The 72,089-nt window shown below is 38.6% G+C and overlaps 2 protein-coding genes and 2 non-coding genes across 7 annotated transcripts; 3 read left to right on the forward strand and 1 right to left on the reverse strand.

The window, feature by feature from the left end:
* Positions 1–14,918: 14,918 nt before the first annotated feature.
* LOC139387932 (alpha-2,8-sialyltransferase 8E-like) lies at positions 14,919–36,039 on the reverse strand. 3 transcript variants are annotated; one of them, XM_071134322.1, is made up of 9 exons: positions 35,485–36,039; positions 30,375–30,485; positions 29,298–29,405; positions 20,361–20,453; positions 19,014–19,100; positions 18,565–18,709; positions 18,278–18,390; positions 18,009–18,101; positions 14,919–17,550 (listed from the first exon to the last, which is right to left on the reverse strand). In XM_071134322.1, the coding sequence occupies exons 1-9, from the start codon at positions 35,628–35,630 to the stop codon at positions 17,088–17,090; spliced, it is 1,359 nt and encodes a 452-aa protein (XP_070990423.1). In that variant the 5' UTR covers positions 35,631–36,039; the 3' UTR covers positions 14,919–17,087. The 3 variants fall into 3 exon arrangements, with proteins under 3 accessions (XP_070990423.1, XP_070990424.1, XP_070990425.1); XM_071134323.1 differs by lacking the exon at positions 30,375–30,485 and having other exon boundaries at positions 35,485–36,032; XM_071134324.1 differs by lacking the exons at positions 29,298–29,405; positions 30,375–30,485 and having other exon boundaries at positions 35,485–36,032.
* Positions 28,161–38,138, forward strand: LOC139387933 (uncharacterized). 2 transcript variants are annotated; one of them, XM_071134325.1, is made up of 3 exons: positions 28,161–28,436; positions 28,896–28,971; positions 36,877–38,138. In XM_071134325.1, the coding sequence occupies exons 2-3, from the start codon at positions 28,962–28,964 to the stop codon at positions 37,227–37,229; spliced, it is 363 nt and encodes a 120-aa protein (XP_070990426.1). In that variant the 5' UTR covers positions 28,161–28,436; positions 28,896–28,961; the 3' UTR covers positions 37,230–38,138. The 2 variants fall into 2 exon arrangements, with proteins under 2 accessions (XP_070990426.1, XP_070990428.1); XM_071134327.1 differs by lacking the exon at positions 28,161–28,436 and having other exon boundaries at positions 28,695–28,971.
* Positions 38,139–44,337: 6,199 nt separating this feature from the next.
* Positions 44,338–44,416, forward strand: LOC139388820 (small nucleolar RNA SNORD72). Its single transcript, XR_011629346.1, has one exon. It is a non-coding gene; the product is annotated as a small nucleolar RNA SNORD72 (small nucleolar RNA).
* A 1,124-nt stretch (positions 44,417–45,540) lies between these two features.
* Positions 45,541–45,619, forward strand: LOC139388822 (small nucleolar RNA SNORD72). Its single transcript, XR_011629347.1, has one exon. It is a non-coding gene; the product is annotated as a small nucleolar RNA SNORD72 (small nucleolar RNA).
* Positions 45,620–72,089: the final 26,470 nt, after the last annotated feature.

The raw sequence follows: 72,089 nt of genomic DNA on the forward strand, positions 1-72,089 counted from the left end.
TAGAAAATTTAAAGGCAACGCTACCAAATACTAATTGAATGTATGTAAACCTCTGACCCACTGGGAATGTGATGAAATAAATAAAACCTGAAATGTTCTATTATTCTGACATTTCACATTCTTAAAATAAAGTGGTGATCCTAACTGACCTAAGACAGGAATTCTTACTAGGATTACATTTCAGGAATTGTGAAAAACTGAGTTTAAATGTATTTGGCTAAGTTGTATGTAAACTTCCGACTTCAAATGTGTATATGTATGAATGTTTACATATATGGGTATATCTATCTATCTATCTATCTATCTATCTATCTATCTATCTATCTATCTATCTATATATATATATACAGTGGGGAGAACAAGTATTTGATACACTGCCGATTTTGCAGGGTTTCCTACTTACAAAGCAATTAGAGGTCTGTAATTTTTATCATAGGTACACTTAAACTATGAGAGACGGAATCTTCCTGTAGTTCTTGACCAGGTTTGCACACACTGCAGCAGGGATTTTGGCCCACTCCTCCATACAGACCTTCTCCAGATCCTTCAGGTTTCGGGGCTGTCGCTGGGCAATACGGACTTTCAGCTTCCTCCAAAGATTTTCTATTGGGTTCAGGTCTGGAGACTGGCTAGGCCACTCCAGGACCTTGAGATGCTTCTTACGGAGCCACTCCTTAGTTGCCCTGGCTGTGTGTTTCGGGTCGTTGTCATGCTGGAAGACCCAGCCACGATCCGATCTTCAATGCTCTTACTGAGGGAAGGAGGTTGTTGGCCAAGATCTCGCAATACATGGCCCCATCCATCCTCCCCTCAATACGGTGCAGTCGTCCTGTCCCCTTTGCAGAAAAGCATCTCCAAATGATGTTTCCACCTCCATGCTTCACGGTTGGGATGGTGTTCTTGGGGTTGTACTCATCCTTCTTCTTCCTCCAAACACAGCGAGTGGCCTTCTCCCATTCCTCCTCTGGATCATCCAGATGGTCATTGGCAAACTTCAGATGGGCCTTGACATGCGCTGGCTTGAGCAGGGGGACCTTGCGTTACTAATGGTTTTCTTTGAAACTGTGGTCCCAGCTCTCATCCGGTCATTAATCCATGTCCTTAGTCTGTTTGTCTTCAGCAAACTGTTTGCGGGCTTTCTTGTGTATCATCTTTAGAAGAGAGTTTCTTCTGGGACGACAGCCATGCAGACCAATTTGATGCAGTGTACGGTATATGGTCTGAGCACTGACAGGCTGAACCCCCACCCCTTCAACCTCTGCAGCAATGCTGGCAGCACTCATACGTCTATTTCCCAAAGACAACCTCTGGATATGACGCTGAGCACGTGCACTGAACTTCTTTGGTGGACCATGGCGAGGCCTGTTCTGAGTGGAACCTGTCCAGTTAAACCGCTGTATGGTCTTGGCCACCGTGCTGCAGCTCAGTTTCAGGGTCTTGGCAATATTCTTATAGCCCAGGCCATCTTTATGTAGAGCAACAATTATTTTTTTCAGATCCTCAGAGAGTTCTTTGCCATGAGGTGCCATGTTGAACTTCCAGTGGCCAGTCAGCATGAGGGAGTGTGAGAGCGATGACACCAAATTTAACACACCTGCTCCCCATTCACACCTGAGACCTTGTAACACTAATGAGTCACATGACACCGGGGAGGGAAAATGGCTAATTGGTCCCAATTTGGACATTTTCACTTAGGGGTGTACTCACTTTTGTTGCCAGCGGTTTAGACATTAATGGTTGTGTGTTGAGTTATTTTGAAGACCCAGCAAATGTACACTGTTATACAAGCTGTACACTCACTACTTTACGTTGTAGCAAAGTGTCATTTCTTCAGTGTTGTCACATGGAAAAATATACTCAAATATTTTAAAAAATGTGAGGGGTGTACTCACTTTTGTGATATACTGTATATATATATATATTTACCCCCAAAATATATTGGCGATTGGAAATTATGCAGACAATTAACGTAAACTCACGTAAACTCGTACATTGCCCTTATTTTAGTGCCCCAAAAACTTAATACTTCCAGATCAACTGTAATGTTAACACCATTGTAAAGCACAATATCTCCCCTTTCCAACCGAATCAATTACATGACCTAAATGCTGCCCGTTTCTGCATAATTCAAGCAGGCAATGAGCCCCGTCGGGTCTTTTTAAAAATGGCGGGTGGGGAAGCGAAACTAATGCGTGATAGTGAGAAGGAGAATGTTGTGTTAGAAAATTGCTTTTTTCACTCGATCTGTCCAACTTATCACCTTATCGCCTCTAAAATGTAAATAAAACACTATAAAGAGTTTATATAATGTGTCATTACATACCTATTTGAAGGTTGGTGTCGAATTTGAATCGGGTTTTTAGGGCGGTGCTAAAGTGTTCTTAGAAGTAAACAGCGGCTTTGAGAATGATGATCGCATGCAATGATGAAGCAAAAAATGACTTGGTATCCCCCCTTACCCCCGTCACTGTCCATTTCTTGTTTTTAAGGGATGATAGAAGTGCTACACCTGGTGGAGATTGTAAGACAGAAATAGTTGCTTTATGCGTGCTGTACGTTACGAAATGACATGTCAGGATATAACGGAGGGTAAGTTTTTTCAACTTTTCTCCAATACTAATAGAGCCATTACCATGTCGATTAAGGCTTGAATAGAAACCTAGTTCACACCCCCAATTTTGACGTCAACACAGTCCCATTAGTTTTCTTTGTCGCCTTGTTTGAATGTTGCGGTTGCGCACATTTGTGCGGAATGGGGTGAGTTTACGTTACATTGATAGAAGCAATAATTTTTTGCAATATTAAAGCTGATCCACCCCTTAAAATAAAATAAAAAAAAATAGAATAAGTAAGTGTACTTACTCCCTGTCTACTGCCCTACAAAATTAGGTTGTTGAGTCATACTTTGGGAAAAAAGGAAATTAGTATAGCCTTTTAAATGTAAGCAGAAGACCGAACCTGACATAAAAGAAAAAATAACAAAACAAAACAATGACAAAATAAATACTATTATTTATATATTATATGAATAGAGGCTTACTATTTCAGTGAACAATGAGGAAAATGTATGTATAATGCAAATTAAAAAAACAGGAGGCTACATGTGTCGGACCTTACCTATCAAACACTGCACTGCAGAAAGGCTACATATCAATCTCGTTGCTGCAGTCAGTCTGGGGGAGCAGTTTCCTTCAAGTTCTTGTTGATGAAGTCAATTGCAGAGGTCGGGTCGTTGAACTTGTGAAGAGCTCAGCTTGGTAGTGTGATCCTGCGCTCGGCTGGGAAGAAGAGGCCAAACTTGACTCCTGGACAGTTTTGCAGAAGCTGCTTTGCGTTACCAAACGCCACTCGTTTGAATGATCTTTAAACTTTTTGTTCATGCAGCGATTTTTTTTAGAGGTGTAAAGAAATCCGCGGCAAAATGCGTGCCTCTCACAGACTTCAGTCACATCATGAAAAAACACAAGACCAGTCCTTCTACAACGTTGTCAGTAGCCTAGGCCTTATTATTGAGTAGCTATGCAATTTTGCAGAGATAAAATGTTGCCCAAAGTAGCAATTTAGAGATTAAATAAACTACCCTACGTTATCAGAAATTCTAGGCCTATTAATTTAGGTGATGGTTAATTGACATTTAGCCCTGGCACATTCATCTACAGTAAGCTAATTTCAAAACACATTGAACTGGATAATGATGATGGTCTAGATAAAACCGCTTGTATTTTGCACTTTTCAGATTTTCAGATGACCTGCAGCAATGCAGATGTTTTTAAAAATGTATATTCACTCCTCAAAAGATAGATCTAGGCTATTACCAACACCCAGTGTGTTGCAGTCACTCAGACATAATCTATGTATGTTCACTTTTTAGGACTGAGATGTGACCCAGATCCCATCTCTAGCACCATCACCATCACAACCCCCAAAGAACAGATGGTGCTTAACACTCAGTGGCATTTCCGAGGAAATCCCCAATAAGCTCAGTCTGAGACTGCAGTACAGTGAGTGTGCTGAAATGATTATAATGTAGTGTACATTGAATTAAACTAGGGGTTTCTGCCACCATGATGCCATTGTCATACCGTACCTCAGCTTCTTCGATGGCCTCACATTGTGTGATTTGATCTGTAACACGTCTGTCTTGTTTTTTTTCAAATGCCGTTCGGCTTCCGTAACGTGAGAAGAGATAGATACTATGAGCAAAAGGGAGAGACAGACTGCAAGATAAATAAGGATAAAGACAGATCTGGTAAATTAGAGCTTGTGATAGATCAGCTTACTGTGTGGCACAATGATGGTCTCATGCCAGATTGGTAGAGTGGCAGAATCCCAATATGCTGTTGTCCCCTCTTAAATATCAATGGTAACACTTTCTTTGGCATGAGTGAACCTGAATGTATTGTACATGACACCTAACAACAAGTCTTATGTCATATTTATGCCACTGCATATAAATGTCATAAGAACGATAAAATAAGGTGTTACCTGAAAGTATCTGATTCAGTGTGCTTTGCATAGAGGCCTAATATGTTGTCTCTGTCACAGGGTGGTAGAATCGGACACCTGACCAGAGCCAGTCTGGGGTTTTGGCACGAGTCTACCCCCTCCTCTGACAGTGACACAGATGGCTAGTGTCTCTGTGGCAGGTCTTCCACAGCCAGCTGTGGTGAATCAGATACGATAGACTCCAACAATGGAGAATATACCTGCCATTGTAATTTACACACATATCTCTCAATGCTCCCCTTTTGGCAATTATGGTCAATATTCAAATCTATGTGACAAGTGCAAGGCTGCCCTCCCTAATTAAAGGGGCAAAATGCATCAATAACATTTCCGCCACTAAATTACTGTCCAACAAGTTTGCCCTGTCTGTGTCTAAAATTAACCTTCAAAATAAATGGCAGACTGACATTGACAAAACAAATCAACCCCAATGCAAACTTTGGAATTCATGTCATTTGAGCAGTTATCTCCACAATTCCATTAGAATTCCAAAATGTTGCATTTCGCTCTTCCTTGATTGCTCCAATTCCGCAGACCTGTTCAAAACCATGACCACCACTTACATGTGTCATGATGCAAATGTTAATTGATCATTCCATATTAGGACATATAAAGGCTATATCTGAGTAAAGTGAAACTTTACTCATCCTCGGTAGTAATGATGGTAATGATAATTAAAGCTATATGTCACAACTATTTGTAATTTATTACATATTGACATATGGACATGTACTGCACACTACATGACCAAAAGTATGTGGACATCTGCTTGTCAAACATCTCATTCTAAAATCATGGGCATTAATATGGAGTTGGTCTCCTATTTGCTGCTATAACAGCCTCCCCTCTTTTGGGAAGGCTTTCCACGAGATGTAGGAACATTGCTGCAGGGACTTGCTTCCATTCAGCCACAAGAGCATGATGTTCAGTGATTAGATTTGGCTCGTAGTCGGCGTTCCAATTCATCCTAAGGGTGTTTGATGGGGTTGAGGTCATGGCTCTTGCAGGCCAATCCAAGTTCTTCCACACCGATCTGCTGAAACAGGAAAGGGCCTTCCCCAAACTGTTGCCACAAAGTTGGAAGCACAGAATCGATAAGAATGTCATTGTATGCTGTAACGTTAACATTTCCCTTCACTGAAACTAAGGGGCCTAGCCTGAACCATGAAAAACAGCCCCAGGCCATTATTCCTCCTCCACCAAACTGTACAGTTGGCACTATGCATTGGGGTAGGTAGCATTTTCCTGGCATCCTCGAAACCCAGATTCATCCGTCGGACTGAAGCGTGATTCATCCGTCGGATGGTGAAGCATGATTCATCACTCCATAGAATATGTTTCCGCTGCTCAAGAGTCCAATGGCGGAGAGCTTTACTCCACTCCAGCCGAGGCTTGGCATTGCGCATGGTGATCTTAGGCTTGTGTGCAACTGCTCGGCAATGGAAACCCATTTCATGAAGCTCCCGACGAACAGTTCTTGTGCTGACGTTGCTTGCAGAGGTAATTTGGAACTTGCTATTGAGTGTTGCAACCGAGGGAAGATGATTTTTACACGCTACGCGCTTCAGCGCTTGTGTGGCCTATCACTTTGCGGCTGAGCTGTTGTTGCCCCTAGACGCTTTCACATCACAATAAGAGCACTTACAGTTAACCGGTATAGCTCTAGCAGGGCAAAAATTTCACCAACCGACTTGTTGGCAAGGTGGCATCCTATGACGGTGCTACGTTAAAAGTCACTGAGCTCTTCAGTAAGGCCATTCTACTGCCAATGTTTGTCTGTGGAGATTGCTTGGTTGTGTGCTCAATTTGTGGCAGAAATAGCCGAATTCACAAATTTGAAGGGGTGTCCACATACTTTTGTATATATACAGTGCCTTGCGAAAGTATTCGGCCCCCTTGAACTTTGCGACCTTTTGCCACATTTTAGGCTTCAAACATAAAGATATAAAACTGTATTTTTTTGTGAAGAATCAACAACAAGTGGGACACAATCATGAAGTGGAACGACATTTATTAGATATTTCAAACTTTTTTAACAAATCAAAAACTGAAAAATTGGGCGTGCAAAATTATTCAGCCCCCTTAAGTTAATACTTTGTAGCGCCACCTTTTGCTGCGATTACAGCTGTAAGTCGCTTGGGGTATGTCTCTATCAGTTTTGCACATCGAGAGACTGAATTTTTTTCCCATTCCTCCTTGCAAAACAGCTCGAGCTCAGTGAGGTTGGATGGAGAGCATTTGTGAACAGCAGTTTTCAGTTCTTTCCACAGATTCTCGATTGGATTCAGGTCTGGACTTTGACTTGGCCATTCTAACACCTGGATATGTTTATTTTTGAACCATTCCATTGTAGATTTTGCTTTATGTTTTGGATCATTGTCTTGTTGGAAGACAAATCTCCGTCTCAGTCTCAGGTCTTTTGCAGACTCCATCAGGTTTTCTTCCAGAATGGTCCTGTATTTGGCTCCATCCATCTTCCCATCAATTTTAACCATCTTCCCTGTCCCTGCTGAAGAAAAGCAGGCCCAAACCATGATGCTGCCACCACCATGTTTGACAGTGGGGATGTTGTGTTCAGGGTGATGAGCTGTGTTGCTTTTACGCCAAACATAACGTTTTGCATTGTTGCCAAAAAGTTCAATTTTGGTTTCATCTGACCAGAGCACCTTCTTCCACATGTTTGGTGTGTCTCCCAGGTGGCTTGTGGCAAACTTTAAACTACACTTTTTATGGATATCTTTAAGAAATGGCTTTCTTCTTGCCACTCTTCCATAAAGGCCAGATTTGTGCAATATACGACTGATTGTTGTCCTATGGACAGAGTCTCCCACCTCAGCTGTAGATCTCTGCAGTTCATCCAGAGTGATCATGGGCCTCTTGGCTGCATCTCTGATCAGTCTTCTCCTTGTATGAGCTGAAAGTTTAGAGGGACGGCCAGGTCTTGGTAGATTTGCAGTGGTCTGATACTCCTTCCATTTCAATATTATCGCTTGCACAGTGCTCCTTGGGATGTTTAAAGCCTGGGAAATCTTTTTGTATCCAAATCCGGCTTTAAACTTCTTCACAACAGTATCTCGGACCTGCCTGGTGTGTTTCTTGTTCTTCATGATGCTCTCTGCGCTTTTAACGGACCTCTGAGACTATCACAGTGCAGGGCCATTTATACGGAGAATTGATTACACACGCAAAAGGTCGCAAAGTTCAAGGGGGCCGAATACTTTCGCAAGGCACTGTAAGTATATGGCTGGATGATGGCCGAGCGGCATAGGCGAGGTGCAATAGATGGTATAAAATACAGTATATACATGTGATATGAGTAATGTAATATATACGTAAACGTTATCAAAGTGGCATTATTGTATACAGTGACTGGTGATCCATTTATTAAAGTGGCCAGTGACTGTATGCAGCAGCTTAGAACTAGAGTACCTTACAGACTTACCTGAACTATGTAGAGATACTGTCATGCCCCAGCTGTGGTACTTAACCTCATAGCCAAATCAAATCAAATAAAATGTTATTTGTCACATACACATGGTTAGCAGATGTTAATGCGAGTGTAGCGAAATGCTTGTGCTTCTAGTTCCGACAATGCAGTAATAACCAACGAGTAATCTAACTAACAATTCCAAAACTACTACCTTATACACACAAGTGTAAAGGGATAAAGAATATGTACATAAAGATATGTGAATGAGTGATGGTACAGAACGGCATAGGCAAGATGCAGTAGATGGTATCGAGTACAGTATATACATATGAGATGAGTATGTAAACAAAGTAGCATAGTTTAAAGTGGCTAGTGATACATGTATTACATAAAGATGCAGTAGATGATATAGAGTACAGTATATACGTAGACATATGAGATTAATAATGTAGTGTATGTAAACATTATATTAAGTAGCATTGTTTAAAGTGGCTAGTGATATATTTTACATCAATTCCCATTATTAAAGTGGCTGGAGTTGAGTCAGTGTGTTGGCAGCAGCCACTCAATGTTAGTGGTGGCTGTTTAACAGTCTGATGGCCTTGAGATAGAAGCTGTTTTTCAGTCTCTCGGTCCCAGCTTTGAAGCACCTGTACTGACCTCGCCTTCTGGATGATAGCGGGGTGAACAGGCAGTGGCTCGGGTGGTTGTTGTCCTTGATGATCTTTATGGCCTTCCTGTGACATCGGGTGGTGTAGGTGTCCTGGAGGGCAGGTAGTTTGCCCCCGGTGATGCGTTGTGCGGACCTCACTACCCTCTGGAGAGCCTTACGGTTGTGGGCGGAGCTGTTGCCGTGCCAGGCGGTGATATAGCCCGACAGGATGCTCTCGATTGTGCATCTGTAGAAGTGTGTGAGTGCTTTTGGTGACAAGCCAAATTTCTTCAGCCTCCTGAGGTTGAAGAGGCGCTGCTGCGCCTTCTTCACGATGCTGTCTGTGTGGGTGGACCAATTCAGTTTGTCTGTGATGTGTACGCCGAGGAACTTAAAACTTACTACCCTCTCCACTACTGTTCCATCGATGTGGATAGGGGGGTGTTCCCTCTGCTGTTTCCTGAAGTCCACAATCATCTCCTTAGTTTTGTTGACGTTGAGTGTGAGGTTATTTTCCTGACACCACACTCCGAGGGCCCTCACCTCCTCCCTGTAGGCCGTCTCGTCGTTGTTTGTAATCAAGCCTACCACTGTTGTGTCGTCCGCAAACTTGATGATTGAGTTGGAGGCGTGCGTGGCCACGCAGTCGTGGGTGAACAGGGAGTACAGGAGAGGGCTCAGAACGCACCCTTGTGGGGCCCCAGTGTTGAGGATCAGCGGGGTGGATATGTTGTTACCTACCCTCACCACCTGGGGGCGGCCCATCAGGAAGTCCAGTACCCAGTTGCACAGGGCGGGGTCGAGACCCAGGGTCTCGAGCTTGATGATGAGTTTGGAGGGTACTATGGTGTTAAATGCTGAGCTGTAGTCGATGAACAGCATTCTTACATAGGTATTCCTCTTGTCCAGATGGGTTAGGGCAGTGTGCAGTGTGGTTGAGATTGCATCGTCTGTGGACCTATTTGGGCCATAGGATGAGTTCGTGTGGTAGATCATTAGCTCATCGTGGCAGCATAGTCCATCTGCTTGGCCTTGGTCTTTTCTTTCTTTCAGCTGATCCCTTCTTCTGCTTCTTCATGTTTTTTGTCTTCTTCTCCCTCCTGATCTTCCAAGAGGGACTCCTCATCCTGAGGCTTCTTCTTCCCTCCATCTTTGGACTTCTTGTCTTTGGACCCAATCTCTTCCTCTCCTCTTCTCTTCTTTAACTTCTCCATCAGTCATGTCCTCTTCTTTGGATTTCTTCTTCTTGGGTTTGGTTTTGGTGGTGTCATTATTGTTCTGCTCTTCATCCCCCTCTTCATCACCTGCTTTCTTTCTTTGTCTTCTTTTTTTCTTCTCTTTTACCTTATTGTGGCTTTCCCCCTTTTTTCTCTCCCTTCCTCTGGTGCCTCCTCTGACTCTCAAATCACTCCTCTGGGCTCTTCTCCCCGTTTGGCTTGACGTCTCTGTTGGTATCAAACTTGCTTTTACTTTTCAGTTTTGGCTCCTTTTCCTCCACGTTGTCATCAACCTCTCCAGTTTCCTCCGTTCCTCTGCATCTTTTATTCATCCGCTTTCCTGGCCTTCAGTTTCACAAAAGCTTCCTTGAGTTTTGAGAGAGACAATTCATTTGACCCGTGGCAGCGAGCCACGGCGAGACCCCTGGGTACACTAGACTGGACTGGCCGACTGTCAGGTGTGTGGATGTGCTTGAGGAGGAGGCTGGGGCCACATGGAGCTCTGCCTGGCTAGGAGCGCTCCTCCTGGGGCAGGGCCGCCGACATGCTCTGCTCATGAAAAATTACTGTCCCCACGGGAATCATTTGGCCCACATGAGAAAACCCTGTGAAAAAGGTTGCCTTGCCGAGATAACTTATCCTCTTTGCCCCACGCGGTGCTCTCCATTATTCATCATGTCAGGATCGCTTCACGGGCCAGGTGTGTCTCGATTTTACCGAGGCGCACACACAAGCGCACACGCACAGACACACGTGCACACACACACACACACACTAACAACTCATCACCACCTAACACGCCTGGACATATATCATCCATGATCATGTACAACTGCAGGACATGACTGAGCATACTAGTGTATATTGAACTCATATTGGTCCCAAGGCCTTCTGAAACCTGTAGCTAGTCTACAGTCACAAACTAAGAGTCCAGCTCCAAGGTTTATGCCCAGAGCTTGCATGTTGTCCAAAGAAATTATTATCCTGTGTTGCTGCTGCTATTGATCCACTTTGTTAGCGAATAGTTACGTCTGTGTTCAGAATAGGGATGTTTCATTTTATTAGGATATGGTTGTATGTACTGTATGTAAGATACACACATCAGCAGGAATATAAAAATATAATGTACTAGAATCTCAATAACACTTACAGTATCTGACAACCATCAACCATAAAGTAAAAGTAAAACTTAAAATCAATCCAGCTCGTATAAATCCAGATGTGTTTTTGTTTTAGGAAACAGCATTTCATGGTAATTAACAACCTTTTGTATTTTCGGTAACACCCCTTATAATGCATTATAAGCTCATTTAATAACACCTTATGAGCTGTTCATAAACATCTATATCTCCAACCATAGAGAATTATGCCCAAGTTGCATAATGCCTTATAAAGCAAAGTGTTATAATTAAGCAATAAGGCACGAGGAGGTGTGGTATATATACACAAGGATACAGGCAAAGAAATACATAATCTAATCCTCAATAAAATTCTTATCACCATTAGTACTGTAGTGTACGTTGATATCCCTTGTTCTATGAATGCGAAACAAATGCAAAGTACAGCAAAACCTCATGTTGAGCGGTTTTTGGAGAACGAGAACCTCAGATCATTTATTATTTTGTAATCAAATTCATGTGCAAATGCATACATCTCTGCACCTGATACCTGATCATCTAGGCACAAGGTGGTCATGTGGAAGGGGTCTTAATTAAGGAAGGGGATTGGAAAGTACTTGAATACAACCCCAAGTCGGCCTATATCGCAAGAAAGCGTCATACCCACTCATGTGATAAGCAGGTAAGAAAGAGATTGTTTGTTTAACGACTTACCTCTTTATCCATACCTTCTCACCTGCTGATCGTCATAATCATTGTGACAACCTGCATCTACAGACCTGGACGTGCTTACAGCTCACCTATATCTCTACCCGATGTCTTCATTTTTTCTGTTCTTTCTCTTGATAACCATGCTGACTTCTCAGAATCTTCATGAGGTCAATCACCAATACACTGCTCTCTTTATAGACCAAGTCACCTCATTAAATAAGCATGAGAACATCATTCAGCGGAAATTGAATTTGGACTTAATTAGAATAAGTGAAAACAGAGAAAGCTTTGTGATAAAACGGTACTGCAAGGGGAGAGATGCAGTGATTTAAGTTTACTTGGTTAAGATTCAGACATGTTGATTGTGTTGAATCAATTCTGAGGGAACACTGCTGTGACTCCTGCTGCCTGCACTTTTGTGTGTTTTGGGCAGAGATTTACCGTTGAAGACTATACAGAGCTTTATACATTGTGTAGCCTATATAGGACATGTGTGGAAAAACTCAAATACACACATTCAAATATGCTTTCTTGCTGCACAATAAGTGTTTTTGACACATGTTTTAGGCCTACCAGGTACATTTGAACATCCATTAGTGGTTCTGACGGTTCAGCGGTTTCAGCATGGTTAAAAGTTTCTGACTAACGCCCAGATGCTAGGCCTGTGAAATGCATTAGGCCTATACAGTGCCTTCAGAAAGTATTCAAACCCCTTGACTTTTGTCACAAAGCGGTATTAAAAATGGATTTAATTGTCATTTCTTTGTCTACACAAAATACTTTGTAATGTGAAAGAAACATTTCTACATTTGTAAACATTTTAAAATAAAAAAATACACTAATATATATTTCACAGCCCTTAGTCAATATATTTTATAATCCCCTGGCAGTGATTACAGCTTGAGTCTTTCTGGATACTTTATGGGTAATTCTCTAAGAGCTTTCCACACCTGGATTGTGCAACATTTGCCAATTGTTCTTTTTCAAAATTCTTCAAGCTCCGTCAAATTGGTTGTTGATCATTGCTGGACAACCCTTTTCAGGTCTTCCCATTAGATTTTCAAGCAGATTTAGTCAAAACTGTATCTTGGCCACTCACTGTCTTCTTGGTAAACAAGTCCAGTGTAGATTTGACTTTGTGTTTGAGGTTATTGTCCTGTTGAAAGGGGAATTCAGTGTCTGGTGTAAATCCGACTGAACCAGGTTTTCCTCTAGGATTTTGCCTGTGCTTAGCTCCATTCTGTTTATTTTTTATCCTGAAAAACTCCCCAGTCCTTAACGATTACAACCATACCCATAACATGATGCAGCCACCACTACCCTTGAAAATATGGAATGTGGTACTCAGTAATGTGTTGTATTAAACTTGACACAAACATAACAAAACGTGAATTGCTTTGCCACATTGCAGTATTACTTTAGTAACAGGATGCATGGTTTGGAATGTTTTATTCTGTACAAGCTTCCTTATTTTCACTCTGTCATTTAGGTTAGTATTGTGGAGTAACTACAATGTTGTTGATCCATTCTCAGCTTTCTCCTATCACAACCATTCAACTTTGTAACTGTTTTAAAGTCACCATTGGCCTCATGGGGAAATCCCTGAGCGGTTGCCTTCCTCTACGGCAACTGAGTTAGGAAGGACGCCTGTATCTTTGTAATGACTGGGTGCATTGATACACCATCCAAAGTGTAATTAATAACTTCACCATGCTCAAAGGGATATTCAATGTCAGATTGTTTTTATCCATCTACCAATAGGTGCCCTTCTTTGCGAGCCATTGGAACACCTCCCTGATCTTTGTGGTTGAATCTGTGGTTGAAATTCACTGCTCGACTGAGGGACCTTACAGATAATTGTATGTGTGGGGTACAGAGATAAGGTAGCCATTCAAAAATCACATTTAAAAACTATTTTTATGCAACTTGTTTTATATGACTTAAGATTTTTTTTACTCCTCAACTTATTTAGGATTACCATAACAAAAGGGTTGAAAACTTACTGACTCAAGACATTTCAGCTTTAATTTTTTTATTAATTTGTAAACATTTTGAAAAACATTCCACTTTGAAAATATGGGATATTGTGTGTAGGCCAGTGAAAAAGTTAAGGAGTATGAATACTTTCTGAAGGCACATGGTGGTGCGCTCTGAGTTAAATGCTATAGTCTGCCTTGATACCTCATTCATGGTGTGTAGGTACAGGGTCTATCACATCACCTATGTGTTTAATTGATTTATCTGTGTTATGTATCCAAAATTACTTTATATATTGGCATGGTCTTTCTCAGATTTCACTGCCATGACAGGTGAATATGGGTGCACTACTATTTCACCTATACAAGCTATGGTATCTGGTGACTCAGTGGGATTTGACCATGGTGTAAAGGGGCTGCAGAGCAGCAGTAGCAGCCTTGCTTAAGTGATTCAGTGAGCGGATAGGACACTGATACTGCCGTCTGTTTAATTATTGAGGCGCTGACAGTAGCTTTGCTTAAGGAGCTAATTTGATTTTGATTGAATTTTTTGATTTGATTTGATTTGATTTGATTTGATTTGATTTGATAATTGGAGCAGACAAACCAGAGGCCAGCTGACCTGAAACGAGACAGTAAATTTGTCATGTGGTTGTGGTCCATCCATCAGGAGCACATATGGGCCTGGGGCGGCAGGGTAGCCTAGTGGTTAAGAGCGTTGGACTAGTAACCGGAAGGTTGCAAGTTCAAACCCCCGAGCTGACAAGGTACAAATCTGTCGTTCTGCCCCTGAACAGGCAGTTAACCCACTGTTCCTAGGCCGTCATTGAAAATAAGAATTTGTTCTTAACTGACTTGCCTAGTAAAATAAAGGTAAAATAAAAATAAAATAAAAAAAAATATAGGGTTGTGGTTGTTAGTCACCAAACGGAAGAAGACTGACTGTCATTTTCCGTTTCTGTTGCAAAACATTTTGAAATGCTTTCTGTTGCGTCCCCTAATGAACATGGCCCGATTTACTCATTAACTGCAGACAAAATACTTGACTTCAGATGACAAGATTGAATTCGCTGTCATTCATTGGGAAATATTGCATTTTCCTGTCATGTTCAATTCCACTCACTTGAAAAAGTATCCAAATACTGTAATGTATTCAATTCCATGCAGTGCTATTCTGAGTTTCTCACTTGCAGTGATTGGTGGGTATAGTTTGGACTAAAATGATTGGTTGTTGTATGCCTGACCCAGATCCACATTTCTTCGTAGATCAGACATCTGTATATAGAAAGTAAATGATCAGGACAAGCAGAAAATCCAAACATGTTTATTTACAAACACAATATAAAGAATGACCCAGAATGTAGGGTTCATATCACTGTTCAAACTGTAATAATTCCATCCAAGCTCTAATAATTCCATCCTTTCATTTTCGGACTGATTATTCTACCTAGTTATTTTTTACTCTATAAAATTATGATATTTTGTGATTCTGAGACTCAAACTTGAAATTATTTAATGTGCTCATACGGATAACTTATTTTGTGCATTGTGTATTTTACACACGATCTCTGTGACTTTGAATTACAAGTCAAACAAACAATCTTCCAAAGACTTTAGGAGTGATCATGGAAGATCATGGTAATTTGGGGCGTTACAAAAATCAAAAGGCATTGCACAGCATGTACAGAAGAATGACCCTATGTTTCCAGTTCAGTAATGTTCCTCCACTCTGTCACAGTTAAACACAACAAATACTAATAGAAACAAACATACAGCATTACAAGGCTGAGATCCATGATGCTTTCAAGGTTACAACTTTGTCACATTGCAAAAAGGTAAATGACACGATCCAGTGATAATAATGATAACAAAAATCATATAATTTCAAAAGGGAGCGATATTAGTCATTCCTTTCCATCATCTGTAAAAAAGTGCCTCTGTCGGTCAGTTCTCTTTTAAAATGCATTCAAGGTTGATATAAGGTTTCAGGTAGCCTAGCGGTAAGAGAATTGGGCCAGTAACCAAAAGGTTGTTCTGCCCTTGAGCAAGGCAGTTAACCCCCCACAACAACAGCTCCCTGGGTGCCCAATGTGGCCGCCCCCTGCACCTCTCCGATTCAGAAGGGTTGGGTTAAAAGCGAAAGTCAAGTTTCGGTTGGGCCTTGTGTGCAATTGATGATAAATGTAATATCATTTGAATTAAACTAATCTCTCCCAATGATCTGTGAGCTTTAGCAGAAGCTGATCGTTGTAAACGTGTTGGTTGCAGGCACACACAAAACAGAGAATATAGTAGAATCATGCACAGCATCACATGAGTATGGAAATAGCATTATATCTTACAGGAATTATATTATATTTAGTAATTATACAGCAGAAGTGAACCTCATCTTGTTATGGTCATTATGTTGAGTCAGCAAACATTAAGAACAAGAGTTTGTTTGATACGAACGTCCATTAGATAAGCAATTCAGGGGTGAATTGCATATCTGAGAGAGGATTTGTACATTTATATTGTAAGGCAGCATGGTTTTAAGACATGGATGACAGAGAGAAATCAGATTGGTCAACAGTGCCCAGGAACTTGGGCCAGGGTGTTTTTCTGACTATGTGGCCTACTATGATGGTGGTGATTATAAAATATTAATCATCTCACCTTTGTTCAAAAACAGCAAGCAAATAAAACACAACCATTTCACATCAGAAATATCCAAGGATATCTTCCAGTGTTTGGCTAGTTAGTTGTACGGAAGAAAGGGGACCTATAAAAAAGGTCCTCTCAGGTCAGGAGTGTTAACAGTGTTTTATAATAAATATTTACCATATAAAACAGTTGAATGAAGCTGGACAACTGAAGGTTAAACAGTTGGACCTTTGAACATTTATTTTGGATTCCCTCAACGTCAATAGTGTTCAGGGTTTTTACACAGACATAAATAAAAGCTGCCACACCTACAGACTGTCTGAGAAAGAGAGCATGGGGGGGGGGGGTCATAACACAGGAAGCGGCAAAGAGAAAGTACAGGAGGAGGTGAGGGACACACAGAGTGGCCTTATTTCAGTGTAAATAGTTGTGCATAACGTTAAGTTCAAACCTCTGTACAGCAGTACCACCGAGCCACTAAGATTGCACAGAAACGACATCACTAGGAAAGATCACTTCACAATAGAACAAGCAACCTACAGAATCTGAGATACCAGCGGCCATTGAAGTTGCTTATTCAGCAAGAGAGTAAGAAACACATCAAGAGAAATTATAGTGTTGGCATAAAAGCAAGAAACCTTCAACACATGGAGCTAGTGTAAAAAGCACAAATATATACGGTGTGAGCTCAAAAGGCCATCTCTCGTCAACTGTAAGAAAACACCATTGTATCTAAATTAATATATGCAAATTGATGATAAATTAAGAACCGAGACAAAAACAGGAGTAAATGGTCACGATGCATTACAGTGTGGGCGTGGCTCCGGTGCACGATCATGTGCAAGGTCCTGAGTGTACATTGAGGATACCTCGCGTGTGCATGTGCATGAAGTTAAAGATCTCATGGGGCATGGCGTGGAACCCGGGGCGGGGCTTGACGTTGTCATAGTAATGGTGCGTGATGAAAATGCCCGAGGGGTTCATGGGAAACGCCCAGAAGCCATAGAGGTGGACCTCCTCGCACAGTTCCATGGCGGCAGTGACTAGCATCAGGCCGCTGCTGAGGCGTTTGGCACGGACACCCTGGACAGTCCAGAAGCGCTGGACATTGAGCAGGTACTGGGGGTGGAAGAAGAACACACCCCTCTGGGAGTCAAAGTCGTCCAACATGTACTTGACCCGGAAGGAGACATCAGTGTTACGCGTGTTGTAGAAGGCGGGTAGGACCACTGACGAGTTCTCGTAGTTCTGAAGAACCTCGTAAAATGGTCGCCGCCACTTCTCTAGCTTCTGGAATCTGGTGTTGGAGGAGAGGAGAGGAGAGGAGAGGAGAGGAGAGGAGAGGAGAGGAGAGGAGAGGAGAGGAGAGGAGAGGGATTAGAGTGTGTATAAAGAGGGAGGAGGTGTATGTGTGTTTCGTGTGTGCGTTGGTGTCTGCATGTGTGTGCTTGTGTGTGTGTGTGTGTGTGTATGTGTGTGTGTGTGTGTGTGTTTGCAAGGAGCAGACGTGCTGCAGCTCTGTGCCAGAACATTACATTTTACTAAGTGCAATGCACACCCATTGTAACTGCTGCCGTTAATGGATTTCAGGTCTAGATGGTGTGTGTGTGTGCGTGCCTGGGCCCAGATGTCAATTCAACGTCTATTCCACATTGGTTCAACGTAATTTCATTGAAATGATGTGGAAACAAAGTTGATTCAACCAGTGTGTGCCCAATGGGAATACACTTTTTTGTTGACATAGCCTTACAGTACCTCTCTGTTATAATACTTGGATTAATCGTCACCAGATCCGTTTTGGCGCCTACATCAGCTGAGTACTTCTCGTTGATGGGTGGTATGTTGCATCTTTGAAGGAAGGATAATTATTTACATTATCCAATGCAGATTCTGAGAAGGTCTGAGCAGAGTGAAAGTAATTAAATGGTGTATCTTACCATTTGATATCTGCAGTCAAAAATAAATCAGCCCAAGCGTGATGCTTGGGAATATTTGTAGCACTACAGAATAAAGATGATGTGTACCTAAACACGAAATCTGCAGAGTCAATATCCTTCCCACATTTGCTGTTCTTGATGATTCCTCCGTTTCCAACAACTGCACATTTCTTAAACTGAGACTTGGAGTATGGCATGTCCTTTCAATGAAACAGAACCAGTGTCAAACAGAAATATGGGGTACAGTTTATAACCAGAGAAAGTGGAGTTCCATCACCTTAGGGTACGAGGTAGGGTACATAGCATAGGACACATGGATGACAGGTAGTCAAACAGGATGATATACTGTATATTGTTATAATTGGAACACTCACGTCAGGAAACATCTTGAAGACCTCAGTACTGATGGGCAGGATGCCACTGGTGTCCACCTCATACCTCAGCTTGGTGCCTGCTGGAGTGTTCCTCTTGGTTGTGAACAGGAAGGAGGGTGCATTACAACACCGCGACAGAGACATCCTATTGGAGAGAACAATAGAAGGGAAGAGTTACTGTCAGACCCAAAAAAACTGTAGTAGAACAAGGGTGACGCTCCTCTGAACAGGCTCATGCTAATAGACTGGTGGCATTCCAAGTCTTCTGTTTTGCGTTCACGCTCTGCAGATGATCAGATATCACAATGCCTAAAGAAGTGTTTAAGGTCTTGTGAACCACAATAATATGATATAGCAATCTTTTGAGATGTACAGCGTGACTGCAAGAAAGGTGACCTGAAACACCATCTCTGTGATGTGTTAAAGTTAAAGGTCAATTAGAAGCTCACTTGAAGTTGTTGGTCTCCACCATGTTTTGCTGCCACTTGCACACCTGCAGGTTCCTCCATCTCTCAAACAGCTCCGACGTCTTCACCCTGGCAGATGGGCAGGGAAACCCCACATAAAACCGAGACAAACAATTCGAGTCAAGTGATCCATGTATGTTTAAGAATAAGCCCTATACCCTATGTTCCTATACTACATATACTGCAGATCAGAGGGGTACATTTAAAAAAATCCCTGCTGTAGATGGTCTCACGATGAGGGGGTTGAAAACTGCACAGGTAGATGTCATTTTAAAATATTTAAAAACATGGGGAGGGGGCTGCATGGAGCTACAAAAACCACAGAGATGATACTGCAGCACTCTGCTCTGTAATATGAATATTAAACACGCGCTGAGGTGTAACATGAGAATGGCACTTCAAGCTGTGGCAATGGATTTAGCATTGCGCCCAGGCACTCCCTCTGATTGACGCCTTGCGCCCGCCGTCGTGTGGACAAGATGGCGATGGCCAGAAATAGAAGGGCTCTAAATAGCTTCCCTTGAACTGACATTCCCCCTCGATGATTGGGAAATGTGATTTGCTCGGGTAGGGAAAGCACTACCAGGGCTGGCAGTAGTGTGAGGAGAGTCAGTCACTGCACTGTAACTGCTGGCAGAGCCAAGGAGTTGTTGTCTGTCTGTCGCGCTGTCTGCTGCCTGACCTGGCACACTGTCCCTCATCAAGCACCTCTTACAGGTGTGATAAATAGCTCAAACATCCTCAAGAACATGTACTGTAAGCCTGTGCCAGAGTCTGTTCTAGTGGTAGCACTGTACATCCCCCTGGCAAAATAGGTTCAAGGCCTGTCTCGCCTACTTTCTCATCTATCTTTGCCCTTGTCTGTTTCTCCCACTATAGCTTCCTACTGCTGTATTATAAAATCATTATTTAAATGTTTGTTGATAGGACAAGGGATGGGCCTGAATGTTGGAACTGAGTGCACAGACTTAGCTTCCTCCTATATCTAATATTGACATTTCAAAGAGAGAACACAAACCAGCAAGGCACATAGGCCCTTGAGGATCAAAGTTGCCCATCACTGCATTTGTACACTCTTTGAAAAAAGGGTTCCAAAAGGGTTCCAAAAGGGTTCTTCAGCTGTCCCCATGGGAGAACCCTTTGAAGAACCTTTTTGGGTTCCATGTAGAACCCTCTGTGGAAAGGGTTTTACATGGAACCCAAAAGGGTTCTACCCGGAGCCAAAAATATTTATTCTAAGGGTTCTCCTGTGGGGACAGCCAAAGAACCCTTTTAGGTTCTAGATAGAACCTTTTTTTCTAAGAGTGTAACACAGGCGATTACACTCACATGGTCAGGACTTTGACATCCATAATCTCCTGCCTGAGCTCTTTGCATGCAGTGGAGTTGTAGTCATAGGATCCATCGTATGAGTCCAGATGCCTGGAGGGATAGTCACAGTCAGCGTCACGCTGCACTGATCTGATCTACATAATAATCAACAATTAACAAGGAAGAGGCTGGTACACAAAACACATAGCAAAGTGGGGTTGGGGAAAGATGTTATACATTGTGGGACACTTTTAACTTTATTCCAATACAATTGTGGCTTTACTTTAAAATACATTATGAATATTAATCTTTAACGTGAAGACATTGTTATGGAATGAGTGGCAGGTGTGATATCATTCCTATGGATACGGGATCCACAATATGTATCCTGGACACTTTTAAGTCACCAGCTACCATAATTTCTCTGTTTTGTTTTCAGATTTTCTTGTTGCTGATAACATTCATTATGTATTTTGACTTGACATGGGAACTTTGACTTCACATGGGGAACAACAATTAACATGGACATTCAAAAAATTGTGTTTGCAAAACAACAAAAATAGCATGAAATACATAGTGAGAAAGGGGAAGGGGGAGGTAGAAATCTTGTGGTAAATTGTGAGAAAACATGACTAAATCCTGATGGCAGGGGCACCTAGACTGCATAACCTTTATCATGGATAAGGTTTGTCTCTGTTGTATGGCATGTACAGTATGCTGGATAGAGTGAACTGCACAGCTGCACAGTATGATGCCAATGGAGAATATGGGGAGTAACTGCGGCCTTCTCACTGCATAAGGCAGACTCAGTATACTTACCCAGGGGGCAAAACTGGTATTTTATGTGATTATAGTCTGGTTGGGTAACACTTTACTGTAGGTGTCCTCATGTATGCATTCATAAGCTGTCATAAGTAGTTTTCAATAGTTATGAGTCACAGCATAAAACCGGTTATACAGTAATGGGTGTTTTACATGAATGTTCAACCTGTTGTCCTATGCTCTAATGTCAAATCAAATCAAATGGTATTAGTCACTTGAGACCTTACAGTGAAATGCTTACTTACGAGCCCCTAACCAACATACAGTTTAAATAAAATTAAAATAAAAATACGGATAAGAAATAAAAGTAACAAGTAATTAAAGAGCATGTCAACTGTTAATAACAACTGCTATTATACAGTCTTGGTGACAACTTATGTCATATGCCTGCTACATTAGAATCGACATAACAGATGTTTTAAAAGGGTGTGATGTAATTTACCAAACTCTGTGTCACATTATTACATTGAATTGAATGATGGGCGTCATAACCATGTCATATGCCCTTATAGAGTGTGCACAGACACCTTAAGTAAAGTTCCATTAATTTGAGATGTTAAAAAAACAGTTATGAATGTGCTTATACCACAGGATGAGTTGAGAGTTTCATAAAAGTTTACAATTTAAATTATCTCCAAGAAACATGGGCAAATGAGAGCACAGATGTACTAAAAAATGACATATTATAATAGTATAATGAAATGAAATGGAAGCAAATATAATTTTACAATAAAATCAACGTTGCTGTGGAAAAATGGGACAGATGGGAAAAAAACAAGATGTGCAGGCTACAGTAATAAGGACAGCAGCTATATTACAAAAAAAATGCTAGCTAGCTAGCTAGCTAGTCAGTCAGGTAACTAGGAACAGGGTTGGAGAGCCCTGCTCTACACAGTCAAAACAATGTGTATTCATACCCTTAGTGGCACGACATGAGCAAAAGAGGCCTCACTGTGCTGCCCGCCCCCATCAATGCATAGCTAGCTAGAGCTAGAGGTACTAAACGTAGCTAGCTAGTTGGGGAATCCTGAATTATAAATCTTACTTTGCAGCACATCACACAATACATTCTCTTTCACATATACATTAGTTTAGAGGCAATTACTTTTTAATCTTAAAGAGATTCTCCGGTACTTTTGTATACTTTTTAGCCAGTAGTTCACGAGCCAAAAATGATCCCCGAAAATTACGTACTTCGTCACATATGTGCAGATATGTGCACCACGTCATTTCTCTCTCTCTCGCTCTGCTGTGTATGCATCTTGCTAGTAGGCATTCAAATGGTGAGGGGCTGAAGCTCATTGGCTAGAACTCAAATTGCTACGGGGCTGGCCCACGTGGAGGAAAATGTAGTGAAAACGGCACAGCACAACTTCCAGAACAACATTTGCTTTCAAACTAGGAATTTTGTGGCTAATAGAGGGAAGACAAAAATTCTGCTCATAGATTATGGTTGTATGAACTACACATTCACACATCTAGCACAAAGCAGGAGGTTTAAAAAATACCTTGTTGTCGCAAAGTTCCGGAGCATGTTTTTAATATATGTTGTTTAACTCAATCTAACTAGCAAACGTTATCCATGTTCTTTGCTATTGGTTTGTGAGCTGATGTTCTCGCTTCTGTGTTGTTATGTTGGTAAGTCCCACCCTTCTTCTTCTTCCGATTTCAGCTACATGATTCACTGACACAAGAGACCGCAATAACTTTCCATTGGATCCGCAAACTTGTGTCGGCGAATCATATCGCTGAAATCAGAAGAAGGGTGGGCGTTAACATAACCTAACGTAGCAGGCGTAAAAGAAACATAAGATGGGAGAAGAGATCTTGGCTCATCATGTGGAAAACTTAGCTAACTAGCTAGCTACAGCTAATAACATAGATAAAAACAACATTAGTTAGCTTGAGTTAAATAACATGTATTAAGATGAAAAGTTTATTCCATTTAAAATGTACAGCGCCTTCAGAAAGTATTCAAACCCCTTGACTTATTCCACATTTTGTTGTTACAGCCTGAATCCAAAATGGATCTCACCCATCTACACACAATACCACACAATGACAAGCAAAACTTTTTAGAAATGTAAATGTATTGAAAATAGTATACAGAAATATGTCATTTATAACTATTTAAACCCCTGAGTCGATACTTTGTAGAAGCACCTTTGACAGCGATTACAGCTGTGAGTCTTTCTGGGTAAGTCTCTAAGAGATTTCCACTCCTGAATTGTGCAACATTTTTCTATTATTATTTTCAAAATTCGTCAAACTCTGTCAAATTGGTTGTTGATAATTGTTTGACAACCATTTTCAGGTCTTGCCATAGATTTTCAAATGGATTTAACTTCTTGAGTGTAGGGGGCAGGATTTTCTTTTTTGGCTAAAAAAACGTACCCATTTGAAACTGCCTATTTCTCAGGCCCAGAAACTAGAATATGCATATAACTGTCAGATTGGGATAGAAAACACTCTAAAGTTTCCAAAACTGTCAAAATATTGTCTGTGAGTATAACAGAACCTATATCGCAGGCGAAAACCTGAGGAAAATCAAACCAGGAAGTGCTGTTTTTTCTGAAAGCTCTCTGTTCCATTGGATGCCTTGCCTCCATTTAAAGGAATATCAACCAGATTATTTTCCTATGGCTTCCTCAAGGTTTCAACAGTCTTTAGACATAGTTTCAGGCTTTTATTTTGAAAAAATGAGCGAGAAAGTTAACATCGTGTCAGTGGATAGCTGGGTGTTCGCAGTTTTGCTTGCGCAACAGAGTGGGGCAACCATTGTCTCTCTGTCTCCTATTGAAAAAGTGACAGTCCCGGTTGATATATTATCGATTATATATTTTAAAAACAACCTGAGGATTGATCATAAAAAACGTTTGACATGTTTCTGTGGACATTACGGATACTATTTGGAATTTTTGTCTGCGATGTCGTGACCGCTCGAGCCTGTGGATTTCTGAACATAACGCGCCAAACAAATGGAGGTATTTTGGATATAAAAATAATCTTTATGGAACAAAAGTAACATTTATTGTGTAACTGGGAGTCTCGTGAGTGCAAACATCCGAAGATCATCAAAGGTAAGCGATTTAATCTATTGCTTTTCTGACTTTCGTGACCAATCTACTTGGCTGCTAGTATTTGTAATATTTTGTCTACTGAGAGAGATGTTCTTACACAAATGCTTGTTATGCTTTCGCCAAAAAGGTGTATTGAAATCTGACACACCAGGTGGATTAACAACAAGCTAAGCTGTGTTATGTTATATTGCACTTGTGATTTCATGAAAATTCAATATTTTTAGTAATTTAATTTGAATTTGGCGCGCTGCAATTCAGCGGGTGTTGATGAAAATGATCCCGCTAAAGGGATGGGTGCGTCAAGTTTTAAGTCAAAACTGTAACTCATCCATTAAGGAACATTCACTGTCTTCTTGGTGAGCAAGTCCAGTGTAGATTTGGCCTTGTGTTTTAGGTTATCATTGTCCTGCTGAAAAATGAATTAATCTCCCAGTGTCTTTTGGAAAGCAGACTAGACCAGGTTTTTCTCTAGGATGTTGCCTGTTGGATGTGATAGAATAATACTATATCTATCTGAAACTTGTTCACTGAGGATAACTGATGCTATTTATATGTACAGTACCAGTCAAAAGTTTGGACACACCTACTCATTCCAGGGTTTTTCTTTATTTTTTATATTTTCTACATTGTAGAATAATAGTGAAGACATCGAAACTATGAAATAACACATATGGAATCACGTAGTAACCCACAAATAAAATGTTTTTTTATTTTTTATTCCTCAAAGTAGCCACCCTTTGCCTTGATGACAGCTTTGATTTAATGTCATTTTGTTCCCCTTGTCCAGACACTGTCCTCGTTTTGTTTCATGTCTGTTTCTTCTCTCCCTGTACTTGCTTCTCATCTCCCAGCGTCTGTCCTCACAAAATGCAGACACCAATATTGGAAGGGAGTTTTTTGTTTTTTGTTGGGGTTGGTGACATCGAGTCCGGGTGCCCCTGCCGAAGGAACCGAGGGTGCCTCAGCTGGCTCATCGGGCTTCCATGCCTTAGCTGGCTCGAGAGGTTTTCTTGCCTCGGTTGGCTCGGCAGGCTCCTCAGCCGGCTCGACGGGCTCCCACTCCTCAGCCGGCTCATCAGGCTCCCATCCCACGTCGTGCCTCAGGCGGCTCGTCAGGCTCCCACGCCTCAGCTGGCTCGTCAGGCTCCCACACGTCAGCCGGCTCGTCCGGCTCCCACGCCTCCCATTACTTGCTTCTCGTCTCCCAGAGTCTGTCCTCACACTGTCATTGTTACCGTAGCCTGCACATCTTACTTTTCTCACAGCTGTCACAAATCCTGTTGTGCCGCAGCAACGTTGATTTTGTTGTAAAATTATTTTTGCTTCCATTTCATTTCAATATTTATTTATTTTTGCCAATAAAAAAACCATCTGTGCTCCCATTTGCCCATGTTTCTTGGAGATCCTTTGAATGGTAATGCTTTATGATACTCTCAACTCATCGTGTGGTATAAGCACATTCATAACTGTTTTATAACACCTCAAATTAATGTCACTTTACTTAAGGTGTCTGTGCACACTCTATAAGAGCATATGACATGGTTATGAAGCCCATCATTCCATTCAATGTAATAATGTGACACAGAGGTTGGTAAATTATATAGCATCCTGTTATAACATCTGGTATGTAGACTTTAATGTAACATATAACAACATATGACATAAGTTGTCTTGCAGACAGTGTAATATCAGTTGTTATTAACAGTTGACTAGCGCATATGACCACAGGGCAAAAAGTCATTTTTAACACACATTATAACTGGGTTTATAACGTCTCATGCCTTGACTCATAAATATTTAAAACTACTTATGACAGCTTATGACAAATTGTATAATGTGATGTATATCTGTTATAAAGGCTTTATGAATGCATGCATAAGGAAGCCTACAGTAAAGTGTTACCTCATGTTGTATACTGGTTGTATAAGGCATCTTTAGCAACCATGTAAGCCTCTTTATCTGGATATAATTATAATAATCTGATTATCTGACATCTTTCCCATGACGTCTTGGTCTTGTCACGAAAAATATGTCTTATCCTGTTATAAGACGTATTCTCAACCAGTTTACAACCAGAATATAACTTCATTTAGACTTCATGAGCCACATTTTGCTTGCTGGTTAGCCTGAGTTCATCAGTCCCTGTCTGGAATAACCATAAATGTCTCCCTTATCTGCAGATCTCTTTGCATGTAGAAATTTAACTAAGGAAGATCACATGAAAATATGTTGGTCCTACATTTGTATTTATTACCTTATCTGGTATGACATGCACACACATACATACAGACATACATGCGCAATCATACACATAAGCATAATGTACATACTGTACACAGTCATCACTCTCACTCAGATTCAAACTATTCGATAAGATTTTACAGCTCATTGAATGATTCAGATGTCATTTGATAAAATCCGGATTGGACAAATACAACCTTTACATGCTTGCGAGGCTAGGAAATCTTCTTAACAAGAGGTTTCAGACAAGGAAATAAATAAATAAACCAATAAAGAAACATTATACAGGAAAATGGTGACATAAAACAAAAACAAAAAATCAACAACAACATTAGATTGATATGGTGGTAGTGATTGTGTAATATTTGAGACAAACACAATGACATCTGAAGGGAAGGAAACTTAAGGAAGGTGAGAACATGGTGAACATTTTAGCATGACAGAAAGGATTTTTGACAAACATTTTGCATCTTCTCCTCCCTTTTGAGAGCATAATCGGCACCAGAATCTAACCCAAATCTTTTCCTCCCTCTCAGGCCAGGCAGAGAGCCACACAGAGGAGTCAAATTTCCCACTAGGCGTATTTAAATAGGCTTGTAATGGATAATGCTATTGATCCATGTACCAGCTTTGGAAAAGCCTTCTTGCCTGAGGACCACAGCCAACTGCATAGCCTCAGAGGCACCAGGAAAGAAGGAGAGCTAAAAGCTCCCAATACCTGATACCTATTGAGAAGGTGCTTTCTATTTGGAAAATATTTAAAAGTAGATAGTAAATATGTGATGTTGAGTCCTACTCTCTACTGGATGGATAAAGAGTGGCTGCCCAGCGGGCAAAACTGGTTCCATTGGCTAAACATCTTTTTAGCAACCATAAAATATATCTTAATCTGATTGTAATCTAGCTATACGACAAGATAACAACCCCAAAATGTATTTCCAATCACGTGTTGATGTCGTCTTTATCTGGTTGTAATCTGGTTATATGAAGTCCCCTCTTACTATACCAGAAAGCCAGTTTACAACCAAAAAAATCAAGTTATTATGACGTCAGGTGTCAAATTTTGTCTGCTGGGTGAGGTGTTGCTCTGTTGAATCCAAGATGACGGCCTTCACAATGTGCCACGCCAGTGAGTGAATTTGTAGGATAAATGCTATCTCAGTGAGATAGGATGAGGTGGAGAATGTTGGTGAAAAGGGGGAATAATGTTCTAAGCATGATTGATGTGGCTGTTAAAGTAAAATGAGGTGAGGTAAAACACAAAAAGACAACATGCATTTGAACGAGATGGTGGGATAAACATCAAAATGAGTAAGGAACAATGAAACTGGTTGTCTACATCCCCCTGATGATGCGGTGTATTTTGGATTGGCTTGTTATCAAGTAAATACTTAAAAGGTCTAGAGCAGCATGTCTCTTGTCCATTATCATTTAAAAATTAGCTTCTTAGCTTATTTTGGTTTACCTCTAATGATGAACCCCTAATAAGCACTGTAGCCTAGATAGAGAAGAAAGAGGATGACTCTGAATGTCGTCTTAGACCGCCCATGCCACACTGGCTTTCTGCTATCCATGAGGGAAGAGTGCCTATTAATAACCAGCGGGTTATCACGCCTACTGACTTTAGGTCCTCAGCCCACTGAAGCCAAAGACCTACTGGGAAAGGGTCACGGGGTGGCAGGGGGTGGGAAGGGATGAGACAACATGCAAGAGCAATCTGCAGTGCAACCACCACTGAAAATATAGGAGAGTTTGATCCTTTCAGACCAATGAAAAAGAAAGAGGCATTCTTGGGTTTCTGTAAAATTACTTAAAACGCCTTCAGACCGGCCTACCTTTGAGAGCGTTTTTTTTTCTTCTTAATATCGGCTATGTGACTATTACTATCTGTGAATCTGGCTGAAAATTCTGACGGAAACATCTGTCAACATGCAGACAGGAAATAATCCAGGTAGGTCGCAGAGAGATACAATGCAGATGTGAGAAGAAAAGATAGGGGAGCAGAGATATGTGTCCACTATGTATATGACATACACTCAGAGCTGTGCAGAATGCCTGAACACACAGGTTGAGGGTGAGAGGCATTTGAGAAATGGGTGCTGGATGAGACACAGCGGTACAAGGAGAAGCCAGTACATCAACAGGAGAACCGTGGTCCAACCAGGTTCTCGGGAGGGGGGGGGGGGGGGGGTTAGGGTTCGAGGGTCACAAGGTGGCAGGGGGTGGAAGGGATGAGACAACATGCAAGAGCAATCTGCAGTGCAACCACCACTGAAAATATATGAGAGTTTGATCCTTTCAGACCAATGAAAAAGAAAGAGGCATTCTTGGGTTTCTGTAAAAGTACTTAAAATGCCTTCAGACCGGCCTACCTTTGAGAGCGTTTTTTTTTCTTCTTAATATCGGCTAGGCAGGGTGTGACTATTACGGAGATCTGTGAATCTGGCTGAAAATTCTGACGGAAACATCTGTCAACATGCAGACAGGTAAGTTAGAGTTAAACGTCAGTGTGAGTGGGTCCTGTGTCATCATCACCCCTGCAAACATCTCAACTAGGATTCCTCAGAAATGCAAAACAAGCAGAAGCAAAATAGTTATGTGTGTGTTGCTGACTTCATCTCTTTACTAGTTAGTTAGTACAGCAGTTTGTTGGTTATACTGGTTATGCATTGCGAGTGGAGGCTTCTAAGGCCCAGGCCACACATGCAGGGGGCTGGGTTATCAGCAGGAAATCTCAAGTTCTCTCTCTCTCTATCTCTCTTTTTTTCTCACAGGGGTGTTGTACAGTCAGTCAATCACATTGGAAATGTACCTTTTCTTCCCATTCCTGGCAGGCTTCAGAGATCCATCATCCAAGAAATTTACAGGACCGGTCCAATTTCCTGTCTCGTCTCCTTTGAGTCGGCTAAACTGTTGCGCACTAGTAAGAAAATTAGGCAGTTTATTTGGGATTTATTGTGCTTTAATTACCTGAGAACTAACAGTCAGTCAGTCAGTCAAACACACACACACACACACACACACACACACACACACACACACACACACACTCTTATACACAATGCACAAACACACACAGAGACACACCACAGCATACAGAGGGATCAGCATTTGGCTTTAGTAAACCAAATCAAGCCAAGCCAAACATAGTTAGAATGAACCTAGATAATAACACAATGGTTGATAACAAATCTAGAGCATAAAACGGACAATGAAACTCAGTTACACATTTGTCATAAATAAAACACCCGTAAAAAAAATCTAAATTAGTTGGGGATAAAAAAGAAGAGGGGGCAAATAAGTAATGGACAAATGTGCCTTGCATGTCAAATATTCAATCTTACCAAAGAATGATGATAGGCTACATTGAGAGCGAGAACAATTAAACAAGCAAAAACAGCAGCTAAAAATCTGAAGGTGACAAATAAGTTCAAGCTCAGACACAGCTGAATGACGAAGTGTATATGGGTCTGGCAATCTGGTGTGGTTGGCACAGATACCTCAAATCTGAGAATGGCATGCAAAGCAGACACACACTTCTATCTCTGCTGCAGAGCAGTGGGACAGAAAACACTTGGTTTGAAAACAGTGTGTAAATATGCTACGTCTGTTTATGACATGAAATAAAGATGCTTCACTTAATCCATTCATTGTGGTCAAACAGGTCAAATCTCAGTTGTTGTCTCACTAAAACCCCTAATCATTCACCATTTTAGGGGTTTTTGCCCAATATGCAGCACATCTTAGTTCGGTAGATTAGCCTATAGGGTATTATTGCACATTACGCTCATGCACAATCTAAAAACCACAACACATTCTTTAAATCAGAACCAAATGATTATGGTTAACGGGTTACATAGAGAACAGACAAACTGAGAGGATACTTAACGGTTTACAGACAATAGCAGCATATAGGCCACCGTTGAGAGGTGCATAGCACCTGTACCCTCCCAGGCCACGACGCTGTCCCCTACTGGATGGGACAGATCTCATATCCTCCCTGAGTAACATGAGTGAATTGAACAGGTTTTGTCAAAATTGCATGAGGCAAATCCAAATATCCCAACCAAATATCCAAACCTGTAAGAAATTAAAATTATATAATTCAAATATGGATTTTGCATAAAAGGGACATGTTTGATTTCAATCATCATATTTGAACCCTAAAAAAACATATGAATCGAAATAAACCTATTTGAGCATTCCTTTCCATTGTGCAAATAATCCTGTGACTTTGTTCCATTAAATCATTGTGGACAGCAAAGCGTATCACTACAGTGTACTGGAAAATAATCTTGCACATAAATCCTCTCCATAAGCACATTATGTGATGAAACGAACACTACTTTGGGCCTCATGTCAATACTGTGCGCCCATTTGGCTTCTCAGAGAACAACTTAAAAATCTCAATGACACTCTGCCCCTGGCTGTTGCGGTCAGGATGGAGTGTGCTAAAACAGGACATGGATTTAGGCTTCTGGATCTGCTACATGATGCTCCTAAAGAAACCAGTGGGTGCAGCCACCGCACACCTGCACACCATCCAACTATCTAGAGGAGTGCCCTGTCTCAAAAAAGGTGACACTTTCTTTTCCCAACAAAGAAACTGCTGATGTGGTCTCTAAAAATACTGAACCTGACCTATCTGATCCACCATATTATCCAAATGAATATTACTGATGTCACATGGCACAGTGTTGATATGGCTGATGTCACTCTGCAGACTATTTATAGGCATTAAATAGCTACTGTTCTGTTACTGTTGAGTTGATCAATAAGTCAATATTGCTTCCTGTCAATTTTGTTTAGCGTGTATTATCAGCCTGTCAATTTCAATACTATCATGTTATGCGGAAACAAGTCTTTGACCTTCCATTCAATTCTACACCACAATTCCAAACAACATAAATCAGCTAATTAGAAAAGGACCCAAATAGATTGAGTTAGCAGCAATCCATAATGCACTCTAAGTCTGGAGTAGAAGACAACGTAGCTATTTCTGCAAGGGCAGAGTTATGGTTGTGAGAGTACAACATGAATAATATCCTAATAGGATGTCCATTACTCACACAGGATAATCATTTGTACTGGTGAAGGTTTCTTAAGTGCTTACTCAACGGAGATTCAACTATCAACGTGCCCAGGTCCATTATCTACGAAGACATTTGTCACAGTCCTCCCGGTATTTTCTCCTCTAAGTGAAGGTCGGCAGGCAATCAACATACTAATAGCTAAGCTTTGTTTTAGAATAATCTGCTACGGAGGCTATGGTTCCAATTATATAATTGAAACAAGAATCTGGAATGCTCAACCAAACAGTCATTTTTTTAAAGATCTGGGTGCAGTTTTGGAGTTTTAGTTCAACTAAATAATAACCAAGAGTTCAACCCAAAAATGAAAAATTGTGCCCTCCCCAAAAAAACATAGTTAGAAACTCTTGTTATCTCTGAGTGGATTTCTAACATCATCTCCATGACTGTTTGATGCCACTTGTAGCCTACCCAGCCTGCTGCGGGTATTTTTAGGCATCGCCCTCTCCGAGTCAAGTGGAGATGAGAGAAGATCATGTGCACTGCTGCAAAGTGGGTCACCGTACTATTTAATAAGCCCTTCTTCCTCTCTACCCTGTGATTTCACAGCTTCGCGATCTCTACCCTGGCATAGAGCTTTAGGGGGTGTTTGCTAATGTCACTGCAGCCAGGCTGTGCTATATGATACACGCTGTGGAAAATGAGAAATTTATCACGTGCCAGAATCATTGAGGGTAAAACAAAGTCTGCAAAACAGAAAATATCAAAATGGCAGTCCACGACCCAATTCTGTCTACAGCTGCAAAAAAATCTAACACAATCTTGGACTAGTGGAGGACTAAAGTGCATGTTATGCTGGTTATTCTCAGATAGTGCTCTCAACAACTGGCATTATTGCATTGTAGTTTAAGTGTCTTCTGTAGTACAGTCTCTTCCAGACCCACAGAATCTGGTCATTTGCAGAGACAGTTTACTGAGATCCTTTGGGGCATAAGAGAATCTCATGAGATTGAGACCCATGTCCTTAGGCAGTGTTTGACTAGGCTACGTTTTGTTAGCATAGGTCGGGAGGGGTTGGACCGTTGGTCCCATTCACAACTTTAGCTTGTTGTCATGGTTTCAGCATGTGGGGGGGAAGAGGGGAAGAATATCTCACAGTGACATCATTTTGAAGACACTCACTCTCTCCATCATGCTCTCTCTCTCTTTCTCTCACACACACTCTCATTCTCTCGCTCTCTTTCTCCTGAGGTGTGCAGATACTGTGTAGCAAAATGGCTGCCGTTGTTGCACACTGGCTGGCTCAGTAGCTTTGTTGTGACTGTAGCCCGTTCCCCTCTTTCCCAGTCAGAGTGCTAGAAGTGCGGGGCAGGATAGATAGATAGATAGATAGATAGATAGATAGATAGATAGATAGATAGATAGATAGATGTATTGCTGGGGCTGGATTCATGCCATCTCAGCCATAACATATTCAATAGTGGATGCCATGAATCCACAGGATTTCATCAGAGTAGCCCAAGCGGTGGAGGAGACACACATGTGAGGGGGAATTGGGCGGGGGGGGTGGGGGGGGGGGGGGGGTAGTTAGAATACAGCACATATATGTTTGCTGTAAGGCAAAGCTATAATGAACTATTTTATTTTGGGGGGGTGTTAAATAGGTCTATCTTAAGATAAAAAATATATATATCAGGTTCTCAGTATCTGCTCGTCTCACAATGAAAAACATCCCAGCAGATGATAATGCAGAAGTCAAAGCCTTACAGTGATTAATAATAGCATGTATCACTATGGGTGCTATTAGCAACAACAGATTGCATGAGAAAAGGTAGAGTCCCTATTAATAGAGATATTACTGTTGCAGAGGTGTTACGAAACATCTTAGGAATGCATTATGCTGAAACAGCAGCATGACCGTTAAATTACTATCGAATCAGACAACAACCCCTTCGACATTAACATGAAGAATTATCAATATTAAGTGAAAAATACTGAACAATGAACTGCATCAATAGATTTGAGTTGTTTTTAAAACTGTAATATCAACAGATAGGATATCAGTAGATATCCAAGCCTTATTTATGGAAGATGTATGATCTGTAGATAAGACTGAAACTGATAATCTAATAAACACTTTAAAAAGAAGGAGGTACACTACCATAATCAGCTGGGGCTCTGTATGTAGCATTAATGTGATGCGTCACCTCATGAGAATAGTTTATATATGCCACTGGAAAAATGGAAGACTAATTTGCTATTTTTCAGGCTTACCCCCCACCCCTCCCCCTCCCATGCAGCAATTACTCCAACCACTACTCCCATATTTACACTGAATTACAATGATGACAGTATTAATACAGTTAGAACAATAACAGAGCCATATAATTCACAACATTTTAAAATGTCAGGCTGTCCCTTACATTTCAACATTATGCTATTGATAATAATTGAGTCTTCAGATGAATGGCAATTTATTTGATTTGGGCCTATAGGCTATTTGTGGAAGATATATACAGTGCCTTCCGAAAGTATTCAGACCCCTTGATTTTTTTCAGCATTTTGTTACGTTAAATATAAATGTATTAAATACATTTTTTCCTCAACAATCTGCACACAATACCCCATAATGACAAAGTGAAAACAGGTTGATTGAATTTTTTTATATATTTTTTTATATTTACATAAGTATTCAGACCCTTTGCAATGAGACTCAAAGTTGAGCTCAGGTACATCCTGTTTCTATTTATCATCCTTGAGATGTTTCTACAACGTGATTGGAGTCCACCTGTGGTCAATTCAATTGATTGGACATGATTTGGAAAAGCCCACCTGTCTATATATGGTCCCACTGTTGACAGTGCATGTCAGAGCAAAAAGGAATTGCATGTCAGGTCAAAGGAATTGTCCGTAGAGCTCCGAGACAGGATTGTGTCGAGGCACAGATCTGGGGAAGGGTACCAACACATTTCTGCAGTATTGAAGGTCCCCAAGAACACAGTGGCCTCCATCGTTTTTCAAATGGAAGACGTTTGGAACCACCAAGACTCTTCCTAGAGCTGGCCTCCCGGCCAAACTGAGCAATCGGGGGAGAAGGGCCTTGGTCAGGGAGGTGACCCGATGGTCACTCTGACAGAGCTCTAGAGCTCCTCTGTGGAGATGGGAGAACCTTCCAGAGGGACAACATTCTCTGCAGCACTCCACCAATCAGGCCTTTATGGTGAAACCAAGATTGAACTATTTGGCCTGAATGGCAAGCGTCACATCTGGAGGAAACCTGGCACCATCCGTACGGTGAAGCACGGTGGTGGCAGCATCATGCTGTGGGGATGTTTTTAGCAGCAAGGACTGAGAGACTAGTCAGGATTGAGGGAAAGATGAATGGAGCGAAGTACAGAGAGATCCTTGATGAAAACCTGCTCCAGAGCGCTCAGGACCTCAGACTGGGGCGAGGGTTCGCCTTCAAACAGGACAATGACTCTAAGCACACAGCCAAGACAATGCAGGAGTGGCTTCAGGACAAGTCTCTGAATGTCCTTGAGTGGCCCAGCCAGAGCCCGGACATGATCAAACATCTTTGGAGAGACCTGAAAAGAGCTGTGCAGCATCGCTCTCCATCCAACCTGACCAAGCTTGAGAGGATCTGTAGAGAAGAATGGGAGAAACTCCCCAAATACAGGTGTGCCAAGCTTGTAGTGTCATACCCAAGAAAGCTCAATGCTGTAATTGCTGTCAAAGGTGCTTCAACAAAGAACTTAGTAAAGGGTCTGAATACTTATGTAAACTGTGATATTTAAGTGTATTAAATATTTTATTTTTAATAATTTAGTAAAACAGTCTAAAACCAATGTTTTGCGTTGTCATTATGGCGTATTGTGTGTGGATGTATGAGGGGGAAAACACTATTTAATACATTTTAGAATAGGGGTCTGAAGACTTTCCGAAGGCATTGTACTTAACATCGCTTACCTTTTAATGTAGTTTTTTCCATAGAGAATCTGTTGTAAAAGTGTAACCAGTCCAAATGCGCAAATGAATATAAAACAAAGCGACCTATTGCCGAGTAAATCTCTACCCGACGTAGGGTCGGCGTATCCCATTCTCCGGCGCAGCATCCGCTGGTGCCAAAAACCACAGAATTATCCTTTTCTCGCCGCACCATTCAGAATCAATCACACAGGTTTACCGTGAAAGCATTCGAGAAGACAATTGTCCAAATGTATTTACGGTATTTTTACAAATCGCTGCGGCCACAGCACAAATCTCATTGGTCTTGGTCGAGAAGCATTGCCTCCTTATAAATAGAAAGCATGGAAATAGGCTACAACTCCGGACGGACCGTGATTTGATTATTAATTGTAGAATAAAAATCTTCTACCTTCTGGTATTTTGCAAGGCTGATGATGGTACAGAAAACATTAAATGTTTCTTCAAAAATGCCTGACATCTGTTTGTGATCATGCGTTACTGTCTCGACTGGGTGGTGCGCTCGATCGTAGGGCTCCACAGACAGTGGCAGGCAATGCAGATATTCTAGTCTCATTTAACAGTGTTCCATAAGCGGTCTGGATAGGCTAGCTCATAAAAAGAACATGACTGTCATTCGTAAAAAGTCAAACGAATGGTGTAGTCTACGAAATCTCTCTTTTCTCAGGACAAACATAATGGCGTTAATTGTGATGCACAGTTTGGTGATAATAACAGCTTCTTCTTTCTATTACAGCAGACTGGTCTATAGATGCTGATGCTCTCTCTCTCTCTCTCTCTCTCTCTCTCTCTCTCTCTCTCTCTCTCTCTCTCTCTATCTGTGCCTCTCTCTTCTCTATCTCTCTCTATATACCGTATATCTTCTATAAATCTCTAGCTTCTCTATCACTCATATCTTCTCTCTCCCTGTTGGGTTCATCTCTGGTCAGCCAAAACCAAGGTCAATGTGCCTTCTTCTAAGGATAAGATAGACACCTCTAGACCGGTTTAATTGTCTGTGTCACGTTCTGACCTTGATTTCCGTTGTTTTGTATTTATTTAGTATGGTCAGGGCGTGAGTTGGGTGGGCAGTCTATGTTTGTTTTTCTATGTTTTGGGGCTTTTCTATGTTTCGGCCTAGTATGGTTCTCAATCAGAGGCAGGTGTCATTGGTTGTCTCTGATTGAGAATCATACTTAGGTAGCCTGGGTTTCACTGTGTGTTTGTGGGTGATTGTTCCTGTCTCTGTGTTTGTTGTCACAGGATAGGCTGTATAGGTTTTCACGTTCCGTTTGTTGTTTTGTAGATTTAAGTTATTTCATGTATCGTTCATTTTTCCATTAAAGAACATGAGTAACCACCACGCTGCTTTTTGGTCCGCTTCTCCTTCTACAGACGAACGTCGTTACAGAATCACCCACCACAACAGGACCAAGCGGCGTGGCAAGGGGCAACGGCAAGAGGAGCAGCAGGAGAAGCAACAGAGGCAGCAGCAACAGGAGCAGCAGCAGCAGCAGTGGGAGAGGCTGCACTATTTGGAGAAATGGACATGGGAGGAAGATTTGGATGGTAAAGGACCCTGGGCTCAGCCAGGAGAATATCGCCGCCCCAAGGAAGAACGGGAGGCGGCGAAAGCGGAGAGGCGCCGGTATGAGGAGGCAGCGCGGCGTCGTGGATGGAAGCCTGAGAGTCAGCCCCAAAAATGTCTTGGGGGGGGGGCTAACAGGGAGTATGGCTACGCCAGGTAGGAGACCTGAGCCAACTTCCTGTGGTTACCGGGGGGCTAGAGAGACCGGGCAGGCACCGTGTTATGCGCGCACGGTGTCCCCAGTGCGGGTGCACAGCCCGGTGCGGTACATTCCAGCTCTGTGTATCGGCCGGGCTAGAGTGGGCATCGAGCCAAGTGCCGTGAAAAAATCATTTTCACTCAAATCATTTTCACTCTTCTCAACACTGTGTGGGCCCATTTCATACAAATGTCAAACCACAAGGCATAGGCCTACATGTATTTCCTCTTGCCCACTAAGATGTTTAAAATGAATAGGCCTATTCGTAAATATCCATGATGATTATTCTTAGTTAGCTGTTCAGGGACAATTTGGAAGGATAAGTCTACCAGGCTATAGGGAAGGAACAATGATGAAATACATTGATCTACTCTGCTTTTATGTTAAAGGACAAGTGTGGCGGTTTTTATCTCAATATCAAATGTATGTTTATTGGTCGGATACACAGTTTAGCAGGTGTTACTGCAGGTTTAGCAAAATGCTTATAGTACTAGTGTCACACCCTGATCTGTTTCATCTGTCTTTGTGATTGTCTCCACCCCCCTCCAGGTGTCGCCCATCTTCCCCATTATCCCCTGTGTATTTTTACCTGTAATTCTCTGTTTGTCTGTTGCCAGTTTATCTTGTTTGTCAAGTCAACCAGCGTTTGTTTCTCAGCTCCTGCTTTTTCCCAGTCTCGCTTTTCGCGCCCTCCTGGTTTTGACTCTTGCCTGTCCTGACTCCGAGCCCGCCTGCCTGACCCTGCTTACCCTGACCCTGAGCCTGCCTGCCATCCAGTACCATTGCCTCACCTCTGGTTACTGAACCCTGCCTGCCTTAACCTGTCCATTGCTTGCCCCTATTGGATTATTAAACTATTGTTTATTCGACGAGGTCTGCATCTGGGTTTTACCTTCATACCTGATAACTAGCTCCTAACAATGCATCTATACTGTACATATGCACACCGGAATAATTTACACAAGATATACTAAGAATGATATGTTTAGATGTAGATATAATACAGTGAGCTATGTCAAGAATCCAGTATATACAATTGAAGTCGGAAGTTTACCTACACTTTGGTTGGAGTCATTAAAACTCGTTTTTCAACCACTCCACAAATGTCTTGTTAACAAACTATAGTCTTGGCAAGTCGGTTAGGACATCTACTTTGTGCATGACACAAGTCATTTTTACAACAATTGATACAGATAGATTATTTCACTTATAATTCACAATTGCAGTGGGTCAGAAGTTGACATACACTAAGTTGACTGTGCCTTTAAACAGCTTGGAAAATTCCATAAAATGATGTCATGGCTTTAGAAGCTTCTGATAGGCTAATTGACATCATTTGAGTCAATTGCAGGTGTACCTGTGGATGTATTTCAAGACCTACCTTCAAACTCAGTGCCTCTTTGCTTAACATAATTGGAAAATTAAAAGAAATCAGCCAAGACATCAGAAAATAAAATGGTAGACCTCCAAGTCTGGTTCATCCTTGGGAGCAATTTACAAATACCTGAAGGTACCACGTTCATCTGTACAAACAATAGTACGCAAGTATAAACACCATGGGACCACGCAGCCCTCATACCGCTCAGGAAGGAGATGTGTTCTTTCTCCTAGAGATGAACATACTTTGGTGCGAAAAGTGCTAATCAATCCAAGAACAACAGCAAAGGACCTTGTGAAGATGCTGGAGGAAACAGGTACAAAGTATCTATATCCACAGTAAAACAGGTCCTATATCGACATAACCTGAAAGGCCGCTCAGCAAGGAAGAAGCCACTGCTCCAAAACCGCCATAAAAAAAGCCAGACTACGGTTTGCAACTGCACATGGGGACAAAGATCGTACTTTTTGGAGAAATGTCCTCTGGTCTGATGAAACAAAAATAGAACTGTTTGGCCATAATGACCATCGTTATGTTTGGAGGAAAAATGGGGAGGCTTGCAAGCTGAAGAACACCATCCCACCGTGAAGCACGGGGTGGCAGCATCGTGTTGTGGGGGTGCTTTGCTGCAGGAGGGACTGGTGCACTTCACAAAATAGATGGCATCATGAGGTAGAAAAATTATATGGATATATTGAAGCAACATCTCAATATATCAGTCAGGAATTTAAAGTTTGGTCGCAAATGGGTCTTCCAAATGGACAATGACCCCAAGCATACTTCCAAAGTTTTTCAAAATGTCTTAAGGACAACAAAGTCAAGGTATTGGAGTGGTCATCACAAAGCCCTGACCTCAATCCCATAGGAAATTTGTGGGCAGAACTGAAAAAGCATGTGTGAGCAAGGAGGCCTACAAACCTGACTCAGTTACACCAGCTCTGTCAGGAGGAATGGGCCAGAATTCACCTAACTTATTGTGGGAAGCTTGTGGTAGTTTGACCCAAATTAAACCATTTAAAGGCAATGCTACCAAATACTAATTGAGTGTATGTAAACTTCTGACCCACTGGGAATGTGATGAAAAAAAATAAATAAAAAAAAAAGCTGAATTAAATCATTCTCTCTACTATTATTCTGACATTTCACGTTCTTAAAATAAAGTGGTGATCTTAACTGATCTAAGACATGGAATTTTTACTAGGATTAAATGGCAGGAATTGTGAAAAACGTAGTTTAAATGTACTTAACTAAGGTGTATGTAAACTAGCGACTTCAACTGTAAATATGTGGTGTGTGTGTATAAACAGTGTCACTGAAATACAATGTACAGTCGTAGAAATATTAGAATGAACTGTTGGTGATACAGTATTTAAATACACAGTGTGAAACGGCCCACTGGGCACACATTGGTTGAATCAACGTTGTTTTCACATCATTTCAATGAAGTTGGCTCTGAATGAACTTTATTTGACTCTTTGCAAACTGGAAACCATTTATCCGGAGGCTGCATTCATTGTAGCTGGGGATTTTAACAAGGCTAATCTGAAAACAAGACTCCCCAAATTTTATCAGCATATCGATTGCGCAACCAGGGGTGGAAAGACCTTGGATCATTGTTACTCTAACTTCCGCGACGCATATAAGGCCCTGCCCCGCCCCCCTTTCGGAAAAGCTGACCACGACTCCATTTTGTTGATCCCTGCCTACAGACAGAAACTAAAACAAGAGGCTCCCACGCTGAGGTCTGTCCAACGCTGGTCCGACCAAGCTGACTCCACACTCCAAGACTGCTTCCATCACGTGGACTGGGACATGTTTCGTATTGCGTCAGACAACAACACTGACGAATACGCTGATTCGGTGTGCGAGTTCATTAGAACGTGCGTTGAAGATGTCGTTCCCATAGCAACGATTAAAACATTCCCTAACCAGAAACCGTGGATTGATGGCAGCATTCGTGTGAAACTGAAAGCGCGAACCACTGCTTTTAATCAGGGCAAGGTGTCTGGTAACATGACCGAATACAAACAGTGCAGCTATTCCCTCCGCAAGGCTATCAAACAAGCTAAGCGTCAGTACAGAGACAAAGTAGAATCTCAATTCAACGGCTCAGACACAAGAGGCATGTGGCAGGGTCTACAGTCAATCACGGACTACAGGAAGAAATCCAGCCCAGTCACGGACCAAGATGTCCTGCTCCCAGGCAGACTAAATAACTTTTTTGCCCGCTTTGAGGACAATACAGTGCCACTGACACGGCCTGCAACGAAAACTTGCGGTCTCTCCTTCACTGCAGCCGAGGTGAGTAAGACATTTAAACGTGTTAACCCTCGCAAGGCTGCAGGCCCAGACGGCATCCCCAGCCGCGCCCTCAGAGCATGCGCAGACCAGCTGGCCGGTGTGTTTACGGACATATTCAATCAATCCCTATACCAGTCTGCTGTTCCCACATGCTTCAAGAGGGCCACCATTGTTCCTGTTCCCAAGAAAGCTAAGGTAACTGAGCTAAACGACTACCGCCCCGTAGCACTCACTTCCGTCATCATGAAGTGCTTTGAGAGACTAGTCAAGGACCATATCACCTCCACCCTACCTGACACCCTAGACCCACTCCAATTTGCTTACCGCCCAAATAGGTCCACAGACGATGCAATCTCAACCACACTGCACAATGCCCTAACCCATCTGGACAAGAGGAATACCTATGTGAGAATGCTGTTCATTGACTACAGCTCGGCATTCAACACCATAGTACCCTCCAAGCTCGTCATCAAGCTCGAGACCCTGGGTCTCGACCCCGCCCTGTGCAACTGGGTACTGGACTTCCTGACGGGCCGCCCCCAGGTGGTGAGGGTAGGTAACAACATCTCCTCCCCGCTGATCCTCAACACTGGGGCCCCACAAGGGTGCGTTCTGAGCCCTCTCCTGTACTCCCTGTTCACCCACGACTGCGTGGCCACGCACGCCTCCAACTCAATCATCAAGTTTGCGGACGACACAACAGTGGTAGGCTTGATTACCAACAACGACGAGACGGCCTACAGGGAGGAGGTGAGGGCCCTCGGAGTGTGGTGTCAGGAAAATAACCTCACACTCAACGTCAACAAAACTAAGGAGATGATTGTGGACTTCAGGAAACAGCAGAGGGAACACCCCCCTATCCACATCGATGGAACAGTAGTGGAGAGGGTAGCAAGTTTTAAGTTCCTCGGCATACACATCACAGACAAACTGAATTGGTCCACTCACACAGACAGCATTGTGAAGAAGGCGCAGCAGCGCCTCTTCAACCTCAGGAGGCTGAAGAAATTTGGCTTGTCACCAAAAGCACTCACAAACTTCTACAGATGCACAATCGAGAGCATCCTGGCGGGCTGTATCACCGCCTGGTACGGCAACTGCTCCGCCCTCAACCGTAAGGCTCTCCAGAGGGTAGTGAGGTCTGCACAACGCATCACCGGGGGCAAACTACCTGCCCTCCAGGACACCTACACCACCCGATGTCACAGGAAGGCCATAAAGATCATCAAGGACATCAACCACCCGAGCCACTGCCTGTTCACCCCGCTATCATCCAGAAGGCGAGGTCAGTACAGGTGCATCAAAGCTGGGACCGAGAGACTGAAAAGCTTCTATCTCAAGGCCATCAGACTGTTAAACAGCCACCACTAACATTGAGTGGCTGCTGCCAACACACTGACACTGACTCAACTCCAGCCACTTTAATAATGGGAATTGATGGGAAATGATGTAAATATATCACTAGCCACTTTAAACAATGCTACCTTATATAATGTTACTTACCCTACATTATTCATCTCATATGCATACGTATATACTGTACTCTATATCATCGACTGTATCCTTATGTAATACATGTATCACTAGCCACTTTAACTATGCCACTTTGTTTACATACTCATCTCATATGTATATACTGTACTCGATACAATCTACTGTATCTGCCTATGCTGCTCTGTACCATCACTCATTCATATATCCTTATGTACATATTCTTTATCCCCTCACACTGTGTACAAGACAGTAGTTTTGGAATTGTTAGTTAGATTACTTGTTGGTTATTACTGCATTGTCGGAACTAGAAGCACAAGCATTTCGCTACACTCTCATTAACATCTGCTAACCATGTGTATGTGACAAATAAAATTTGATTTGATTTGATTTGATTTGAAGTTGCATTGAACCAATGTGGAAACGATGTTGAATTGATGTCTGTACCCAGTGGGGGAAGTGTCCAGGGGTTCAATCAAATCATTTCTGGGTAACAGTTAAGTAGATTACTGTAATAGTTTTCCATTAAAAGGTAAAAAAGCAACACAAATATTGCTTGGACTGTCTGGGAGTGGTCTGGACCTAATTGGAGGGACCTAACACTTTTACAGTGTTTCATTAGCTGTTGTACAATACAAAACAGGAAAACAGAATTTTGACTTCACAGGGCCTTCCTGGATACAAGTTAATTCTGTTTATTCTCTGGGGACAAAATGTCAAATAGAGGTGCTTATATGTGTCATTTTTCACGGCATGTACAAGTGTGAAATGGAAATGTGTTTTTTGCAAATCCCAACTCCCCCTGAGAGTGGGGTCACAGCCAGGGGTCAGTCATTAATGACTGACTGAAATTGATTGTCTTGGATGCAACTCCACCTGTGTAAAGTCTTTGAAAGCATATCTTTTATGGTGTTCATGCAGTAGGCCTAGGCCTTGTATAGACTCATTGAAACGTTGTGAATGCCTTATCTTGATAGGCTAAGGAAGAAACCTGTGCATTCATATCCATTTCAGAAGCAACCTATGGAAGTAGCCAAGATAGAATACTTTTTCAATTATATCCTTCCATTCCTTGGAGTAATCACTGATCCGACATGATTTGATGGGTAAGGCAGAGAAGGAATTATGTATTTAAATTATTCAAACAGGCCCTGCCAATCATTAGGCAAAACCGACCAATTTGCCTAAAGTACATAAATTAATGTTTACACCCTTAGTTGGTAGCGGGCAACTTAGTAGGCTACTCATGGAGTGAAAAGCTTGTCCTAATTAAGGGGGCTTATTTTACTGGAACAACCTCGGTTCTGATTTACCGCAACACCAAGACCTTTTCCGGTCTCTTTCCACACACCCACAGTAAGAAAATGGTGAGTGATGAAATTTGTCAGAGATGGATCTTACAACATCTATTTATTTATTATTTTATTTTTCAAGAAATCGTAGTAGCTTACGACTTATAATCAATGGTAATGGGTTCTCATTTATATTGTTTTTGGTGAAACGTTAGATGGTGTAGAAAAACCGGTAAACAACTTGGCTAACTAGTCAACTAACGTTATACAGCAATGGAGGCATTGGTTTATTTTTGTGTATGTTTTGGGGTTAGCTAGCTAGTTGGCTCAAGGTAAATAAGCCATTCTACAAACCACAACATCCCCGCCTTTCTTTGTGTAGCTAATTCCCTCTAATTAACTAGTTATGAGTTGTTTTGGTGAAATGTTGCTAGTTGGAAGTGTTAGTCTATTATGCCACTTTTCTAGCTAGCTAACGTTACCGCTAGCTAGCGAAGTAACCAGGAAGTTGGATAGAAACGTTAGTAGTGCAGCTTAAATACCTAAGCATGAAATCAGATGTACAACAAATAACTAATTATCTCCTATGAATTATCCATGGGCCATTGTCTTGTCAATGATGTTTTCAATACAAATGTCTGAACATATGAATATCAGTGATTCTTACTTATTGACTGAGACAAGATCCCAACCTCTCCATGCATTTACACCAAATGGCAATGATCTATTTGGCAACATTTTGGTCCTTGTGTGTTTCAGACGAAGGGGACATCATCCTTCGGAAAGCGGCGTAATAAGACTCATGCTCTATGCCGTCACTGCGGTTCCAAGGCTTACCATCTGCAGAAGTCGTCCTGCGGGAAGTGTGGCTACCCCGAGAAGCGCAAGAGAAGTTGTAAGTGCCCATGCCATTCCTTGAGATCGATAATTCAGATTATCCATTAATTGAAACTGCTGTATTTTAGTGATGGGATGTTCTGTACTTTTTACCGACTCCAGATCTTTTCAACTCGTTCAGGCAAAAGGAAACATCTTTCAACTCATTTCGTTCATTTGATTCAGAAAGGCCCAGAGCACGCAGGACCCCTGACTGCGAACAATGAACTAAAAACTTGAAAGAATCATGATTCTACACACCTCTCGTTCTCCATAGGGGCTATTTGTAGCTGTCGTTTGTGACTGAGACTTATAAAACGGTGCTTTGAGGCTACTAAATACAAATACGATTACTTATTGATAGCTTTGAAACAAGGTCTAGTTGCGTCCGGACTAGACTGTGAACAGCTTTTGGCGGAAGGCCTTTGGCTTGACAGGGAGATTAGCACAATATTGTTTGCGAACTGCAGCCCCCCCCCCCCCCCCCCCCCCCCAAACGATTCATTCTCATGTTCAAGTGTTGAGCAGAGGCATGTTCTGGTTTTACAAAGCTGTGTCATCTAACATTCAATTATCAATTAATATAATTCATTCTTTCACCATGCAATCAATTATCAGTTCTAAACATGCGTTTTTCTTTATGCATGATCTATTTTTCCATGAGCACATGATACAGTTTGTCTCCTGAGCCGGAGAGGCGAGTATTAATCCTGTCAGTAAAGTCGTTCATAAAGAATGAATGGTTTACGAACGGCACATCACTACTATATTATCACCAAGATGTCACAGACCTGTGGGTATTCTGTCTCAATATTGAATACCTAGGTTTGTTGGTGCATTGTCTTTCACTTTGTTTGCTTTACTGCTTGCCTTGTTGACTTGTTTTTGAATGTTTGACAGTGCAGCATGAGTCAGTTCATATTTAATACCCAGTGTCTTGTCAATTATGTATTCAATACAAATGTCTGAACATATGCATTTCAGTGATTCTTACTTTGTGACTGAGACAAGACCCCCAACTCTCCATGCATGCACATAGGATGACAAATAGGGGCAAATACTTTTTTTGTCCCCACATCTGTTGACCCAGGGTGTGTATCACAGTGGCTTATGCTATCTGGGTGATTCAAACATAAGGAAATCAATGGTGGCTGCCATGACAAAAATACTCCTGAATGCATCATTTTGGGAATTTGATTCTCCCGACTGTCTGGCTATTATTTTGGGGATTTGTTAATTTTCAAAGATTTTGTTTATATATATATATATATTTATATATCTGTGTGTCCATTTATCCTTTTTACATACTTTATATTTCGTATATTTTTACAGTGAAAAAGAATACACTGAACAAAAATATAAACGCAACATGTACATTTTTGGTCCCATGTTTCACAAGATGAAATAAAAGATCCCAGAAATATGCAATGTGCATAAATTATTTCTCACAAATTTTGTGCACAAATTTGTTTACATCCCTGTTTGTGAGCATTTCTCCTTTGCTAAAATAATCCATCCACCTGACAGGTGTGTAGGCCTGACCCCGTTTAGTAGACAGTTTGTCGACCAATATTTTTTTTAGTTGAGCAGTGGTGTATGTATATATATGTATGTTAGTGCACACAAGACATCTGTCTGAGTCACACCTGTCTGAGTGGACTATTCCATTGCGGAGGCGGCATACCAGTAGTACAGTTACTGTTAATTACCATAATTTCTACAATGTCTACAATGTTTGTTTAATTATGGTAACTTCTGTTAATGCATTCAATATATTATTATTTGTTTTACCATTGTAATTGTAGGAGTGGACATGTTGTTTGCAGAGCGCACAACCTAGTCTACACTTGTGAGGAAAAAGTTTTGGTTTATCTCATTCCATTTACGATTGTCAATTTATTCATTGTCTTTTGTTTTAGAGCACTCCTTGAGTAAGGACACAAACCTGATTACGCATGGAACTAGGCCTAGGCTACCTGACCGGCGGGCAAACGTAAGCTTAAAAATGTTGCCATTTGTTAGGGCTGACCCCAATTGGTCGATTGTTTGGTCATTAGGCTGTTGATCGACCGATATTTTTTTTGTCAAGTGGGTGTGTGTGTGTTTATTTATTTGCACCCAGCTCAGTGAACTAATACATTGCGGAAGCCTAGACTAAAAGCCAATTTAGACTTGATCTGAAAATGTGGTCAGAGGCTGGAGGGTGTGATGCAAAAGCGAAGCCTCCATAGGCATGCAGAGGCCAAATTGAGCTCTTCTACCACATAGCCATGCTCCTCCCAAATGTTCCCCTTTCTCAGTGTTTGAGTGGTCACATTATTTGAAGAGTGCACAACCTATGATGCAATGCAACAAGTTTTGATTTATTTCATTACATTTACGAGTTTTGGCAATTTAGCCATTGTCTTTTGTTTGGAGGCTGTCAATGTTGAGTAAGGACGCGCACGCATAGAAGTAGGCTTATAGGCTACCTGGCCTGCGTGCAAATGCAGGCATATAACTGTGCACATTTGGGGGATCTGTAAGTATTTCTGATTGGCTTAACGCACCCCCACTAATGGCCTGGAGAGCTTCCCAAAGTAACGTTTTCTACACCTCAAACAGTAAGCAAACAAAGTCTGTTTTTACATCCATTAGAATTACAATAGTTCCTGTTTGAAAAATCTTTCCAGCTTACCACTCTGTGTGAAATCGAAAAATGTCATCTTCTGATCCAGTGGAAACGTCATACTTCTTATCAATGCTGGACTTGGACAGAAATAGGTTCCGGTACTCATTTTGGGTGATGGCACTATTTTATATTTAGGTGCAGGAGCTCCACAATACTTTTGAGCTACTGATCAAAAATAATTGAGTTTATGGTGTGAAAATTAGCTGGCTAATACAGTCAGACAGCTAACGCTAGCTAGCTAACGTTAACATCAGATGAGCTAACGTTAGTAATCTTACCCATTCGCTATAATATTAACTGGTAACGTTATAACTTGAATGGCAAGGAGTCGCATAACGCGTTAGTTGCTTACTGGACCCTGGAAATCTGTGTGAAATGTTTAACTAGCTAACATACTATCTGTGAACAAATGTTTTCCCTCTACAGTATGTGGTAAAAAATGTTTTTACAAGGGTAACCCGTCCGTGGCTTAACCTGTCTGGTACAGACAACAGCCAGTGAAATTACAGGTCGCCAAATTCAAAACAGAAATCCCATAATTCAAATTCCTCAAACATACAAATATTATACACCATTTTAAAGATACACTTCTTGTAAATCCAGCCACAGTGTCCTATTTCAAATAGGCTTTACGGCGAAAGCACACCAAACGATTATGTTAGGTCAGCACCTAGTCACAGAAACCCATACAGCCATTTTCCAACCAAGGAGAGTGTCACAAAAGTCAGAAATAGCATTAACATGAATCACTTACCATTGATGATCTTCATCTGTTTGCACTTTCAGGTCTCCATGTTAGACAACAAATGTTTGTTTTGTTCGATAAAGTTCATCTTTATGTCCAAATACCTCCGTTTTGTTGGTACGTTTAGTTCAGAAATCCAATGGCAAAATGTGCACTCTCAACACCAAGACGAAAGTCAAAAAAGTACAATAAAAGATAGTAGAAACATGTCAAACGATGTTGAAAAGCAATCCTCAGGTTGTTTTTGTCGTAAATAATAAATAATATTTCAACCGGACAAAAGCTTCGTCAATGCTCCCGATCACGCGCTTGGTTCATGTCTGGAAATTTCCACTGTCCTCTCATTGAAAGCGGTGTGTCTCCCTCATTTTTCAGAGTAAAAAGCCTGAAACAATGCCTAAAGACTGGTCACGTGTAGAGGAAGCCATAGAGATCGTGAACTGGGTCCTAAGTCTTTGTATTGTGGATAGGCTTTCAATGGAAAAACAGCCTTTCAAAATAATAGTACTTCCTGGTTGGATTTTCCTCTGGTTTTTGCCTGCCATATCAATTCTGTTATACTCACAGACATTATTTTAACAGTTTTGGAAACTTTAGAGTGTTTTCAATCCAAATCTACTAATTATATGCATATCCTAGCTTATGGGCCTGAGTAGCAGGCAGTTTAATTTGGGCACGCTTTTCATCATATTCCAAATGCTGCCCCCTACCCTAGTGAAGTTTTAAGCTGGATGCCACTAGATGTGACAGGAACACCACACACTTTCCCTATTCTCACTTTTTCAATACAGTGGATAAAAAGGGGTATGCGTGGTGTACTCTGCCTGAAAGAGATCAATTATGCCAACAAAAGGTATCATGCTCTGCTGGCACATTGAAGAACATATGTCCACAGGCAGAAAGTGTAAAATGTAATAATGTGCAGTGTAGCCCAAATATATTGTTTTTCTTGTGTTGAACTTGACAGTAACACTGTCTTAGGTCAGTTAGGATCACCACTTTATTTTAAGAATGTGAAATGTCAGGATAATAGAGATAATGATTTATTTCTTTCATCACAATCCCAGTGGGTCAGACATTTACATACACTCAATTAGTATTTGGTAGCATTGCTTTTAAATTGTTTAACTTGGGTCAAACAAGCTTCCCACAATAAGTTGGGTACATTTTGGTCCATTCCTCCTGTAACTGAGTCAGGTTTGTAGGCCCCCTTGTTCGCACATGTTTTTTTTAAAAGTTTTCTATAGGATTCAGGTCAGGGCTTTGATGGCCACTCCAATACCTTGACTTTGTCTTTAAGCCATTTTGCCACAACTTTGGAAGTATGCTTGGGGTCATTGTCCATTTGGAAGACCCATTTGCGACCAAGCTTTAACTTCCTGACTGATGTCTTGAGATGCTGCTTCAATATATCCACGTAAGAACGGGAGGCGGCGAAAGCGGAGAGGCGCCGGTATGAGGAGGCAGCGCGGCGTCGTGGATGGAAGCCTGAGAGTCAGCCCCAAAAATGTCTTGGGGGGGGGGCTAACAGGGAGTATGGCTACGCCAGGTAGGAGACCTGAGCCAACTTCCTGTGGTTACCGGGGGGCTAGAGAGACCGGGCAGGCACCGTGTTATGCTGTGGAGCGCACGGTGTCCCCAGTGCGGGTGCACAGCCCGGTGCGGTACATTCCAGCTCTGCGTATCGGCCGGGCTAGAGTGGGCATCGAGCCAAGTGCCGTGAAAAAATCATTTTCACTCAAATCATTTTCACTCTTCTCAACACTGTGTGGGCCCATTTCATACAAATGTCAAACCACAAGGCATAGGCCTACATGTATTTCCTCTTGCCCACTAAGATGTTTAAAATGAATAGGCCTATTCGTAAATATCCATGATGATTATTCTTAGTTAGCTGTTCAGGGACAATTTGGAAGGATAAGTCTACCAGGCTATAGGGAAGGAACAATGATGAAATACATTGATCTACTCTGCTTTAATGTTAAAGGACAAGTGTGGCGGTTTTTATCTCAATATCAAATGTATGTTTATTGGTCGGATACACAGTTTAGCAGGTGTTACTGCAGGTTTAGCAAAATGCTTATAGTACTAGTGTCACACCCTGATCTGTTTCATCTGTCTTTGTGATTGTCTCCACCCCCCTCCAGGTGTCGCCCATCTTCCCCATTATCCCCTGTGTATTTTTACCTGTAATTCTCTGTTTGTCTGTTGCCAGTTTATCTTGTTTGTCAAGTCAACCAGCGTTTGTTTCTCAGCTCCTGCTTTTTCCCAGTCTCGCTTTTCGCGCCCTCCTGGTTTTGACTCTTGCCTGTCCTGACTCCGAGCCCGCCTGCCTGACCCTGCTTACCCTGACCCTGAGCCTGCCTGCCATCCAGTACCATTGCCTCACCTCTGGTTACTGAACCCTGCCTGCCTTAACCTGTCCATTGCTTGCCCCTATTGGATTATTAAACTATTGTTTATTCGACGAGGTCTGCATCTGGGTTTTACCTTCATACCTGATAACTAGTTCCTAACAATGCATCTATACTGTACATATGCACACCGGAATAATTTACACAAGATATACTAAGAATGATATGTTTAGATGTAGATATAATACAGTGAGCTATGTCAAGAATCCAGTATATACAATTGAAGTCGGAAGTTTACCTACACTTTGGTTGGAGTCATTAAAACTCGTTTTTCAACCACTCCACAAATGTCTTGTTAACAAACTATAGTCTTGGCAAGTCGGTTAGGACATCTACTTTGTGCATGACACAAGTCATTTTTACAACAATTGATACAGATAGATTTTTTCACTTATAATTCACAATTGCAGTGGGTCAGAAGTTGACATACACTAAGTTGACTGTGCCTTTAAACAGCTTGGAAAATTCCAGAAAATGATGTCATGGCTTTAGAAGCTTCTGATAGGCTAATTGACATCATTTGAGTCAATTGCAGGTGTACCTGTGGATGTATTTCAAGACCTACCTTCAAACTCAGTGCCTCTTTGCTTAACATAATTGGAAAATTAAAAGAAATCAGCCAAGACATCAGAAAATAAAATGGTAGACCTCCAAGTCTGGTTCATCCTTGGGAGCAATTTACAAATACCTGAAGGTACCACGTTCATCTGTACAAACAATAGTACGCAAGTATAAACACCATGGGACCACGCAGCCCTCATACCGCTCAGGAAGGAGATGTGTTCTTTCTCCTAGAGATGAACATACTTTGGTGCGAAAAGTGCTAATCAATCCAAGAACAACAGCAAAGGACCTTGTGAAGATGCTGGAGGAAACAGGTACAAAGTATCTATATCCACAGTAAAACAGGTCCTATATCGACATAACCTGAAAGGCCGCTCAGCAAGGAAGAAGCCACTGCTCCAAAACCGCCATAAAAAAAGCCAGACTACAGTTTGCAACTGCACATGGGGACAAAGATCGTACTTTTTGGAGAAATGTCCTCTGGTCTGATGAAACAAAAATAGAACTGTTTGGCCATAATGACCATCGTTATGTTTGGAGGAAAAATGGGGAGGCTTGCAAGCTGAAGAACACCATCCCACCGTGAAGCACGGGGTGGCAGCATCGTGTTGTGGGGGTGCTTTGCTGCAGGAGGGACTGGTGCACTTCACAAAATAGATGGCATCATGAGGTAGAAAAATGATATGGATATATTGAAGCAACATCTCAATATATCAGTCAGGAATTTAAAGTTTGGTCGCAAATGGGTCTTCCAAATGGACAATGACCCCAAGCATACTTCCAAAGTTTTTCAAAATGTCTTAAGGACAACAAAGTCAAGGTATTGGAGTGGTCATCACAAAGCCCTGACCTCAATCCCATAGGAAATTTGTGGGCAGAACTGAAAAAGCATGTGTGAGCAAGGAGGCCTACAAACCTGACTCAGTTACACCAGCTCTGTCAGGAGGAATGGGCCAGAATTCACCTAACTTATTGTGGGAAGCTTGTGGTAGTTTGACCCAAATTAAACCATTTAAAGGCAATGCTACCAAATACTAATTGAGTGTATGTAAACTTCTGACCCACTGGGAATGTGATGAACAAAAAAAAAAAAAAAAAGCTGAATTAAATCATTCTCTCTACTATTATTCTGACATTTCACGTTCTTAAAATAAAGTGGTGATCTTAACTGATCTAAGACATGGAATTTTTACTAGGATTAAATGGCAGGAATTGTGAAAAACGTAGTTTAAATGTACTTAACTAAGGTGTATGTAAACTAGCGACTTCAACTGTAAATATGTGGTGTGTGTGTATAAACAGTGTCACTGAAATACAATGTACAGTCGTAGAAATATTAGAATGAACTGTTGGTGATACAGTATTTAAATACACAGTGTGAAACGGCCCACTGGGCACACATTGGTTGAATCAACGTTGTTTTCACATCATTTCAATGAAGTTGCATTGAACCAATGTGGAAACGATGTTGAATTGATGTCTGTACCCAGTGGGGGAAGTGTCCAGGGGTTCAATCAAATCATTTCTGGGTAACAGTTAAGTAGATTACTGTAATAGTTTTCCATTAAAAGGTAAAAAAGCAACACAAATATTGCTTGGACTGTCTGGGAGTGGTCTGGACCTAATTGGAGGGACCTAACACTTTTACAGTGTTTCATTAGCTGTTGTACAATACAAAACAGGAAAACAGAATTTTGACTTCACTGGGCCTTCCAGGATACAAGTTAATTCTGTTTATTCTCTGGGGACAAAATGTCAAATAGAGGTGCTTATATGTGTCATTTTTCACGGCATGTACAAGTGTGAAATGGAAATGTGTTTTTTGCAAATCCCAACTCCCCCTGAGAGTGGGGTCACAGCCAGGGGTCAGTCATTAATGACTGACTGAAATTGATTGTCTTGGATGCAACTCCACCTGTGTAAAGTCTTTGAAAGCATATCTTTTATGGTGTTCATGCAGTAGGCCTAGGCCTTGTATAGACTCATTGAAACGTTGTGAATGCCTTATCTTGATAGGCTAAGGAAGAAACCTGTGCATTCATATCCATTTCAGAAGCAACCTATGGAAGTAGCCAAGATAGAATACTTTTTCAATTATATCCTTCCATTCCTTGGAGTAATCACTGATCCGACATGATTTGATGGGTAAGGCAGAGAAGGAATTATGTATTTAAATTATTCAAACAGGCCCTGCCAATCATTAGGCAAAACCGACCAATTTGCCTAAAGTACATAAATTAATGTTTACACCCTTAGTTGGTAGCGGGCAACTTAGTAGGCTACTCATGGAGTGAAAAGCTTGTCCTAATTAAGGGGGCTTATTTTACTGGAACAACCTCGGTTCTGATTTACCGCAACACCAAGACCTTTTCCGGTCTCTTTCCACACACCCACAGTAAGAAAATGGTGAGTGATGAAATTTGTCAGAGATGGATCTTACAACATCTATTTATTTATTATTTTATTTTTCAAGAAATCGTAGTAGCTTACGACTTATAATCAATGGTAATGGGTTCTCATTTATATTGTTTTTGGTGAAACGTTAGATGGTTTGGAAAAACCGGTAAACAACTTGGCTAACTAGTCAACTAACGTTATACAGCAATGGAGGCATTGGTTTATTTTTGTGTATGTTTTGGGGTTAGCTAGCTAGTTGGCTCAAGGTAAATAAGCCATTCTACAAACCACAACATCCCCGCCTTTCTTTGTGTAGCTAATTCCCTCTAATTAACTAGTTATGAGTTGTTTTGGTGAAATGTTGCTAGTTGGAAGTGTTAGTCTATTATGCCACTTTTCTAGCTAGCTTTTTGGTTATAATTCTATTATAACGCTTACATGAATGTCATGCTGAATATAAAGTGCCTTTGGAAAGTATTCAGACCCCTTGACTTTTTCCACATTTTGTTATATTGCAGCCTTTTAAAATGGGTTAAATAAATAAAAAATCAGCAATCTACATACAATACCTAATAATGACATACTGAAAACAGGTTTACATTTTTTTTGCAAATGTATTAAAAATAAAAAAAACAAAGGTATTCAGACCTTTTGCTATGATACTCTAAATTGAGCCCAGGAGCATCCTGTTTCTATTGATAATCCTTGATGTTTCTACAACTTCATTGGAGTCCACCTGTGGTAAATTTAATTTATTGCACATGATTTGGAAAGGCACAAACCTGTCTATATAAGGTCCCACAGTTGACTGTGCATGTCAGAGCTAAAACCGAGCCATGAGGTCGAAGGAATTGTCTGTGGAGCTCCGAGACAGGATTGTGTCGAGGAACAGATCTGGGTAAGGGTACCAAAAAATGTCTGCCGTGTTGAGGGTCCCCAAGAACACTAGCCTCCTACATTCTTAAATGGAAGAAGTTTGGAGCAATCGGGGGAGCGGCAGGGTAGCCTAGTGGTTAGTAACTGGAAGGTTGCAAGTTCAAACCCCCGAACTGACAAGGTCGTCGTCATCTGTCGTTCTGCCCCTGAACAGGCAGTTAACCCACTAGGCTGTCATAGAAAATAAGAATTTGTTCTTAACTGACTTGCCTAGTTAAATTAAGGTAAAATAAAAAGGTGACCAAGAGCCTGATGGTCACTCTGACAGAGCTCTGGAGTTCCTCTGTGGGAGAACCTTCCAGAAGGACAACCGGCACTCCACCAATCAGGCCTTTATGGTAGAGCGGCCAGACGGACGCCACTCCTCAGTAAAAAGCCCACTTGGATTTTGCCAAAAGACAAAAGAAGAAAAGATTATACTATTTCTGTTTTTTGTCATTTATGTGCTACTTTTGTCATTATGGGGTATTGAGTGGAGGAAAAAACATTTAATATGAGCAAAGTATTCGTGGAGGTATGTTTTTCTTAAAAGCCATGCATTTTTTCTCTCGCTTGCTTCTTAACCTCTCTAGGGTATGTGGGACGTTAGCGTCCCATCTGGCCAACATCCAGTGAGATTGCAGAGCGCCAAATTCAATTACAGAAAAGCTCCATTATAAAAATTCAGAAAACAAAACATATTTTACATAGGTTTAAAGATTAACTTCTTGTTTATCCAACCAAGGTGTCAGATTTTTAAAATGCTTTTCGGTGATAGCATACGTAGCCCAGAACATACACAGCCCAGTTGACAAATTATTACAAACAGTAACCAGCCAAGCAGAAGCGTTACAAAACTCAGAAATAGAGATAAAATTAATCCCTTACCTTTGATGACCTTCATATGGTGGCACTCAGAAGACATTAATTTACTCAATAAATGTTCCTTTTGTTCGATAAAGTCTCAATATATCCAAAAACCTCTGTTTTGTTTCCCATTTTTTTTCTGTAATCCACAGGCTCATACGCAGACAAAAAATACAAATTGTATCCGTAAAGTAAATAGAAACATGTCAAACGATGTTTATATTCAATCCTCGGGTTGTTTTTAGCCTAAATGATCTATAATATTTCAACCGGATTGCGCATGAAAAAGCTCTGTGACACGTCAGGGTCCACACATTCAGACTGATCTTACTCCCTCATTTATAAGAATACAAGCCTGAAAAAAAAACTTCCTGGCTGGATTTTTCTCAGGTTTTCGCCTGCCAAATCAGTTTTGTTATACTCACAGACACTATGTTAACAGTTTTGGAAACTGAGTGTTTTCTATCCAAATCTACCAGTTACAGTGCCTTGCGAAAGTATTCGGCCCCCTTGAACTTTGCGACCTTTTGCCACATTTCAGGCTTCAAACATAAAGATATAAAACTGTATTTTTTTGTGAAGAATCAACAACAAGTGGGACACAATCATGAAGTGGAACGACATTTATTGGATATTTCAAACTTTTTTAACAAATCAAAAACTGAAAAATTGGACATCGATTTTTTGCGATTTTTTTGCGATTTTTTTCCCGATTTTTTCCCGATTTTTTCCGATTTTTTTTCCGATTTTTTCCGATTTTTTTCCGATTTTTTTTCCGATTTTTTCCCGATTTTTTCCGATTTTTTTTCAGATTTTTTTCCGATTTTTTTCCGATTTTTTCCGATTTTTTCCCGATTTTTTCCGATTTTTTTTCCGATTTTTTTCCGATTTTTTCCGATTTTTTTTCCGATTTTTTCCGATTTTTTCCGATTTTTTTTCCGATTTTTTTCCGATTTTTTCCGATTTTTTTTCCCGATTTTTTTCCGATTTTTTCCGATTTTTTCCCGATTTTTTTCCGATTTTTTCCGATTTATTTTCCGATGTTTTCCGATTTTTTCCGATTTTTTTCCCGATTTTTTCCCGATTTTTTTCCGATTTTTTCCGATTTTTTTTCCCGATTTTTTTCCGATTTTTTCCGATTTTTTCCCGATTTTTTCCGATTTTTTTCCGATTTTTTTCCCGATTTTTTCCCGATTTTTTTCCGATTTTTTTTCCGATTTTTTCGGATTTTTTTCCGATTTTTTCCGATTTTTTTTCGATTTTTTCCGATTTTTTCCCGATTTTTTCCGATTTTTTTCCGATTTTTTCCGATTTTTTTTCCGATTTTTTTCCGATTTTTTCTGATTTTTTTCCGATTTTTTTCCGATTTTTTCCGATTTTTTCCGATTTTTTTTCCGATTTTTTCCGATTTTTTTCCGATTTTTTTCCGATTTTTTTTCCCGATTTTTTCCCGATTTTTTCCGATTTTTTTTCCGATTTTTTTCCGATTTTTTCCCGATTTTTTCCGATTTTTTTTCCGATTTTTTCCGATTTTTTTTCCGATTTTTTCCGATTTTTTTCCGATTTTTTTTCCGATTTTTTCCGATTTTTTCCGATTTTTTTTCCCGATTTTTTTCCGATTTTTTTCCGATTTTTTCCCGATTTTTTCCGATTTTGTTTCCGATTTTTTTTCGATTTTTTTTCCGATTTTTTTTCCGATTTTTTTTCCGATTTTTTTTCCGATTTTTTCCGATTTTTTCCGATTTTTTCCGATTTTTTCCGATTTTTTTTCCCGATTTTTTCCGATTTTTTTCCGATTTTTTCCGATTTTTTTTCCGATTTTTTTCCGATTTTTTCCCGATTTTTTCCGATTTTTTTCCGATTTTTTTCCGATTTTTTCCGATTTATTTTCCGATGTTTTCCGATTTTTTCCGATTTTTTTCCCGATTTTTTCCCGATTTTTTTCCGATTTTTTCCGATTTTTTTTCCCGATTTTTTTCCGATTTTTTCCGATTTTTTCCCGATTTTTTCCGATTTTTTTCCGATTTTTTTCCCGATTTTTTCCCGATTTTTTTCCGATTTTTTTTCCGATTTTTTCGGATTTTTTTCCGATTTTTTCCGATTTTTTTTCGATTTTTTCCGATTTTTTCCCGATTTTTTCCGATTTTTTTCCGATTTTTTCCGATTTTTTTTCCGATTTTTTTCCGATTTTTTCCGATTTTTTTCCGATTTTTTTCCGATTTTTTCCGATTTTTTCCGATTTTTTTTCCGATTTTTTCCGATTTTTTTCCGATTTTTTTCCGATTTTTTTTCCCGATTTTTTCCCGATTTTTTCCGATTTTTTTTCCGATTTTTTTCCGATTTTTTCCCGATTTTTTCCGATTTTTTTTCCGATTTTTTCCGATTTTTTTCCGATTTTTTTCCGATTTTTTCCGATTTTTTCCCGATTTTTTCCGATTTTTTTTCCGATTTTTTCCGATTTTTTTCCGATTTTTTTTCCGATTTTTTCCGATTTTTTTCCGATTTTTTTTCCGATTTTTTCCGATTTTTTCCGATTTTTTTTCCCGATTTTTTTCCGATTTTTTTCCGATTTTTTCCCGATTTTTTCCGATTTTGTTTCCGATTTTTTTTCGATTTTTTTTCCGATTTTTTTTCCGATTTTTTTTCCGATTTTTTTTCCGATTTTTTCCGATTTTTTCCGATTTTTTCCGATTTTTTCCGATTTTTTTTCCCGATTTTTTCCGATTTTTTTCCGATTTTTTTTCCGATTTTTTTCCGATTTTTTCCCGATTTTTTCCGATTTTTTTCCGATTTTTTTCCGATTTTTTCCGATTTATTTTCCGATGTTTTCCGATTTTTTCCGATTTTTTTCCCGATTTTTTCCCGATTTTTTTCCGATTTTTTCCGATTTTTTTTCCCGATTTTTTTCCGATTTTTTCCGATTTTTTCCCGATTTTTTCCGATTTTTTTCCGATTTTTTTCCCGATTTTTTCCCGATTTTTTTCCGATTTTTTCCGATTTTTTTTCCGATTTTTTCGGATTTTTTTCCGATTTTTTCCGATTTTTTTTCGATTTTTTCCGATTTTTTCCCGATTTTTTCCGTTTTTTTTCCGATTTTTTTTCCGATTTTTTCCCGATTTTTTCCGATTTTTTTTCCGATTTTTTCCGATTTTTTTTCCGATTTTTTCCGATTTTTTTCCGATTTTTTTTCCGATTTTTTCCGATTTTTTTTCCCGATTTTTTTCCGATTTTTTTCCGATTTTTTCCCGATTTTTTCCGATTTTGTTTCCGATTTTTTTTCGATTTTTTTTCCGATTTTTTTTCCGATTTTTTTTCCGATTTTTTTTCCGATTTTTTCCGATTTTTTCCGATTTTTTTTCCCGATTTTTTCCGATTTTTTTCCGATTTTTTCCGATTTTTTTCCGATTTTTTCCCGATTTTTTCCGATTTTTTTCCGATTTTTTTCCGATTTTTTCCGATTTATTTTCCGATGTTTTCCGATTTTTTCCGATTTTTTTCCCGATTTTTTCCCGATTTTTTCCGATTTTTTCCCGATTTTTTCCGATTTTTTTCCCGATTTTTTCCCGATTTTTTTCCGATTTTTTCCGATTTTTTTTCCGATTTTTTCGGATTTTTTTCCGATTTTTTCCGATTTTTTTTCGATTTTTTCCGATTTTTTCCCGATTTTTTCCGATTTTTTTTCCGATTTTTTTTCCGATTTTTTCCGATTTTTTTCCGATTTTTTTCCGATTTTTTCCGATTTATTTTCCGATGTTTTCCGATTTTTTCCCGATTTTTTCCGTTTTTTTTTCCGATTTTTTCCGATTTTTCCCGATTTTTTTCCGATTTTTTTCCGATTTTTTCCGATTTTTTTTCCGATTTTTTCCGATTTTTTCCGATTTTTTTTCCCGATTTTTTCCGATTTTTTCCCGATTTTTTCCGATTTTTTTCCGATTTTTTCCGATTTATTTTCCGATGTTTTCCGATTTTTTCCGATTTTTTTCCCGATTTTTTCCCGATTTTTTTCCGATTTTTTCCGATTTTTTTTCCCGATTTTTTTCCGATTTTTTCCGATTTTTTCCCGATTTTTTCCGATTTTTTTCCGATTTTTTCCGATTTTTTCCCGATTTTTTCCGATTTTTTTTCCGATTTTTTCCGATTTTTTTCCGATTTTTTTTCCGATTTTTTCCGATTTTTTTCCGATTTTTTTTCCGATTTTTTCCGATTTTTTCCGATTTTTTTTCCCGATTTTTTTCCGATTTTTTTCCGATTTTTTCCCGATTTTTTCCGATTTTGTTTCCGATTTTTTTTCGATTTTTTTTCCGATTTTTTTTCCGATTTTTTTTTTTTTTTTTTTCCGATTTTTTCCGATTTTTTTTTTTTCCGATTTTTTTCCGATTTTTTTCCGATTTTTTTCCGATTTTTTTCCGATTTTTTTTTTTTCCGATTTTTTTCCGATTTTTTTCCGATTTTTTTTTCCCGATTTTTTTCCGATTTTTTCCGATTTTTTTCCGATTTTTTCCGATTTTTTTTCCGATTTTTTTCCGATTTTTTCCGATTTTTTCCCGATTTTTTCCGATTTTTTTCCGATTTTTTTCCCGATTTTTTCCCGATTTTTTTCCGATTTTTTCCGATTTTTTTTCCGATTTTTTCGGATTTTTTTCCGATTTTTTCCGATTTTTTTTCGATTTTTTCCGATTTTTTCCCGATTTTTTCCGTTTTTTTTTCCGATTTTTTTTCCGATTTTTTCCCGATTTTTTCCGATTTTTTTTCCGATTTTTTTCCGATTTTTTTCCGACTTTTTCCGATTTTTTCCGATTTTTTTCCGATTTTTTTCCGATTTTTTCCGATTTATTTTCCGATGTTTTCCGATTTTTTCCCGATTTTTTCCGTTTTTTTTTCCGATTTTTTCCGATTTTTCCCGATTTTTTCCCGATTTTTTCCGTTTTTTTTTCCGATTTTTTTTCCGATTTTTTCCCGATTTTTTCCGATTTTTTTTCCGATTTTTTCCGATTTTTTTTCCGATTTTTTCCGATTTTTTTCCGATTTTTTTTCCGATTTTTTCCCGATTTTTTCCGATTTTTTTTCCGATTTTTTCCGATTTTTTTTCCGATTTTTCCCGATTTTTTCCGATTTTTTTCCGATTTTTTTCCGATTTTTTCCGATTTTTTTCCGATTTTTTTCCGATTTTTTCCGATTTTTTTTCCGATTTTTTCCGATTTTTTTTCCGATTTTTTCGGATTTTTTTCCGATTTTTTCCGATTTTTTTTCGATTTTTTCAGATTTTTTCCCGATTTTTTCCGATTTTTTTTCCGATTTTTTTTCCGATTTTTTCCCGATTTTTTCCGATTTTTTTTCCGATTTTTTTCCGATTTTTTTCCGACTTTTTCCGATTTTTTCCGATTTTTTTCCGATTTTTTTCCGATTTTTTCCGATTTATTTTCCGATGTTTTCCGATTTTTTCCCGATTTTTTCCGTTTTTTTTTCCGATTTTTTCCGATTTTTCCCGATTTTTTTCCGATTTTTTTCCGATTTTTTCCGATTTTTTTTCCGATTTTTTCCGATTTTTTCCGATTTTTTTTCCCGATTTTTTCCCGATTTTTTTCCGATTTTTTCCGATTTTTTTTCCCGATTTTTTTCCGATTTTTCCGATTTTTTCCCGATTTTTTCCGATTTTTTTCCGATTTTTTCCGATTTTTTCCCGATTTTTTCCGATTTTTTTTCCGATTTTTTCCGATTTTTTTCCGATTTTTTTTCCGATTTTTTCCGATTTTTTTCCGATTTTTTTTCCGATTTTTTCCGATTTTTTCCGATTTTTTTTCCCGATTTTTTTCCGATTTTTTTCCGATTTTTTCCCGATTTTTTCCGATTTTGTTTCCGATTTTTTTTCGATTTTTTTTCCGATTTTTTTTCCGATTTTTTTTCCGATTTTTTTTCCGATTTTTTCCGATTTTTTCCGATTTTTTTCCGATTTTTTCCGATTTTTTCCGATTTTTTCCCGATTTTTTCCGATTTTTTTTCCGATTTTTTCCGATTTTTTTTCCCGATTTTTTTCCGATTTTTTTCCGATTTTTTCCCGATTTTTTCCGATTTTGTTTCCGATTTTTTTTCGATTTTTTTTCCGATTTTTTTTCCGATTTTTTTTCCGATTTTTTTTCCGATTTTTTCCGATTTTTTCCGATTTTTTTTCCCGATTTTTTCCGATTTTTTTCCGATTTTTTCCGATTTTTTTTCCGATTTTTTTCCGATTTTTTCCCGATTTTTTCCGATTTTTTTCCGATTTTTTTCCGATTTTTTCCGATTTATTTTCCGATGTTTTCCGATTTTTTCCGATTTTTTTCCCGATTTTTTCCCGATTTTTTCCGATTTTTTTCCGATTTTTTTCCGATTTTTTCCGATTTATTTTCCGATGTTTTCCGATTTTTTCCGATTTTTTTCCCGATTTTTTCCCGATTTTTTCCGATTTTTTCCCGATTTTTTCCGATTTTTTTCCGATTTTTTTCCCGATTTTTTCCCGATTTTTTTCCGATTTTTTCCGATTTTTTTTCCGATTTTTTCGGATTTTTTTTCCGATTTTTTTCCGATTTTTTTCCGATTTTTTCCGATTTTTTTTCCGATTTTTTTCCGATTTTTTCCGATTTTTTCCCGATTTTTTCCCGATTTTTTCCGATTTTTTTTCCGATTTTTTCCGATTTTTTTCCGATTTTTTTTCCGATTTTTTCCCGATTTTTTCCGATTTTTTTCCGATTTTTTTCCGATTTTTTTCCGATTTTTTCCGATTTTTTCCGATTTTTTTCTGATTTTTTTCCGATTTTTTCCGATTTTTTCCGATTTTTTTTCGATTTTTTTTCGATTTTTTCCGATTTTTTCCCGATTTTTTCCGATTTTTTTTCCGATTTTTTTTCCGATTTTTTCCCGATTTTTTCCGATTTTTTTTCCGATTTTTTTCCGATTTTTTTCCGATTTTTTCCGATTTTTTTCCGATTTTTTCCGATTTTTTTCCGATTTTTTCCGATTTTTTCCGATTTTTTCCGATTTTTTTTCCGATTTTTTCCGATTTTTTTTCCGATTTTTTTCCGATTTTTTCCGATTTTTTCCGATTTTTTCCGATTTTTTTCCGATTTTTTCCGATTTTTTTTCCGATTTTTTTCCGATTTTTTCCGATTTTTTCCGATTTTTTCCGATTTTTTTTCCGATTTTTTTCCGATTTTTTCCGATTTTTTCCCGATTTTTTCCGATTTTTTTTCCGATTTTTTCCGATTTTTTCCCGATTTTTTCCGATTTTTTTTCCGATTTTTTTTCCGATTTTTTCCCGATTTTTTTTCCGATTTTTTTTCCGATTTTTTTTCCGATTTTTTCCGATTTTTTCCGATTTTTTCCGATTTTTTCCGATTTTTTTTCCCGATTTTTTTCCGATTTTTTTCGATTTTTTTCCGATTTTTTCCCGATTTTTTCCGATTTTTTTCCGATTTTTTTCCGATTTTTTCCGATTTATTTTCCGATGTTTTCCGATTTTTTCCGATTTTTTTCCCGATTTTTTCCCGATTTTTTCCCGATTTTTTCCGATTTTTTTTCCCGATTTTTTTCCGATTTTTTCCGATTTTTTCCCGATTTTTTCCGATTTTTTTCCGATTTTTTTCCCGATTTTTTCCCGATTTTTTTCCGATTTTTTCCGATTTTTTTTCCGATTTTTTCGGATTTTTTTCCGATTTTTTCGGATTTTTTTCCGATTTTTTCCGATTTTTTCCCGATTTTTTCCGTTTTTTTTTCCGATTTTTTTTCCGATTTTTTCCCGATTTTTTCCGATTTTTTTTCCGATTTTTTCCGATTTTTTTTCCGATTTTTTCCGATTTTTTTCCGATTTTTTTTCCGATTTTTTCCGATTTTTTTTCCCGATTTTTTTCCGATTTTTTTCCGATTTTTTCCCGATTTTTTCCGATTTTGTTTCCGATTTTTTTTTGATTTTTTTTCCGATTTTTTTTCCGATTTTTTTTCCGATTTTTTTTTTTTCCGATTTTTTCCGATTTTTTCCGATTTTTTCCGATTTTTTCCGATTTTTTTTCCGATTTTTTTCCGATTTTTTCCGATTTTTTCCGATTTTTTTTTTTTTTCCGATTTTTTTCCGATTTTTTCCGATTTTTTCCGATTTTTTTTTTTCCCGATTTTTTCCGATTTTTTTCCGATTTTTTTCCGATTTTTTCCGATTTTTTTTTGATTTTTTATTTTTTCCGATTTTTTCCGATTTTTTTTCCGATTTTTTTTTTTTCCGATTTTTTCGATTTTTTCCGATTTTTTTTTTTTTCCGATTTTTTTCCGATTTTTTCCGATTTTTTTTTTTCCGATTTTTTTTTCCCGATTTTTTGATTTTTTCCGATTTTTTCCGATTTTTTTTTTTTCCGATTTTTTCCCGATTTTTTTCCGATTTTTTCCGATTTTTTTTCCGATTTTTTCCGATTTTTTTCCGATTTTTTCCGATTTTTTTTTGATTTTTTCCGATTTTTTCCCGATTTTTTCCGATTTTTTTTCCGATTTTTTCCCGATTTTTTCCGATTTTTTTTCCGATTTTTTTCCGATTTTTTTCAGACTTTTTCCGATTTTTTCCGATTTTTTTCCGATTTTTTTCCGATTTTTTCCGATTTATTTTCCGATGTTTTCCGATTTTTTCCCGATTTTTTCCGTTTTTTTTTCCGATTTTTTCCGATTTTTCCCGATTTTTTTCCGATTTTTTTCCGATTTTTTCCGATTTTTTTTCCGATTTTTTCCGATTTTTTTTCCGATTTTTTTCCGATTTTTTTCCGACTTTTTCCGATTTTTTCCGATTTTTTTCCGATTTTTTCCGATTTTTTCCGATTTTTTTTCCGATTTTTTCCGATTTTTTCCGATTTTTTTCCGATTTTTTCCCGATTTTTTCCGTTTTTTTTCCGATTTTTTCCGATTTTTCCCGATTTTTTTCCGATTTTTTCCCGATTTTTTCCGATTTTTTTCCGATTTTTTCCGATTTTTTTCCGATTTTTTTCCGATTTTTTCCGATTTTTTTCCGATTTTTTTCCGATTTTTTCCGATTTTTTCCCGATTTTTTTCCGATTTTTTTCCGATTTTTTCCGATTTTTTCCCGATTTTTTCCGATTTTTTTTCCGATTTTTTCCGATTTTTTTCCGATTTTTTTCCGATTTTTTCCCGATTTTTTCCGATTTTTTTTCCGATTTTTTCCGATTTTTTTTCCGATTTTTTCCGATTTTTTCCGATTTTTTTCCGATTTTTTTCCGATTTTTTCCGATTTTTTCCCGATTTTTTCCGATTTTTTTTCCGATTTTTTCCGATTTTTTTCCGATTTTTTTTCCGATTTTTTCCGATTTTTTTCCAATTTTTTTTCCGATTTTTTCCGATTTTTTCCGATTTTTTTTCCCGATTTTTTTCCGATTTTTTTCCGATTTTTTCCTGATTTTTTCCGATTTTGTTTCCGATTTTTTTTCGATTTTTTTTCCGATTTTTTTTCCGATTTTTTTTCCGATTTTTTTACCGATTTTTTCCGATTTTTTCCGATTTTTTTCCGATTTTTTCCGATTTTTTTCCCGATTTTTTTCCGATTTTTTCCGATTTTTTCCCGATTTTTTCCGATTTTTTTCCGATTTTTTCCCGATTTTTTTCGGATTTTTTCCCGATTTTTTTCCGATTTTTTTTCCGATTTTTTTCCGATTTTTTCCGATTTTTTCCCGATTTTTTCCGATTTTTTTCCGATTTTTTCCGATTTTTTTCCGATTTTTTTCCGATTTTTTCCGATTTTTTTCCGATTTTTTTCCGATTTTTTCCGATTTTTTCCCGATTTTTTTCCGATTTTTTCCGACTTTTTCCCGATTTTTTCCGATTTTTTTTCCGATTTTTTTTCCGATTTTTTCCGATTTTTTCCCGATTTTTTTTCCGATTTTTTCCGATTTTTTCCGATTTTTTTTCGATTTTTTTTCCGATTTTTTTCCGATTTTTTTTCGATTTTTTTTCCGATTTTTTCGGATTTTTTCCGATTTTTTTCGATTTTTTTCCAATTTTTTTCCAATTTTTTTTCCGATTTTTTCCGATTTTTTTCCGATTTTTTCCGATTTTTTCCCGATTTTTTCCGATTTTTTTTCCCGATTTTTTTCCGGTTTTTTCCGATTTTTTCCCGATTTTTTCCGATTTTTTCCGATTTTTTTTCCCGATTTTTTTCCGTTTTTTTCCGATTTTTTCCGATTTTTTCCGATTTTTTTTCCGATTTTTTCCGATTTTTTTTCCGATTTTTTCCGATTTTTTCCCGATTTTTTCCGATTTTTTTTCCCGATTTTTTTCCGGTTTTTTCCGATTTTTTCCGATTTTTTCCGATTTTTTCCGATTTTTTTTCCCGATTTTTTTCCGTTTTTTTCCGATTTTTTCCGATTTTTTCCGATTTTTTTTCCGATTTTTTCCGATTTTTTCCGATTTTTTTTCCGATTTTTTCCGATTTTTTTCCGATTTTTTCCGATTTTTTTTCCCGATTTTTTTCCGATTTATTCCGATTTTTTCCCGATTTTTTCCGATTTTTTTTCGATTTTTTTCCGATTTTTTTTCCGATTTTTTTTCCGATTTTTTCCGATTTTTTTCCGATTTTTTCCGATTTTTTCCCGATTTTTTCCCGATTTTTTCCGATTTTTTTTTCCGATTTTTTCCGATTTTTTTCCGATTTTTTTTCCGATTTTTTCCCGATTTTTTCCGATTTTTTTTTTTTCCGATTTTTTCCGATTTTTTCCGATTTTTTCCGATTTTTTCCGATTTTTTTCCGATTTTTTTCCGATTTTTTCGATTTTTTCCGATTTTTTTCCGATTTTTTCCGATTTTGTTTCCGATTTTTTTCGATTTTTTTTCCGATTTTTTTCCGATTTTTTTTTTTTCCGATTTTTTTTTCCGATTTTTTCCGATTTTTTTTCCGATTTTTTTCCGATTTTTTTTTTTTCCGATTTTTTCCGATTTTTTTCCGATTTTTTTTTCGATTTTTTTTTTTTCCGATTTTTTCCGATTTTTTTTTTCCGATTTTTTTCCGATTTTTTCCGATTTTTTTCCGATTTTTTTTTTTTTCCGATTTTTTTTTTTTTCCGATTTTTTCCGATTTATTTTCCGATGTTTTCCGATTTTTTCCGATTTTTTTCCGATTTTTTCCCGATTTTTTCCGATTTTTTCCGATTTTTTTTCCCGTTTTTTTCCGATTTTTTCCGATTTTTTCCGATTTTTTCCGATTTTTTTCCGATTTTTTTCCGATTTTTTCCCGATTTTTTTCCGATTTTTTCCGATTTTTTTTCCGATTTTTTCGGATTTTTTTCCGATTTTTTCCCGATTTTTTCCGATTTTTTCCGATTTTTTCCGATTTTTTTTCCGATTTTTTCCGATTTTTTTTCCGATTTTTTCCCGATTTTTTCCGATTTTTTTCCGATTTTTTTCCGATTTTTTTCCGATTTTTTCCGATTTTTTCCGATTTTTTTCCGATTTTTTTCCGATTTTTTTCCGATTTTTTTCCGATTTTTTCCGATTTTTTCCGTTTTTTTTTCCGATTTTTTCCGATTTTTCCCGATTTTTTTCCGATTTTTTTCCGATTTTTTTTCCGATTTTTTCCCGATTTTTTTTCCGATTTTTTTTCCGATTTTTTTTCCGATTTTTTCCGATTTTTTCCGATTTTTTCCGATTTTTTCCGATTTTTTTTCCGATTTTTTTCCGATTTTTTTCGATTTTTTTCCGATTTTTTCCGACTTTTTCCGATTTTTTCCGATTTTTTTCCGATTTTTTTCCGATTTTTTCCGATTTATTTTCCGATGTTTTCCGATTTTTTCCGATTTTTTTTTTTTTCCCGATTTTTTCCGATTTTTTCCGATTTTTTTTCCGATTTTTTTCCGATTTTTTTCCGATTTTTTCCGATTTTTTCCGATTTTTTTCCGATTTTTTTCCGATTTTTTTTTTTTTCCCGATTTTTTTCCGATTTTTTCCGATTTTTTTTTTTTTCCGATTTTTTTCCGATTTTTTTTCCGATTTTTTTCCGATTTTTTCCGATTTTTTCCGATTTTTTCCGATTTTTTCCGATTTTTTTTCCGATTTTTTTTCCGATTTTTTCCGATTTTTTCCCGATTTTTTCCGATTTTTTTCCGATTTTTTTTCCGATTTTTTTTCCGATTTTTTTTTTTTTCCGATTTTTTTCCGATTTTTTTTCCGATTTTTTCCGATTTTTTTTCCCGATTTTTTTCCGATTTTTTTCCGATTTTTTCCCGATTTTTTCCGATTTTTTTTCCGATTTTTTTTCGATTTTTTTTCCGATTTTTTTTCCGATTTTTTTTCCGATTTTTTCCGATTTTTTCCGATTTTTTCCGATTTTTTCCGATTTTTTTTCCGATTTTTTTCCGATTTTTTCCGATTTTTTTTCCGATTTTTTTCCGATTTTTTCCGATTTTTTCCGATTTTTTTCCGATTTTTTCCCGATTTTTTCCCGATTTTTTCCGATTTTTTCCCGATTTTTTCCGATTTTTTTCCGATTTTTTCCGATTTTTTCCCGATTTTTTCCGATTTTTTTCCGATTTTTTTCCCGATTTTTTCCCGATTTTTTTCCGATTTTTTCCGATTTTTTTTCCGATTTTTTCGGATTTTTTTCCGATTTTTTCCGATTTTTTTTTGATTTTTTCCGATTTTTTCCCGATTTTTTCCGATTTTTTTTCCGATTTTTTTTCCGATTTTTTCCCGATTTTTTCCGATTTATTTTCCGATGTTTTCCGATTTTTTCCCGATTTTTTCCGTTTTTTTTTCCGATTTTTTCCGATTTTTCCCGATTTTTTTCCGATTTTTTTCCGATTTTTTCCGATTTTTTTTCCGATTTTTTCCGATTTTTTTTCCGATTTTTTTCCGATTTTTTTCCGACTTTTTCCGATTTTTTCCGATTTTTTTCCGATTTTTTCCGATTTTTTCCGATTTTTTTTCCCGATTTTTTCCGATTTTTTCCGATTTTTTTCCGATTTTTTCCCGATTTTTTCCGTTTTTTTTCCGATTTTTTCCGATTTTTCCCGATTTTTTTCCGATTTTTTCCCGATTTTTTCCGATTTTTTTCCGATTTTTTCCGATTTTTTTCCGATTTTTTTCCGATTTTTTCCGATTTTTTTCCGATTTTTTTCCGATTTTTTCCGATTTTTTCCCGATTTTTTTCCGATTTTTTTCCGATTTTTTCCGATTTTTTCCCGATTTTTTCCGATTTTTTTTCCGATTTTTTCCGATTTTTTTCCGATTTTTTTCCGATTTTTTCCCGATTTTTTCCGATTTTTTTTCCGATTTTTTCCGATTTTTTTTCAGATTTTTTTTCCGATTTTTTCCGATTTTTTTCCGATTTTTTTCCGATTTTTTCCGATTTTTTCCCGATTTTTTCCGATTTTTTTTCCGATTTTTTCCGATTTTTTTCCGATTTTTTTTCCGATTTTTTCCGATTTTTTTCCAATTTTTTTTCCGATTTTTTCCGATTTTTTCCGATTTTTTTTCCCGATTTTTTTCCGATTTTTTTCCGATTTTTTCCCGATTTTTTCCGATTTTGTTTCCGATTTTTTTTCGATTTTTTTTCCGATTTTTTTTCCGATTTTTTTTCCGATTTTTTTACCGATTTTTTCCGATTTTTTCCGATTTTTTTCCGATTTTTTCCGATTTTTTTCCCGATTTTTTTCCGATTTTTTCCGATTTTTTCCCGATTTTTTCCGATTTTTTTCCGATTTTTTCCCGATTTTTTTCGGATTTTTTCCCGATTTTTTTCCGATTTTTTTTCCGATTTTTTTCCGATTTTTTCCGATTTTTTCCCGATTTTTTCCGATTTTTTTCCGATTTTTTCCGATTTTTTTCCCGATTTTTTCCGATTTTTTTCCGATTTTTTTCCCGATTTTTTCCCGATTTTTTTCCGATTTTTTCCGATTTTTTTTCCGATTTTTTCGGATTTTTTTCCGATTTTTTCCGATTTTTTTTTGATTTTTTCCGATTTTTTCCCGATTTTTTCCGATTTTTTTTCCGATTTTTTTTCCGATTTTTTCCCGATTTTTTCCGATTTATTTTCCGATGTTTTCCGATTTTTTCCCGATTTTTTCCGTTTTTTTTTCCGATTTTTTCCGATTTTTCCCGATTTTTTTCCGATTTTTTTCCGATTTTTTCCGATTTTTTTTCCGATTTTTTCCGATTTTTTTTCCGATTTTTTTCCGATTTTTTTCCGACTTTTTCCGATTTTTTCCGATTTTTTTCCGATTTTTTCCGATTTTTTCCGATTTTTTTTCCCGATTTTTTCCGATTTTTTCCGATTTTTTTCCGATTTTTTCCCGATTTTTTCCGTTTTTTTTCCGATTTTTTCCGATTTTTCCCGATTTTTTTCCGATTTTTTCCGATTTTTTCCGATTTTTTTCCGATTTTTTCCGATTTTTTTCCGATTTTTTTCCGATTTTTTCCGATTTTTTTCCGATTTTTTTCCGATTTTTTCCGATTTTTTCCCGATTTTTTTCCGATTTTTTTCCGATTTTTTCCGATTTTTTCCCGATTTTTTCCGATTTTTTTTCCGATTTTTTCCGATTTTTTTCCGATTTTTTTCCGATTTTTTCCCGATTTTTTCCGATTTTTTTTCCGATTTTTTCCGATTTTTTTTCAGATTTTTTTTCCGATTTTTTCCGATTTTTTTCCGATTTTTTTCCGATTTTTTCCGATTTTTTCCCGATTTTTTCCGATTTTTTTTCCGATTTTTTCCGATTTTTTTCCGATTTTTTTTCCGATTTTTTCCGATTTTTTTCCAATTTTTTTTCCGATTTTTTCCGATTTTTTCCGATTTTTTTTCCCGATTTTTTTCCGATTTTTTTCCGATTTTTTCCCGATTTTTTCCGATTTTGTTTCCGATTTTTTTTCGATTTTTTTTCCGATTTTTTTCCGATTTTTTCCCGATTTTTTCCGATTTTTTTTCCGATTTTTTTCCGATTTTTTTCCGATTTTTTTCCCGATTTTTTCCGATTTTTTCCCGATTTTTTCCGATTTTTTTTCCGATTTTTTCCGATTTTTTTCCGATTTTTTTTCCGATTTTTTCCCGATTTTTTCCGATTTTTTTCCGATTTTTTTCCGATTTTTTCCGATTTTTTCCCGATTTTTTCCGATTTTTTTTCCGATTTTTTTCCGATTTTTTTCCGATTTTTTTCCCGATTTTTTCCGATTTTTTCCCGATTTTTTCCGATTTTTTTCCGATTTTTTCCGATTTTTTTCCGATTTTTTTTCCGATTTTTTCCCGATTTTTTTCCGATTTTTTTTCCGATTTTTTCCCGATTTTTTTTCCGATTTTTTCCCGATTTTTTCCGATTTTTTCCGATTTTTTTTCCGATTTTTTCGGATTTTTTTCCGATTTTTTCGGATTTTTTTCCGATTTTTTCCGATTTTTTCCCGATTTTTTCCGTTTTTTTTTCCGATTTTTTTTCCGATTTTTTCCCGATTTTTTCCGATTTTTTTTCCGATTTTTTCCGATTTTTTTTCCGATTTTTTCCGATTTTTTTCCGATTTTTTTTCCGATTTTTTCCGATTTTTTTTCCCGATTTTTTTCCGATTTTTTTCCGATTTTTTCCCGATTTTTTCCGATTTTGTTTCCGATTTTTTTTCGATTTTTTTTCCGATTTTTTTTCCGATTTTTTTTCCGATTTTTTCCGATTTTTTCCGATTTTTTCCGATTTTTTCCGATTTTTTTTCCCGATTTTTTTCCGATTTTTTCCGATTTTTTTTCCGATTTTTTTCCGATTTTTTCCCGATTTTTTCCGATTTTTTTCCGATTTTTTCCCGATTTTTTCCCGATTTTTTCCGATTTTTTCCCGATTTTTTCCGATTTTTTTCCGATTTTTTCCCGATTTTTTCCGATTTTTTCCCGATTTTTTCCGATTTTTTTCCGATTTTTTTCCCGATTTTTTCCCGATTTTTTTCCGATTTTTTCCGATTTTTTTTCCGATTTTTTCGGATTTTTTTCCGATTTTTTCCGATTTTTTTTTGATTTTTTCCGATTTTTTCCCGATTTTTTCCGATTTTTTTTCCGATTTTTTTTCCGATTTTTTCCCGATTTTTTCCGATTTATTTTCCGATGTTTTCCGATTTTTTCCCGATTTTTTCCGTTTTTTTTTCCGATTTTTTCCGATTTTTCCCGATTTTTTTCCGATTTTTTTCCGATTTTTTCCGATTTTTTTTCCGATTTTTTCCGATTTTTTTTCCGATTTTTTTCCGATTTTTTTCCGATTTTTTCCGATTTTTTTTCCGATTTTTTTCCGATTTTTTCCGATTTTTTCCGATTTTTTTTCCCGATTTTTTCCGATTTTTTCCGATTTTTTCCGATTTTTTCCGATTTTTTCCGTTTTTTTTCCGATTTTTTCCGATTTTTCCCGATTTTTTTCCGATTTTTTCCCGATTTTTTCCGATTTTTTTCCGATTTTTTCCGATTTTTTTCCGATTTTTTTCCGATTTTTTCCGATTTTTTTCCGATTTTTTTCCGATTTTTTTCCGATTTTTTTCCGATTTTTTTCCGATTTTTTCCGATTTTTTCCCGATTTTTTCCGATTTTTTTTCCGATTTTTTCCGATTTTTTTCCGATTTTTTTTTTTTCCGATTTTTTTTCCGATTTTTTCCGATTTTTTTCCGATTTTTTCCGATTTTTTTCCGATTTTTTTCCGATTTTTTCCGATTTTTTCCGATTTTTTTTTTTTCCGATTTTTTCCGATTTTTTTCCGATTTTTTTTCCGATTTTTTCCGATTTTTTTCCAATTTTTTTTCCGATTTTTTCCGATTTTTTCCGATTTTTTTTCGATTTTTTTCCGATTTTTTTCCGATTTTTTTTTTTTCCGATTTTTTCCCGATTTTTTTTCCGATTTTTTTTGATTTTTTTTCCGATTTTTTTTCGATTTTTTTTTTTTCCGATT

The sequence above is a fragment of the Oncorhynchus clarkii genome, chromosome 29, assembly GCF_045791955.1.
Source record: "Oncorhynchus clarkii lewisi isolate Uvic-CL-2024 chromosome 29, UVic_Ocla_1.0, whole genome shotgun sequence".
Classification (NCBI taxonomy): domain Eukaryota; kingdom Metazoa; phylum Chordata; class Actinopteri; order Salmoniformes; family Salmonidae; genus Oncorhynchus; species Oncorhynchus clarkii.

Bases quoted from the DNA above. Each gene is read 5' to 3' on its own strand.
- LOC139387932 (XM_071134322.1), bottom strand. From the start codon at position 35,630: ATGCTGCGCCGGAGAATGGGATACGCCGACCCTACGTCGGGTAGAGAT. The intron at 30,486-35,484 runs GTAAGCGATGTT...CATGTTACTCAG, and splicing joins GGAAAAAACTACATTAAAAG to GGAGGATATGAGATCTGTCC. The intron at 18,710-19,013 runs GTGAGCTTCTAA...TCTCTCCAATAG, and splicing joins GTGGAGACCAACAACTTCAA to GATGTCTCTGTCGCGGTGTT.